General features: G+C 31.7%; 4 protein-coding genes across 4 annotated transcripts; 1 reads left to right on the top strand and 3 right to left on the bottom strand.

Annotated features, from left to right (window-relative positions):
* Positions 1-18,346: 18,346 nt before the first annotated feature.
* LOC131653140 (uncharacterized) lies at positions 18,347-20,565 on the bottom strand. The gene is made up of 2 exons (XM_058923217.1): positions 20,408-20,565; positions 18,347-19,283 (listed from the first exon to the last, which is right to left on the bottom strand). The coding sequence occupies exons 1-2, from the start codon at positions 20,489-20,491 to the stop codon at positions 18,540-18,542; spliced, it is 828 nt and encodes a 275-aa protein (XP_058779200.1). The 5' UTR covers positions 20,492-20,565; the 3' UTR covers positions 18,347-18,539.
* A 16,938-nt stretch (positions 20,566-37,503) lies between these two features.
* Positions 37,504-41,597, bottom strand: LOC131650772 (uncharacterized). Its single transcript, XM_058920478.1, has 2 exons — positions 41,022-41,597; positions 37,504-37,728 (listed from the first exon to the last, which is right to left on the bottom strand). The coding sequence occupies exons 1-2, from the start codon at positions 41,595-41,597 to the stop codon at positions 37,504-37,506; spliced, it is 801 nt and encodes a 266-aa protein (XP_058776461.1).
* Positions 41,598-44,460: 2,863 nt separating this feature from the next.
* On the top strand, positions 44,461-45,664 carry LOC131650771 (uncharacterized). Its single transcript, XM_058920476.1, has 2 exons — positions 44,461-45,001; positions 45,093-45,664. The coding sequence occupies exons 1-2, from the start codon at positions 44,461-44,463 to the stop codon at positions 45,662-45,664; spliced, it is 1,113 nt and encodes a 370-aa protein (XP_058776459.1).
* A 1,643-nt stretch (positions 45,665-47,307) lies between these two features.
* Positions 47,308-54,343, bottom strand: LOC131653139 (membrane steroid-binding protein 1-like). Its single transcript, XM_058923216.1, has 2 exons — positions 53,970-54,343; positions 47,308-48,003 (listed from the first exon to the last, which is right to left on the bottom strand). The coding sequence occupies exons 1-2, from the start codon at positions 54,278-54,280 to the stop codon at positions 47,604-47,606; spliced, it is 711 nt and encodes a 236-aa protein (XP_058779199.1). The 5' UTR covers positions 54,281-54,343; the 3' UTR covers positions 47,308-47,603.
* Between the last annotated feature and the right edge of the window lie 17,746 nt (positions 54,344-72,089).

Below are 72,089 nucleotides of genomic sequence, written 5' to 3'. Positions count from 1 at the left end.
ACAAACATGACACACTAAAATGAAGAAATCACAAAAAAAAACACTACATATATGTGAAATCACTAATTTAACTAACAGAGAAACACGAACGATTTGGAGGGGTGATTTTGTAACAAAATCAATCTTAAATCACCCCTTTCTAAGAGATAAAGAAGAAGAAGAAAGGTAACAACAACTAGGGCTGAGAGAAACATTACGTACAGCTGTAATAAAAATTATTTTCAATCACTAAATGAGAACTTCATTTAACATGTTACAATGCTTTACTTGACATATCAATTACAATTAGACAGTGCGTGTCGACAAAATAATTTTTCCCTATATAAGAAAAAAATTTATTAAGGTTTCAAAATAATTTTTTTGTTTTACTGGAAAAAGAATTTGGGATCAACTACCCGCAATGATAGAATCTAAAAATAATTATTTTAAATTTAATACACAATTTAAAGATTTATGATAAAAACAATAACAATTACACATCTCAATAATTTTTATTATGATTTAGTCACATATTTATTGCATCAGATTTATGGGTGTTTCCAATTGTTGCATTTTGTTTCTATCAGATTTATGGGTGTTTCTAATTGTTGCATTTTGTTTCTAAGATGGAAGTGGTTACATGTATAAATGATAAAAAGAGAAAGAAAACGGTTGAGATCAATGGACAAAATTGTGTGTGGAGCTATGTAAATGTTCCTATTTTTAATTTTAATAATTTTGAACCTTTGATTAAATCTAACGATATAAATTTTGGGTTTCATCGGTGAGGGACTTAATTAAACCCTCACCTTAGACGCCACCTAATAAAATGATGTATTATTATTGTGTTTTTTTAAGAATGAACTACAAGATTATTTGTGAGATTTACGGCGCTAGTATTGTCGTACATAATCGATAAAGTTTCAAGATTTATTCCATAATTACTTAACTATTGTTTCATCAAAATTACTCGTGCACAACAACTTCGCACAACAATACATGTATTCCGCTCGGCCAAAGATATTGCAACACTTGCTTATTTTTCCAATGCCAAGAAACCAGAGAGTTATAAAATAAGTGACATGTTTCACTGAAACTTTTCATGTTCCAGTATAATTAAGCATATATTTTCATATTAGTGAATAATATTTGTTTATATTTTTTAGTTATCTTTATTGATAACTGTTTGGTTAAGAACTAGAAATAGAAAAATAAGTGGTTGAGTTATGTCTCAGTGCGTTGGAACAATACTTCTGATGCGATAGAGCGTGGTGAACCTACAAAGTTAGCACTCAAAAACCAACAGTGAAAGAATCATATGTAATGTGAGATTGAAAATGGATTTGAATACCAAAAATAATGTGTAGACAACCATTTGACTGAATTGGACGATCAATGATGCATTAGATGACGAAATCTTTCTCTTCTGGCCAGAGTGATGGTCTGCTTGTTATGTTCGCCTTTCTTTTTTGAGATTTCTCTATGGATCTAAGTGCTTGCAGGTACGATGTCTGCAGTAGTCATATGTATACCATCGTTTTGATGATGACAACATTATGATGTGAAGTATTCATCAGTCAAGTGATGATCAATATGTTGTATCAAGATCAAGTTATTTTGATTATAAGATCAAAATGTCAGAGCCAATCTCTAGAAGGACAACACCTAATGTCAAGAAGCTTTTGGTGGAATCTTTGATGGTCTCTAGTTAAGAAACCTCTAACGACGGTGTCTATCAAGATCTATCAAGGCTTATCAGTTAGAAGAAGTCAAGTCTCTAATAAAGTGCTAAATCAATAATAAATTAAGCAAGGAATCTTGAAGCTTTAAAGATTGTGAAAAAGGAATCTCTGATAAATTAAGGCAATGCACACACTCTTCTAAAAAGTATTTTTTAATCTTTCTAAATTTTTCAAAATTCCTTAGAGCCTAAAGAGGAACCGTTAAGGTTCTTGTGTGATTGACCAAGAATGTTCCTGATCATTTAGGAAGCTTGGATAATTTGCCTAATTGATTAAGGAGCTTAGCAAATCGATTAAAAGCATAATGCATCTTAATTGATTAATAAAACTCATAGTCGATTAAGACACATAGATGTTGCATGGTTTCCTTTTTATGAATTAGGGTTGTTGTATTTTAAGCTCATAATCAATTAATCCGATGTTTTGATTGACTATCTCATTTAAAGTCCCATGGATCTTTTTACTTTTCGAGCCAAATATTTCTTCTATAAATAGACGACTTTTTATAAATCTCAAAATACCTCAGAAAACATATTTCTATATACTTTCTCACTCTCTACATAATTGCCTTAGTGCTTTGAGAATAAAAAATATCTTTAAGCCTTTGATAAGTGCCAAAAATACGCAAAATACATAGGAATTTATTGACTTATTTTATAAGCAATAAATGAAAAAAAAACCCTCCAATTTATCAAGAAAAATGTGATAAAACGCCGACATGAACTTTTAACTTTGTATTTACTAAGTAGAGGAAAAAAGGACCAAGGAAACACCAAAAATTAGACAAAGTACACCATTCAAGTACCAAAGCTTGCTAAGCCAAAAATAGGAAGCAAAAGTTGGCTAAGCCAAAAAAAGACACCAAAGTTGGCTAAGCAAGAAACATGCACCAAAGTTGGCTAAGCCATAAACAAGGTTATCTTGATACGCAGGCTTAAGCATGCTAAGCGAGCTGATGTGTCCAAATTCAACTTGGATGATCTGGCATGAATTAATGGTGAAGAAAGTAGGCTCCCTAATCAAGCTCTAAATCGTGCTTAGCGAGCTAAGGCGATAAAAAATAGTTGCAGGTGAGTTGGCATCACTTATCAAAAAAGAAAATAGGCATGCTACGCGAGCTTAGGTGGTGAACTTAGAGAGACTACCATTTCAAACCCTATAAATAGAGACGCCATGAAATTTATATGAAATATATTGGTGGATTCAAGGTAGTTCTTTTAGAAATTAGTTTTTCACCAAAAATCACAATAGGAGAGAATATGAGAGAAAGACTGAAGGCATAAGTGTTGTTTGAGGAATCCTCAACAAATGATGTTCAACTTCTTTCTTCTAGGTCTTGATTATAGTGTTATAATGAGTAAACATAGCTGATTTATTTATGTTGGGGTTATATGTAGTTGTCCTAGTTCTTATGTTTTGATCTCGACCATGGAGTTTTATGTAATTCTTCTTAAGTTTTAATTATGACGGATTCTTTGTTCTTAATGCTTGTTTTGGATTAGCTACCTAAAAAAAGTTTTCATGGTGTGACTTGATATTCATATTCAAAAGGTATTGGTCTTTACTATATTCAAGTCAGTCATCTATTAGATGCTAAAGTCTAGACATATATTCAGGCTTAATATCTGCATTTAGTTTTGAAACTTAATGTTGACTTATGGGTAAATAGTATGATAGTTTTTTTATTTGGTAATAAGGTTGATCTCACATTGTTGACTATGATATGAGTTGATCACTTAGCTTTATTTATATTAATTATGCAATTTTCATCTAATTTCTTCCTAAACACTCATCTAGTTTGAATGATGATTTTCTCGAATGGACGTGGAACAAGGTCCCAGACATCATTTCATTTAAATGTAAAGAGCTCTTCTTGCATAGAAAGGAGCCACCCCTTGTCAACTGAAACATCAGATATAGATTTAGGTTCAATTTGAGGGATGAAAGCAAGATCTTGCAAAAATTGTTAACCTGAGATCTTGTACTTACACCTTCCTTGATATTGCCTAGTATTTGATCTAACAAATAATCTTTTGCAACAGTCTAATGTGGTGGCAGCTAAGGTGAGGTCTCTTGTTTATCTTCCTTTTGTTTGGTTTCCTCTGTGTTTTCAATTATGTCCTCTTTAGTTAGTGAAGGAGGATCCTTTTTGGGAATATTATCGTTGATCAAGTTTTTCGTTATCACACTTGAAACATCTGAAAACTACCTTTCCCCTTCTTTTGGGTAAGGATTCATCAAAAGCCACATGAACAAACTCTTCAACAGATGACGTTCTATGATTGCTACTTCTTAGCAATTACTCATAAGTAACATGTTTTGTTAATTTACAAGGTGTTGCTTTTAGAACAACCAACGAGCCGTTCAAGATATGAACTTTTACAATTTTGGAATCTCATTAATTTAATTCTAATGATTTGTTTGTTTGATTATGGATATTTAATTAGTTTTTATTAATAATTAGACGAAATTAACCTGTCAATATTTTGGGCTTAAGATTACTATTCATCATTATGATAATTGACAATTTGCTTCTTATGATCATTTTTTGTGTTAGGTGGGAATTTAGCTATTCCAAGAAATTTTTTGTTCATTAACCTTCCAAAAATATGATATTGTCTGCTTGGTCGTGTTTCACAAGAAACTTCTACATATAGTTTTTTTTAATTTCCAGTACTGTCACTTGATCACCTTAAAAGGTTTAGCAACATGCTTTGCAATATTTTTAATCTTATTAAACATAGTTACAACATAATTCAGTACAGAAGTGGTACACACTAGTAACTATGTTATAAAATATATTTTTTAACTATGTTGTTGTATTTCTAAAAGCTATCTTAGACATGCTTCTATAGAATATATTGTTAAATGCCACAGTGGATTACTTCTATATCTACTATTATTATATGTGGTCTTATGGATATATGGGTTAAATATATTTTTAGTCCCTATAAATAATTTAACATTCAATTTTAGTCCTTCTAAAATTTTCTTTCAAACAATGATCCTTCCAAAGTTTTCCGTCAACACTTTTAGTCCTTCCCGTTAACTTTCTTTAACGGAAGTTGACGTGGCATGCCATGTAGAAGAATTTTGATGACTAAAAAATGGTTTTACCTACGGCCAACAATAACTGTCACTAAAGTTATAGAATTTTCTTAATATTATTTATTTCTTCTAATTGTCACATGTTTACCATTGACATTCAAGTCACGTGTTTTCCAAATTTGACAAATTATTTTACAAGAGTTTAAAAACTATATAATGCTCTTGGATTGTAATTGATAGGTATAATTAGCAATTATAACTAGCATTCAACGTAACCATGAATCTTAGTAACCGTGAATCTTTAAATGACAACTCTTAAAATGATTAATTTATAACCATAGTTTTAAATTCGTATTCTAATATGAAGGATAATTGGTTTGAAGATTCATGATAATAGTGAGAATCTTTAATTAAAGGAAGCCTATAACTAAAGGTAGTTTTAGTGACAGATTATGGGTCATGAATCTTCATCGTCTTAGATACTTTTAATACAATTTCTTGGCTATAGTGACAGATTCTGAAATTTTGACTTGAATCTTCATCTACTAAGATATATTTAGTGCCGGTTATTGGAATTTAGTGACGGATTATGGGCTTAGGATATGAATCTTCATCTTCTAAGATACTTATAGTGACGGTTACTGAGTTTTGGACATGAATCTTCATCTTCTAAGATACTTTTAATGATGGTTTCTAGGCTTTAATGACGAAATCTAGATTTCTTTGGACATGAATCTTCATCTTCTAAGATACTTATAGTGATGGTTTCTGGGCTTTAGTGTCAGCTCTGGATTTTTGATATGAATCTTCATCTTCTATGATACTTCTGGCGAGAGTTTTTGGACTTTAATGATGGATTTTAGGTTTTGGATTTGAATCTTCATCTTCTCAATTACTTTTGGTGACGGTTTCTCGATTTTAAGAATGATGGGGTTTTGTCATGAATCTTCATCTTCTAAGATAGTTTTAGTGACGGTTTCTGGGTTCTAGTGACAATTTCTGAGTTTTGTCATAAATCTTCATCTTCTAAGATAGTTTTAGCGACGACTTTTGGCTTTCAGTGACGGTGAGTCTACAACGTGGCATACCACATCAGCCTCCGCTAATGGAAATTAACAAGAGGGACCAAAATTATGGACGAAAAATATTAAAAGGACCATTACTAATTAAAAGAATTTATTTGAGGGACTAAAATTGAATTATGGTATATTTATAGAGACCTCTTAGATATTTAACCCTTGATATATGGGGTACTTATGTGGTCTTATTGATATATGGGGTATTTCTTTCTACAATTAGTCATTCTACACTTTAATTCTACTCATTCTCCATCCTTGGTTGAAAAAGCCAAATATTTTCATAAGCAACTTAAAAGAGTAAATTGATGAATGCGAGCCAAAAATAATATAACTACCTAAAAATACCACATAGTTTTCCTTATTAATAAATCATAATACATAATATTAAAAGTTATTAAAAATCATTCAATATCATTTATCAAGTAGTTAATAAATTTTTTTCGAATATTTTTTATAAATAATATCAAAACAAAAATAATTTTTATGAACAAGAACAACTTTACTACTAATCTAAACAATGGATAGAATAAATTTATCTATCATTTTTTACAAATATGTGCAATGATTAAGGAGAAAAAAAAAAATACTATTGTTATATTATAAACAACTTCACTACTTATCCAACTTTACTATGGGAACAATGAAATCATTAATCTAAATATGTAGTGAGTCAATAAAATTTTAATAAATGAGAACAACTTTACTACTAATCCAACTTTACTACTGATCCAACTTTATTACGAAAAAAATTAAATAATTGATCCAAATATTTATATTATTTCAACTTAAATTTACTATTATTTTTAAGTTTTTCTTTTTTTTCAACTTCCTAATTTTATTATAGTCTATAAACAAATGCGCGTGCAAAATCATATCCCACTAAAAAAATGTAACTTGTATTTATGCACGGGTTTATTACTAATTTATCATAAAATATAATAGTAAAAAAATCACACACTTATAAAATGAATCATATTAATTATTGATAAAATTTCTTCCATTATAAAAAAAAGGATTATAATATTATGAAAGTTATAGTTATAAAAAAGAAAATTAATTCTACTTAAAAATAATAAAAAAATATTTATTTTTAACTTTAACTTTCTTAATTTAAATGACACTTATTTCAACATTGAGTAGATATAAAATCAATGTAATATGGTAGAAAGAGCTAGACACATAAATTAGTATCAACATACCACGCTTAAATATGTTAGCGCAACAATCGGGGAGTGTCGAGTCGGAAACATTTTTAATTTTTGAGACATTTCACTTGAGCAATACATCTTTGTGGGAGACATACCACTTCTCCACTTAAAACTTTAAGGTGATAGATGAATGAGTTCTCCCATATATATATACACTTAAGTTACCACATATATTTCCAATGTGAGACAATTATCCACACTCACACTTCTATTTATTCTCAACAAAATAGCCTTCAGATTTTGATTGGGTTCCAACCCTAAACCTCTTACTCGCAGCAAGCATGGCTATCGACCAAGTCATTTCTATTCTTGTTTATAATTTGCAACGTTTATATATATAATGGATATTAGCAGGAAATATTTAGGAAATTTCTTTACTCACCTCCCTCTTTTTTTGGTCACCTCTGGTGAAAAACCCAAAATACCCTCACTTCGGAAATGCATTTCTGAAACGCTTATTTTTTTTTTCAAAATTTGTCTTATTTCGGAAATACACTTCTGAAAATACGAAAAAAAGGTGTTTTCGGAGATGCATTTCCAAAAACACCCCATTTTTTGGTTTTCGGAAATGCATTTCCGAAAACACTTTTTTTGGGAGGGGGGTGTCTTCGGATATACACTTCCGAATTTTTTTTTGGAGGGGGTGTCTTCGGATACACACTTCCGAAATATTCCAAGACCAAATTGGTCTTGGAATGTTTCGGATATACACTTCCGAAAGAATTCAATAATTATTAAAAAATTAAAATCAAGGTGAATCAATACAATTAATAAGTATAAAATCAAGGTGAATCAATACAATTAATAAGTATAAAATTTCCTAAACAATTTTGAAGTTAAAAATTATTTTACTAACTTATATAAATCAAAAACATCTTAATTTCATAAGTAAATTTTGAATTATTTAAAATTAAATATAATATATAAATATAAATATAATATATATATTATAAATTAAAACACTCATTGTTTTAATTTTTATAATTATTATATAAATGTATAAATATATTTATAATTAATATATGATAATTATTATATAAATATATAATATTTTTTATAAATATATAATAATTATTATAATTATTATATAAATATATAAATTAAAACACTCTTTTTTTTTAATTATTTTTGTAAATATATAAATATATAATAATTATTATAAATATATAAATATATAAATAAAAAATTATAACTCATTTTGTAAGTGAAATTATTTTAATTATTTTAATTAAAATTATTTTAAATTTTAAAATATGAATCAAAATAGAAATATATAATAATTATTATTCATAACTCATAAATTATATAAAAATATATAATTATTATTATTCATTACTCATAAATTATATCAAATTTATGATAATTGAATTAATTAATATCCTAAAATTAATTTTTGGGATTTTTTAAGATTTTTTTTTGTTGTTTCGGAGATGCATCTCCGAATTAGTCAAAATCCCAATTTTTGGGATTTTTTCGGAAATGCACTTCCGAAGTCTGGAAAAATTTAGAAAAAAAATATTTCGGGGTAAAATGGGGTTTTCGCTAGGGTGACCCCATAGAGAGGTGGGTAAAGAAAAAATCAATATTTAATGTAATACTAGCATATTGTCTTTCATATTGTAAAGTTAAATTTTGTTAGTAATGTTAAATATAATTAAATCATAATTAAAATATTTTGTGCTGAATAAAATTGTGTTGAAATGTTTTACATAAAAATTTTAAAAATATTTAAATATATATTTAAAATGTTTATAATAGCAGTAATATATTTATTACAACAACAAAAAATTATAATATTTATTGTTATTGAATTAGCAGCAACATATATATTATTAATTGTTATTGGATTAGCAGAAAAATATATTAAATATGAAAATAAAAATTTTATTAGCAGACAAATATCTAATGCAAGCTTTAATTCTTGTAAACTTTATTTATTTATTAATTCTTTATTTATTAATTCTTATTTATTAGTTAGAAGTAAATATATTAATAACTTTTTATATTATTTTAACTATTGAATTAGTATTTTTATTATTAAATATTTTAACTACTAATATTTTAACTCTTAATATTTTAATTATTAATATATTTACTATTTAATATTTCAACTATTAAAATGATAATTATCTAGTTCATTAAATGATTATTTTAATCAATATTTAAGTTATTTATTAAATAGTTTAAATTTTTTTATATCACTAAATAGTAGGGGTGATCAAAACCAAACCAACCCAATAGAAAACCGCAAACCAAACCAAACCAAACCGAAACCGCAAAAAACCACATTTGGTTCGGATTAATTTGGGTCATCTTTTAACAAAACCGCATGGTTCGGTTTGGTTTGCGATTTGTAATTTATAAACCGAACCAAACCGAATCAAACCGCATTATGTGACAACCTAACTTTTACTTAACTCACATCCAACCCAAACTTAAATCTATAATACCTTAACCTTATGATTACGAACAATTTTCTCATCTTTACACATGATTTTAGTCCCGGTCTTCTCAAATCTCTAATAGCATTATCGCGTCTTCTTTGCCACATACATCTTCCCTCTTTTTCTATAATCTCTACTCTCTTATATTCTTTCTTTTTCACCTTCTCATTTTTAGGCAAATGTTCCCTATTTCAGTTTCATTTTTATCGCACATCTTTTTCTCTAATCTCTCAACTCTTTTGTTTTTTCTTTTTCACCTTCACTAATCTCTAGTATCTTCTATTTTTTGTTTCATTCTAATAATTTTTATATTGTTTTATACTATTATTTTATGTTTATTATTCCATTTTTGTCTAATTTAATTTTTACATATTAAATAGAAAGTTATTGTCAAAATATGACAGATTTTGTTGTTATTTAATAGTGTATGAATGTCTAAATACAAAGTTATGTTATCATCTATATGTATATGAATGGTTCAATAAAATATTTCTAAAAAACCGAACCAACCGCACCGAACCAAACCGCATTAGGTTGGTTTGGTTTGGTTCGGATTTTTTTTAAAAGTCAACCGAACCAAACCAAATCGCACGATTTTTTCTCTTGCGGTTCGGATGACTTTTTTCGTCAAAACCGCCCAAACCGCACCGCGATCACCCCTACTAAATAGTAAAATTAATGTGTAATTGAAATATTTTACATAATATATTTAACTATGGTTGAAATATTAAATAGTTGATATATTTAATAAATTAAATAGTTTAGTTTATTTTGACTATTTAGTTTATTAAATAGTAAATTTTTTAAATATTTAATTTTTAAAATATTTTAACTATTTATTACATAGACTACTGAATTTACCAACTATTAATATTTCAAATATTAATAGTAAATATATCCATTCACATTTTAATAATATATTTAAATATTTTAAAAGTTTTTTGTAAAAAAAAAAACCAACAGAATAAATAATAAATTTATGTAATATGTATATTTTAAGTATTGTATCTATTTTAAGTATTGCAAATATTATAAACATTACAATATTATAATATGTTTATATATACATATGCATTATAACTGTTAAACTAAAAAACTGAAGTGGCTTAATTGAGAGGTAATAAAGCTATGAGCAAAATGTTTGGGGTTCAAAATCTTTAGGCACAAATTTTGGAAAATTTTCCATAATTAAATAATAATAAATCTATTAATTTTTATCAATTGAGTTAATATTTAAGGATGCGGTATCAATTCCTTAATAAACCTAAGTAATTTTGTTCTATTAATAACTTGCGGTTAAGAAAATATTCTCTAGAACATCTTTTACTTTGAAGACACACAAAGAAAAGAAATGTTAGGCAAATTTTTAGAAGTTTCGTTCTATGTTGCTTCCCAACTGTTCTCTACAAAATATTCCAACAGAGAATAATGAGATTAAAGGACGATGAGATCTTACTTGAAATGATGGCCTTTGGTCCATTCTTGAACAGAACCATACATGTTTATATGATTCCAACAACAACCTGTCACTCACTTCACCGCAACTTTCTCCCTCACTTTCTTCACAACCAACCAACAATGGCGTCTTTATATTCAATGGAATCTTTGACCCTTTAACTTCATTGGTATCCATTAAGGTGTGGACTTCTTCAACAACAAAAGAGTGGATACAAAATATGGTGTCTTTTATATATATATATATATATGAGTTTAATTGCTATGCACTGTCAGTGTAAAATTTTTTACACTGTCAATGCATCACAACCACTCAATCATATTATTTTTAAAAAAATTAAAATAAAAGTCAAACACTTACAATAGATTAACGGTTGTGATTCACTGACGGTGTAAAACTTCTTTACACCGTCGGTGTATTTCAATTAAATTCTATATATATATTTATATATATTTAAGAAAAAGGCACGGTGGATTGTAATCACTCTAAAGATTATACCATAGACTTTTCCTAGTTTAAGGGATAAAGTTATTCTTTTTCTCAATGTTGTTAGGAGCAAGTGTGGGTGAGTGTTGCAATATCACACTAATTATGAACGTGCTATACATACATAGAAGAGAGATAGAGAAAGTGGAAGTAAATTTCTTGTGTATTGGATTTTACATTCACATTCACTTGTGATTGCAACATTTACTACTAATTCAATGATGAATATGGATATGTTTGTTTTATCTTTAAAAAAATTGATTTTTATTTTTATTTTTAAAAATGGATTTCACAAAATCCTTTTTTAAAATATTATATATATATATATATATATATATATATATATATATATATATATATATATATATATATATATATATATATAATATTAAATTTGATAAAAATAAGCTATTTACTCAGTTGACACTTATTAGTTGAGTTAAAAAAATTGTTTGCACAAGGTTCAATTTCTGACAATTACATTTACTAACAAGTTGTTAATATTTATAAATCAACAGCTTTGAAAAAAATAATTTAAATTGATAAAGAATTAATTTACGGATGAAAAAGTCATAACTATAACTTCTGTGAGAGCCTTTTATATGTAATATATAAATATATTTTTAACATACAATACGTAAATATTTCTGCAACGCTCCATGGGTTTCTTGTATGAAGATTTCAATTATTTTGATAAGGTCATAATTTGCGGATAACTAAAGCTTGTATACACACATGGAACATCTTTTTACTTTGGAGACACAAATTTAGGAAAGTGTTACGACAATTTTTTTAGAAGTGTCATATATTGTTTTCTCAAATGTTGTGTACAAAATGTAAAACAAAGTATTCCAACAGAGAATAATGAGATTAAAGGACGGTCAGATCTTAATAGAAATGATGGCCATTGGTCTAGTCTTGAAGAGAATGATATAATATTATAATGATTCCAACAATAACCTGTGACTCTGCTTCACCGCAACTTTCTCCTTCACTTTCTGCACATCCAACAACAATGGCTTCTTCATATTCAATGGAATCTTTGACACTTTCACTTCATTGGTATCCAATAGTTAAAGTCTACACTAGATAACAAAAGAATGGACACAAATTATAGTGCATTTTCTTTTTCCTTTTTTGGAAAAATTGAAATTGGATTCTAATCATTCTAATGATTATACAAGTACAACCTTTTCCTAGTTTAAGGGACAAAGTTGATTTTTTTTTTTTTTTGAAAAAATTGTCATTTTGAAAGAATTACAACGTCAAGTCGTCGACTAAGTCATTCTCTTTAAAACGTTTTACGATATTGTTTAAATTGTAAAGGCAGACCATGAATCGTGGCATTTTCAAGAGAAAACAATCTAATTCTATATTATACGGTTACTACTTACACAATATATAATTGATTTAGAAACACACCACTTGATGACACAAATACGAGTCGAAAATGGTATACATATCAATCGTTGTATCTAGTGAATACCAGCTGTAATGTCTAGTGAATACTAGTTATATCTAGTACTACTGGTGGAAATAAGTTGGGTCGAGTTAGGCTTTGTCAAGCCTGAATCTGACTTGTTAAAAATTTTAAAGCCTAAGTCTGGCCTACAACCTATCATATGCTTATTTTTATGCTTGAGTCTGGCATTTTCAAGGGCCTGATTGGCCTATTAGCCTACATAAAAACCCAGTTTATTTGAACATTTGTAAATAAGAAATTCAATTAAAGTTTAAACAGACTAACAAATTCATAGATTAACAAGTCTAAATTCTTATTTGCATTGAATTATTCAAATTTACCTATTAACATAAGTTTTGTGATACTATTTATTTGAAAGAAATTATAACAATAATTTTTTATATTTATATAACGTTTTTTCACCTTATTTTCCTAAGAATTTCAAGGTAACCAAGCTTTATTTTTTTATTTTAATTCAAAATACAAATACAATATAATAATAATGAATCTATTTGTATTTATTTAAATAGGTCGGTCTCATAGGCTTAAAAGGCTTTTTTTATGGCCTGTGGTCTAATCTTTTTAATTAAATACGCTTAAAAAAAGTCTAAGCTTCTTCTATTTAAAAAAGTCGGGTTTGGTCTGGGCCTATGTAGGCTAGGTTACGGGTGGCAAAACGGGTGGTGGCCCGCCGGGCCGACCCACGCATCCGCCATAAAATGACGGGTTAGGTTGGGATTTTGGGCCTGTCGCCCACCAAAACCCGCTACCCGCCGAAACTCGCCCCGCCAAAGCCCGCCGCCCGCAAAATCCCGCCTCACCTACTAGTTAAGCTCGTCTCGCCTTAAGTTCGCAATTTTTAGTTAATTCTAGTAATTTAAATTCTTGATGGTTTTATTTTATACATTTATTTGTAAATATATGCAATATTTTTTTAGGTAAAATTTATTTAAAAGATGCTTTATAAAATTTGTTCTGAAAAATAAGTGAAAAATGTAATTGAAAGGTAAAAAAAGACTATTAATCTATTAAATAAATAAATAAAAAAGACGGGCAAGCCCGCCGCCCACCACCTTGGTGGGGCGGGCATGATTTTTATGCCCATTTTACTTGGCGGGCTTGCTCGTTCCGCTCACTTTTTAGCGGGCATTAGGCGGGACGGCCGGCCCATTTTTCCATCCCTAGGCTAGGTTGTAGGTCTCAGTTATTAGCCTGGCCTATTTTCACCCATATCTGGCACAAAGCAACCAGTTGAAAAAAAACACAGAGATGAAGCGAATACAAGAGAAATGAAAAATATTTCATAATGCAGAAGTCTAGAGTGAAGAAAATGAGGTGGAAAAGTCTCTATTTATATGGATAATTTTGATTTCGAATGGGAGGAAAATAGAGGGAGCGGAGTGGAGCTGACCTATAACGAGTCGTTTTAGATCTTCGTCAGCAAGACAATCGTGAAAACATGGAAAGGCAAGACAATTGGCCAACAATTAGGGTTATCCTTAAGAGACTTCACAACAATAATTAACTTAATTACTATAAATTAATTTTCATCATTTAATATACTAAAAAATAATGGATCGCTCAAGCCCAAGTGTGGCACAAATCGAATCGGTCGGATGAACAACAACGGACGTGTTTGTGATGATTTATAATGGTGCGACCTTATCCTTTCACAAAACTGCATACCCCTTCGGACACGGCCCAATAACCTACCATATATTAACACTATTAAAGTGTGGTATTTCTTCCATGTGAACCTTTAATGAACTTTTTCAAATTCACCTCTTCATATATTAGCTGATCATACTTGTACTTATTTCTTAACAACTTAAAGCCAACAATTCCTATTAAGTACCAACTAATCCTTTGATTTCCATCAACCCCCACTTGAAATTAAAAAATTATTTCAAAAGTAACGTCAAATATTTATAAGATATATTGTGCATAAATAAAGGTGTCTACAACTTCAATCTTTGGATAAGGAGGAAAGAGAAAAACCATAAGAAAATGGATTTAAAAATTGGGTTTCTCCTCACATCCTTATTGCCGAAGTGTCATCTTTAGGGGTGTTTAAAATTAAATTGGTCCGATAAATTAAAAACTGTAAATTGAACAAAATCAAATTGAAAATTATAAAAATCGCATTTGATCGGGTCATTTTCTAACAAAATTGCATGGTTTACTTCGATTTGTGGTTTATGTTTTTCAACCAAACCGAACCGCATTATGTTACAAAATTTTACAATCCATTATATATTCTTTTAATTCTTTTGAGAAATCAACAAGTATTGTTTATATATTTTATCATATTTCTTGTATGATATTTATATTAATTTACATATCAATAAAAAATATTATTTAATTATAAATATTATTAATTTTATTTTAAATGAAATTATCATTGTATTTATTTTTTTCATTTTTAATTTGTTAACAATGATAAGGATATGATTAAAAATAAGTTTTTGTATCCTTTAATAAATGAAATATAATAGTATTTTAAATTTTTTTAATAATGTAATTACATGTAATCATTAGACATAAGATAAAATTGTAAGATGTAATTCATATTTATGCATCAAATTATAAACTTATTTCGATAATAAATTTATTTTAAAATAATGTATGAATGATTAAACACATAATTATGTTGTCTTATATATGTATATGTATGACTCAATAAAATTCTAATAAAAACCAAACAAATCCAAACCGCGTTAGTTTATTTTGGTTCGATTTTATTTCTAGAAACCAATCGAACCGCATTCGAATGACTTTTAGCGTAAAAACTGCCCAAAGCGCACCACGAACAGCCTTAACCACCCTTATGAAATCGAAAATACCCTTGACATAACTTAGAAGTTAATTTTTTGACTCCCTCATTTTGCCATAGAGTTGATGGAACGGTGAGTCTGAAACTTAATTTTGAACTCATAATGTGTTTATTTCACAAGTCACTGGAGAATTTAAATGTTAAGTTTTTGACTAACCCTTAAGATAGTAAATTTCTCTCCTGAACAATAAATTTGTTATAAATTTTATATATTGCAATAAAGCTTATATTTTAAGTCATTTATTGAATGCATACATAATTGTTAAAGTAGTGAGGTGTCTTAGGAGCCTCTTGAAAAAACATTAGAAAAACAATAACTTGTTCAACAGATTAGAGTTCTAGAATTTTTGGGGCACTAGGGGACACATGCATCTGAAACGACAATGTTGGAGACACGTGAACTCTAGAAGACGAGGCTTCTGCATTAAATGAAGTGGGACCAACAACTAAACGTGAGGGTCTGGCTTTTTTCCTCCAAATCAAAGCATGCAAAATCACTATACCATATCTCAATATTCATTAGTTGTCTGACAATTTATCTTTTGATTAATCAAGAAAAATCATATCAAAATCAAAGTAGTCAAATTCAGAAAACATAGACAAAATCAAGCAAACTATACATATTAAAAGAAAATCAAAATTTTACTTCCATACTAAACAAGACCAGAAGAAAACAATATTGGTCGCATTTTGAGTGCATCCAGGGTTTAAGTTCTAAATTTAAAAAATCAATAAATCTTAAAATGTTATTGATTTTTCACCGTGGTTGATGGTCACTACTAAGAGTGCGAAAAGCAATCTCCTTTAAAAACTACTTAATTGTGAATATAGAGTACAACCAAAGGTAAACTCGGCCCAGTCTATAACAATTTGATTCTTACACCACAACTTATGTGATATATAAATCGAAAGACTTTTAGACATGTTTGCCTCATCTCAAATTCAAGCTTTGATTTTTTTTTTAACAAATGTTAATATATTTTTTCCTTAAAAATGTCTTATTTCTAAGTTCAATGTGCCTTTTCTCAAAAAAAAATATATATATTGTGCCAACCTTTTTGGTAGTGAGAAAATTACTAAGGACTTCAAGTCATATCTCAATAAATAAATAAATAAATAAATAAATAAATATATATATATATATATATATATATATATATATATATATATATATATATATATATATATATATATATATATATATATATATATATATATATATATATATGTCCTACCATTATATTAGAAGAGGAAATCAAAGTCTTTCTAGGCAGAGCATGAGACTGGTAGTGAGAAAATTACTAAGGACTTCAAGTCATATCTCAATAAATAAATAAATAAATAAATATATATATATATATATATATATATATATATATATATATATATATATATATATATATATATATATATATATATGTCCTACCATTATATTAGAAGAGGAAATCAAAGTCTTTCTAGGCAGAGCATGAGACTGGTAGTGAGAAAATTACTAAGGACTTCAAGTCATATCTCAATAAATAAATAAATAAATAAATATATATATATATATATATATATATATATATATATATATATATATATATATATATATATATATATATATATATATATATATATATATATATATATATATATATATATATGTTCTACCATTATATTAGAAGAGGAAATCAAAGTCTTTCTAGGCAGAGCATGAGACTGGTAGTGAGAAAATTACTAAGGACTTCAAGTCATATCTCAATAATTAAATAAATAAATAAATATATATATATATATATATATATATATATATATATATGTCCTACCATTATATTAGAAGAGGAAATCAAAGTCTTTCTAGGCAGAGCATGAGACTGGTAGTGAGAAAATTACTAAGGACTTCAAGTCATATCTCAATAAATAAATAAATAAATAAATAAATAAATATATATATATATATATATATATATATATATATATATATATATATATATATATATATATATATATATATATATATATATATATATATATATATATATATGTATGTCCTACCATTATATTAGAAGAGGAAATCAAAGTCTTTCTAGGCAGAGCATGAGACTGGTAGTGAGAAAATTACTAAGGACTTCAAGTCATATCTCAATAAATAAATAAATAAATAAATATATATATATATATATATATATATATATATATATATATATATATATATATATATATATATATATATATATATATATATATATATATATATGTCCTACCATTATATTAGAAGAGGAAATCAAAGTCTTTCTAGGCAGAGCATGAGACTGGTAGTGAGAAAATTACTAAGGACTTCAAGTCATATCTCAATAAATAAATATATATATATATATATATATATATATATATATATATATATATATATATATATATATATATATATATATATATATATATATATATATATATATATATATATATATATATATATATATATATATATATATATATATATGCGCCTCATAGTAACACAACAAAATATGATTGAATATTTGTATGTTTTGTACTATGTCCTACCATTATATTAGAAGAGGAAATCAAAGTCTTTCTAGGCAGAGCATGAGACTGGTAAGATTCCACACCAGGTATTTAGATAGATTAGATAGTAAGATCCCAGTTCTACATTGAAGCCTGAAGCCATATTCAAAAATATACACATGACTATATATTACATGATTTCACATCAAAATACCAACAAAAAGTGAGTTAGTTTAAGGCTTCATAAGGTAGCTAATTACAAAGTTTTATAACTGCAAACCTTGGCTGCAATTCTCTCTAGCAAACATTCCTGCTTTTTTTACCAAATATTTGGCTGCAATTGTAATCACTTTTGCATAAGTTCACACTCGACAATGCCATCTTCGAGGTATCATGTTTCTTTTTTGAACATGGTCCTGCCTTGTCAGTTTCAGCAACATCAAATTTTTTCGGATCATCCTTCATGACATTGATTTTCTTACCGCGCTCTTCAGGTGAAGCAGAAGTTTGGGCGTCTTGAAAGGTCTCAAATGTGTTACCAGTTAGAGTTTGTATCGCAAATGCGATACATGGATCAGTTAGTATTTCTTTGAGGGGAAAGTCAGACACACCAGGGTAATCTAACTTCCTGTCCAAGTTATCTTCGTTTTCGAGGACTCTTTCACACTCTTTCTTAGTAGCATGGTTCTCCATTGTGTTTTCTGTACTTTTGACATTGAACATAATTTCTGACCCTTCAACAGTATTCAGAGGTTTTGGTTCATCAATCGGCAAGCTATTGGAGGATCTATCTGCATTTATGACAGCTTTGTCATCACCTGATTGTTTAGCCACGTCTCGACGTGCTCGAGTTGGTTTAAGTTCTAGAAGTGGATCCGCCTTAATTCCAGCAAGACGCTTTGATGCACGGCGAGGAATCTGTTGATCACTTTCTATGTTTGAGACTCTTTGGATGATGGCTTTGTTCTTAGCATTGTTGAGATATCGAAATACGCCTACTAGGGAATTGAATTTCAGATCACTTGAAGGGGGAAAGTAAAACTGCAATAAATTCAGTAAGAAATTGAGCTCAATCAAAGAAAGATAAACTCTTTAACGATTTAACAAACAAACGTTAGAAAGATGCGCTAAGTAGAAGTAAACTAGCGCAGAAGCGCTAGCCAGCTAGAATGGCAAACTTCATTCCACTAACAGATAAACATTTTATCTTACAATGCTAATTGCAAAAGCACCACAGCATGCAATACTCAATATTTTCACCAAGTTTCACTATCATAAAAAAACATGTAATATGCTCCACAAACATGTACCGAGGCTTTTTCAAAAGAGAGTAACATGAACTAGTCATAGAAATGTGAAGTCCTTATAAAGTAAGGATTCATTTGCTCATTTGAGCCACTTATAATCTATATAGCAACAAAACATGAATTTAAAGACGTGGCTGATATTTGACATATGCGTAAGACATCAGACACCAACGCGACTCCAAGACTCTGACACATATAATTGCATTCAATCACCTATTATTATTTGTGTCCATGTGCCAATGTTGTTTCTAGTATTCGTGCCAGTGTTGTTTCTAGTGTTTGTATTTTATTTTTTATTTCTTAACAAAAAGTTTAGGCGAGTTGAGTTCCAAGTCTCACTGGGACAAAATTGTACCTCAAACTCGTTCTAACTCCCACTATCGTCATGACAAACCTCAAACTCAAAAAAAAGCTTATAGATTACTCATAAAAAATATCCTCACATTAACATCAGAAATATCCTCACAAGTTAACTGAACCAACATTCATTAACTTTCTAGCTCATCTTATAATTGCACAAAAAACACACTACATTGACTATCCCCCATTTAACAGAACATCAATGAAGAGCATGAATTTGTTGGAAACATAGTCCAAACATTCCAAAGTGAACATGCAAAGACACATCCACATAAAGCAATACTTATACCAACAAAAAAAAAAAGACAAAACATGCCAACACCCCAATAAGAGAAACAACATTTTTCAATCTTTGATATAAAATAGAACTAAATAGTGATGAAGACAAATCACAAGATCTCACATTTAAGAAAACCGCATGCTCAGAAGAAAAAGAAACATCGTTGGATGGTCAAAGTCAAAGTTAAAGTCAAACTTTCCATGACTAGAAAATATTACCTTGTCTATCTTACCATTCTTTCTCACATTTACTTTCACAGTCCAACCTGGTGGCAAACATGCATCGGAATCAGAATCCTCCATTCCTCCGGCTGGAATCCGGTGACCGGAGAACCGATAACCTCTATACTTGCCTAGTACTTACAACCACTTAGTCAGAAAAGTTTATATATATATGGAATGGAAAAATAAAATAATAAGATGAACAAAACATTGCACAGTTGCATGACCACGTGGTGGTGCCACACAAACACGCATGGCTTCCAACTTCCTACCTGATTTTCTTAAATATCTTTTTTGAATCAATAATATTAGTATAAATGAAATTGATCAAATATAAACCATTCAAAGTGAAAAGTAATACTCATACTCATAATTCAATTTTTTTTTTAAATAAAACCGCATTTTTTTTAAAAAATAGTAAAATAATCACATTTTCAAATTAATTTTTAAACTAACTACTTCTGAAAAAATTGTAATAGAGGATGCGCCACGATATATGATTCAGGCACTTTAAAGACATCTCCAATAATAAAAATTTATTCATTTCTTAATTCTCAAGTTTTCATGTTTATTTTTTTAATTATATATTGTAGTGTGTTGGTGTCGCAACATTAATTGTTTAAATTTAAGAGATGGAGTTTCCTTAAAGCAATCTCAAAAATGGAAAATTTAACATTAAATATTATTATTTTATAATCATTTTAAAGGAAAAGTGGTTATTAAATTGTAATACAAATTGAATAATATGAATTGGTGAGACCAAATATATATTGCTTATTTATAATTATTATTGGAGTAAAAGTAGTTGGAATTGCTTGAAATTGCTTAAATGTAATGTGGCAACTTGGACTCATAAAGTATGACACAAACAACCAAAAAAAAATTCTCTCATTGGAGATGCTCTAAATATCATTGAGCCCCACGCATGATGGCGCATATACCTATGTCATACTATAGAAGATGGCATATACACTATAGCATTAGGAGCATGTGCCACATATGCGGGCTACTGTGTTGTTTTACCTTTTTATAAATAGGTCATTAAAAAAATTAATTAAAACAAAACAAGCCAACATATGTGACACATGCTTCTTAATTTATAGTAAATGTGTCATCCTCTATGACATTACATAGGTGCATACGCCACATGCAATGACGCCTCCTTATAAAATATAGTGCATGTGCCACATACAGTTGTGCATCCTCTACATGTCCATTTTTTATTTGAAAAGTGATATTTTAAAACTATTTTTGAAATTATAGTTATTTTAGAACTTTTTAAAAAATAGGTTATTTAAAAAGAATTCCATAATTCACATATAAATCATTAGAATTTGATTGTTGTAACATGTATCCATAACAAATAAAACAATCAATATATATATATATATATATATATATATATATATATATATATAATTCGTTCGTGTGAGCACTTTTTAATGGTATTTGAAGCACTCTTTATTTTGTCCAGAGTCTACACGCAGGAATGTTCAGAATATTTCAGTCTACTTTGAATTTGCATAAGATAGATGAAAATTTGAATGTATGGAAGAAAGAAATTTGAAATTCAAACAAGGAAGAGGTGAGATCAAATTTGTATGTTTTTTTCACATTAGATTGGGTTGCTACCATTGTTGCAACTCTTACTCAACAAATTTCAATCTTATACTTCTCGATGTAGTCTTTACTAAGACTCTTGTCATTGGTTTAGTAAATGGATAAGCTAAATTATAGGTTGAGCGTATATTTGTGAGTGAAATGATTACACCCTTAATCAATTTTCTCACAAAGAAATGTCCAAGACCTATGTGCCTAGAATTTTCATTATACATTTTGATGTATGCTCTATCTAAAATGATTTGACTATTGTAGTGTATCAACACCTTTGAAATATTTTCTTTAGTCAAGGGTACTTATAATATAAGGTCCCTTAACCATTCAGTTTCTTGACCAGCAGAAGCAAGAGCCACAAACTCTTATTCCATGGTTGAGAGAGTGAAACACGTTTATTTCTTGCTCTTCCAAGAAATTGCACCCCCAGCTAGTGTAAATATCCATCCATTTGTAGATTTATGATCTCCAACACTCGATATCCAACTCACATCGGTATATCCTTACATATGGAAGGAAATCTACCATACTAGAGACCAAGATTTTTTGTTTTAATAAATAATCGAAAAGTCTTGTGATATCCTTTCAATGTTAACCATTTTAGTTTCTAGTAAATATACTCATTTTTATAAATATAAAAGATGTGTCGGGTCTAGTAAATTGCATCCAATGTATTGACAACCAATTGCACTTGCATATTCCAATTGAGTCACAGTTCTTCCATCATTATTTTGAAGCTTGACATTAGGATTAATTGGAGTAATCCCTTCCTTGAAACGTAAGTGTTTGAACTTGTCAAACACTTTCTCCATATAGTGTGTTTGACTAAGTTCATAACTCCCACTGTTTCGATTTACTTTGGTCTCCAAAATAGCGTCAGCTAGTCCAAGATCTTTCATCTTGAATGTGGAAGTTAATAAACCTCTTTGTTTTTAAAATTTCATTCATCTCGTTGCTAATGATTAATATATCGTCAACATAGAGACAAAGGAATATCACAATGTTCTCATGCATCTTTCTGTACAAACATGTTTCTCAAGTATTAGGAAAAATCCATTTGAAAGTATGACAGAGTCAAACTTTTGATGTCATTGTTTTGGTGCTTGTTTTAATCCTTACAAGGATTTTAAAAGCTTTCACACCTTTTATTCATGACAAGGAAGCACATAACGTTCTAGTTGTTCCCTTTAAATCTCCTAATCGAGATCTCCATTTAGAAATTTTGTTTTTGACATCATTTGATGAACTATCAGATCATGCAAAGAAGCTAATGAAAATAATACTTTAATTACCTTCGTTCTTGCTACCACTGTATATGTATCAAAATAATCAACATCTTCCTTTTGTCGAAATTCCTTAACTACTAATCTTTCCTTGTATGTGTTTAGTGTACTATCACTATTATACTTTTTTAAAACAACCTCTTGCATCCAATGAGTCTTGATCCTTTAGATAGATTGACAAGCTCCCAAGTGTGATTTGACATTAGTAAAATTCATTTCATCTTAGATAACATCCTTCCAAATGAAGGAGTCCCTTGAAGCTATTTCTTCCTAATAAGTCTTAGGATCATCTTCCACTTGAAGAGGAATATGAATCTTACAAACAATATTCTCACAATTTTCTTTTACTAGATAAAAAGAAATAAGTCAAGAATCGATTTCATTTAGTCTTAGATCATTAGCATTTCGCACTCCTTGCTTATCCTCAACTCAAGCTATGTTTTAAAAACTCGAGGAGAACCTTCCTCACTAGGGTCTTCATTTTTTTTTAATCTCAAATTTCTTTTTGCATATGCCAGTTCAATTGAAAATAGAAGAAGGGTGGTGTTGGATGATCAGAAGAATTGTAGACAGTGTAACAGGCCCTTGGTTGTTAGTTGGTGATTTTAATGATATTGCGAGTGTAATAGAGATAAAAGGAATAGCTTATATGGCGACGGATGTAAGCTTTTAGATGTAGGGATGAGAGGACCAAAATTCATATGGCGAGGGCCAATATTTGGTGAAGATCAATTAAGCGCGTGGTACCTTACCACATTCTGAATTCACTTAAGTGCACCGTACCTTACGGTGTTCCTTATTTAATCTGTCTCTCATCAACCTGTCCTTATGTGTGTGACCCTGTAGGTTTTCGCGACATTGGCAATTACATTAAATCACACATTTAACATAATAAACAGTGAGCGATATCTAGCAACACATCACTGCTACCCAAGTCACGAAAATGTCATCTGATCTGACAAAAATCTTTCTGTGATAATGCTTGTGCGTACAATTACCCTTTTGCCATTATATATATATATATATATATATATATATATATATATATATATATATATATATATATATATATATATATATATGTATATATATATATTGAACACAAGGCATAGACTGTATCACCCTTATAGCAGGTCAATCAAGTATAAATATTACTCCTAATATTTATACCTATGTCAAGACTTGATAACTCCTTATCCATGATCCATGAGATGTGATCATCAGTATATCTTTATAACAGTCTTGATGCTTTAATGTTATCCCGCTTCACAATAAATCTCGACTATAGATACTTTAAGAATAGTGTTCTTATGTTTAATGGGATCTCAAGATTAATTCGCACTTAACATTTCATTAAATAGACAAACTATTCTAGGGACTTTATTATTTTGAAAAAATCAAACATAATAAAGAAACTCCTTTTTATTATTAATAAATAATTCGATACAAGTACCAAAAGTATTGGCCTCTAGGGCTTACACCAACAATCCGAAGTTAAAGGCAGAAGATTTACAAAGGTTGACTGATCATGTGGGAGATGAGGAAGTTCGGAAAATTATTTTCGATATGAAGTTGTGGAAAGATCTAGGTCTTAATGGATTTCCAACTGATTTTCATCAGTAAACATAGAGCACGGTTGGGAAGTCAATTACCAATCATGTGAGGATAATATGGGATAATCCTGGTGGATTAGAAAATACTAATAAAATGGACATTTGTTTGATTTTGAAGGTTGAGCAACCGTGGACAGTTACACAATTTTGTCTGATATCACTATGCGACTCCATATATAAGGTGGTGAGCAAGGTGGCAGTTAATAGGTTAAAAGATTGCATTCCTAAATTGGTTTTTCCGTTTCAAATCGGTTTTGTCCCGAGTTTAAAAGTTTTAGTGATATGTCATGTCAGGAAGTCAGTAAGGAGTAGAATTGTGTGATGCTCTTGAAAAATGTTGCAAGGAGTGAAATGGTGAGGATCATGCAAATCACCAAGTTTCATGAAACGCATGATATGGGATATTGTCTTAGTGTGCCTCTGAGTGAAAAATCTTTGACAAGAAAGGATTATCAGTATATTATGGACCAACTAATGTCAAAGTTAGCTTTTTGGAAAACTAATCATTTGTCTTTTGTAGGCCGCATTACGTTGACGAAGAGTATTCTGCATGAAGCTCTTGTTTATCCCATGATGACCAATACTCTTCCTAGAGCTTGTATAGAGGATATCCATCGGCTTCATAGAAACTTCATTTGGGAAACACATATAACAAGAGGAGTTATCACGCAGTTAAATGGAAGATGGTTACAACACATAAAGAAGAATTAGGGCTAAGCTTTGTAAGCTTGATCAAATGAATAAAGCCTGTGTGGAAATTAATGAGTGGAGTGGATGATATATGGTGCAAAGTCTTGAAAAGTAAGTATAAGGTATTGAATTGGAGAGATTGTACCCTTCGTTCCAGATATTCCAATCTTTGGAAAGATATTGCTAAGTTAGATCCGCAAGTGCTTGATTATGTTTGTTGGAGTATAGGTGATGGTAAAGAAACAAAACCTTGGGAAGATTGTTGGATTGAGTCGGGATTGGTTATTACAGACATGAATATGCAAACCCCCCAAGAGTTGATACATGCAAAGCTAAAAGATTTGGTTGGGGACGATGGAGATTAGAGCTGGAAGCTTAAGGAGCAGAAGATGTCGGAATTGCTTTTGCAGAAAAGTCAAACGCAACCTGTATTAAATATTGAGTATGGGACTGATGAGCTAGTCAGTATAAGTAATGATAGGTAATAACATAATAGTCATGGATGGGGAGAGGTCTATCATCATGATGGGATGAAAAGCTCTAAAGGAAAATTGAATTAAGCTTAATACGGATGGTGTTAGTAATCTTTATATGAGAGCAGGGTGTGGAGGTATTATTCGTGACAACAAAGGAGAGTGTCGAGGCGGATTTTATAAAGGTGTAGGAGTGTGTAGAGCCTTCAGGGCAGAGCTTTGGGAGTTTTTGAAGGTTTGATTCTTACTAGGAGACTTGATTTGAGGAAAGTAAAGCTTAGCGTGGACTTGATCTCGATTGTTAAATTCGTAGAATTGAAAATATCAAAAGGCATGGAAGGATACACTTTGACTAAGAAAATTCATAATCTCGTGAATATTCATGAGGACGTGAAAGTGGTGCATGCATATCAGAAAGATAATTTGTGTGCGGACCCTCTAGCTAAAGCGAAGATTAATAGTATGCAGGGATTGATTTTTCAAAAAGATTCTTCAGATTTTATCAAACCTATCATAAACAAGAATTTTATAGGCATAATTTTTCCTTCGTGTTGTTGGGTTTAGGCTCTCATTCTCAAAAAAACAATTAATAATAATACATAGGTAAAAAATAGTGTATTATTGTAAAATTAGAGTTACATGCATATTTCGATTAACCTCTAAAATTGAAATTTTTTTAGGGTGAATATAGACATCAGAGCCGTCTTTAAGGGCATGCAAGGAGGGCTACCGCACAGGACCTCAAAATTTTCAGAGTTAAACTTTAGGTAAATAAGGCCTCAAAAATTATTTGTCAAGTTAAATCGTGATTAAATATGGCCTCTACTAATTTTCTCATAATTAAAGTATAGCTAACTTACACAGGGACTCCAAAACTTGAAACGGCTCTTATAGATCTAATGGACAATTACTGGAAGAAAATGAACTCCCTAGAGAAAAAAACTTCTATTTATAAAAAACAATGAGAGTTGCATGTGTGACGCATGTTTTGTCTTGTACGTTACAAACTTAAAATGACGTTAACTAACTATAATTTTTTCTTATAAGCTTTAAAGGTAGAGTTACTCATTTAACCTCCAAACTAGAATGTTAAATAACTGCATTATATGAATGTGAGATTTGTTGTTCATTCAATTCTCCAAACACATATTTACCTGTGGGCCTTTTTGGACTATAATTATGAGGGCGTGAATAAGCTGTACGTGCTTGCAACATTAAATACTTATAATCCTTTTGGCATTGATGTATGACAAGTGATCATCAATTGTTCAACCAGACATGTACATGCATGATTGAGATCTAATTTGGTTCATGTATCATCAGTGTCGACAGCCTGCACCATAAAATTGATTGTTAACATTTGTATTTGTCGATCCCATTACTAAATATCTTTGAGTGTCATGTAAATAGGGAACTGATTGTTTTCTATCACTGTACATTTCACTTTATATTTTTTCATGTAAATATGAATGGAACAAAGTTCAGACGTGGTGGATTAAGCTTCCCATAAGGCGAAGCTGGACCAAATCTACAAAATTAGTACTCTCTAACGTTTAAATTTGTAGATGAGTGAGATAGAAGTTTAAGCGTGTGAATAGGAAAATTTTGGTTTTAAATTTGTAGATGTTTGCAACAAAAATTTTGATTTACAAAAGTTTGAAATATATCGTTAAAAAACACTTAATATTAAAACATAAGTGGGTGTATTTTAGCAAACATTTGCGGGGTTTGTTAAAATACACCCACTTATTTTTATAAAGGTGTGTTTTAACAGCATGCACCTTAAGGTGCATTTAATATTTTTTAGTTAATGTTTTCTAAAATACAACTTTATAAATATTGTATGCTTCCAATGAGTGTCAAACTTCTAGTTCTCTCAATATATTATTAACCTAACTTACCTCCTCCATTTCCATTGTAATTTGGAATCATGAGAATTCATAAAGCTATAATATTAATTATTATTTTCCTTCTCTTAATTCTAATAGTGCTCCATCTTTCAAGTTCCAGGCATATTTCTTTTGGTGGTAAAGAAGAGATCATGGAAGAAAGAAGAAGAACAAATCTCCCATTTTCATATCCACAAACCTTTGAAGAATTCAAAAACAAAAAGGTGAGTAGATTTCAAATTGTTTCACATACATCTACTCCAGGTGGACCCAATCGACTTCATAACTAAACCAAAATTGGCATAATTGATTCTGAAGTCTCTAGTGAAAGCATAGATCTGGTATTTACTAGAAAGAGGATTGATATTTCAACTTCCTTTGTATTAGTTTCTACAAACCAATGGTGTTAGCATTTTTTGGAAGGATATATATATATATATATATATATATATATATATATATATATATATATATATATATATATATATATATATATATATATATATATATATATATATATATATATATATATATATATATATATATATATATATATATATATATATATATATATATATATATATATATATATATATATATATATATATATATATATATGATGTGTGTGTAATAAAGCATATATTTCACAATTTGTCACTTCAACGTTGATTTTACTTATGGGGTTCATCTGGCATAATAGTGAAATTAAGAACTTATGTATATTTCTTCATATTATAAGATTTAAGATTAAAATTCTTAGTATATTCTTCATGTTTCATATTGGTTGTGGAAAACAGATTAAAATTTGTCTTGTTTGATGCCAATGTTTAGAGCTTGATGAGTTAGTTAGTCTTCTTCATATTTCATTGCTCGGCATTTTCAAGTTCAGCCAGCTTTATATTGTTGCAGTTTGCACTTTCCTGCCATTGTAGCTAATTTGAATTGGATTGAGATTATGGCTCTGAGGACGACGAGCGTGGCAAACAACTATGTAGGATGTTGAAGGAAGTGATATGTACCTTCAAACATTTCAACGTTCAAACTAATAAAATGAGGAGGGGGAGTTGAAGTTGTGTTGAATAAAATATTGTATATCTTTTTTTTGAGTTTCAAATCTCTTTTATACAGCTCACTTTAAGGTTGGAATCATTATCATTGACCGACCATGCGATTGCAGCCTTGTATTGGGAAGTTTGGAGAGTGTGGAAAGTGTCAAAGGGCTAAACGTCTAGGATTCAAGAGGTCTTGACGCCACATATTCACGCAAAATCTTAAGGCATTGGGACTCAACGTTTCCTTCATTCATAGTCAATGTAAGACTTTACCTCTTTCACACTTAAAACCCAACAATGTCCCCCACAAGTGTAAGTCACCCACATCATTAGCTTTGATCCACACTAGGATCCACTTCCGCTCTCCCACCGAGCCAAAGGAAATCATTGGAAGAATTTGAAATCGACGAATCAGTTCTACAAAACTACACCAAAGCGTTGCACAAACTTTGTTAGAGAAATTATTTGTATAGTTTTGTAATTTTAGCAAGGAGTTTTTGTTTGTATCTTGCTTTCAAAACTTTTGCAGAAGATATGAGAAGTCCAAAGCTCTTCAAGGTGAAGAGATCGAGGATTCGGAAGATGATTCTGATAAAAATGAAGATGAGTTGTCTCTGTTGTCCAGAAGGGTTAACCGTCTATGTGAGAGAAATCAAGGCAACAAATTCAGAAGTACAAAAAGGACTGGTGGTCGCTTCAAGTCCAATTCTGGTCAGAGGAAGTCAAATTACATAAAAGTCATTTGCTATGAATGCAACAAGACAAGACACCTCAAGTATGATTGTCCTGAACTCCAGAATGATAAGCCCAAGAAGAAAGCACTCACAAGCAAGAAGAAAGGGTTGATGGCAACATGGGAAGATTTTGACTCTTCAGAAGACGACTCAGAAGAAAAATAGGGTAACATGGCCCTGATGGCCTACGCTGGAACTTCGGATGCAGAGATCCCTTCAAAATGTGAAGCAGACTAAGAATCAGATGCAAAAGAGGTAATCTCCAAAGAGGTATTTAGTAACCTTTCTCATTTAGAATTAACTACTTCTTTACTGGAAATTTTGGAAAGACATTTGTTACTCAAGATTGAATTCAAGGAACTTAAAAAGTCCCATGAATTCATATCTTCTGAAATTAGTAAGCCTAAGGAAGATCTCTTCATTTTGAATGAATATTTTATTCTTCTTAAAGACGAGAACTCTACCCTCAGAGGCACGATATCTCTTTCAGAAGCTTATGAGAGTTTGGATGGTGTCATTATGAAATATGACAAAGCCTTTCATAAATTCCTAGCCATAAGCATAAGAAGAAGCATGATGGCTTCTATGAACTATGGCGTGAGCAAAAATGGGACAAATGGTGTTGGTTATAATTCCTATATCGAATATAATTCTGATAAGGAATACAAACCTAATACTCTTCATTCTCATTCTGTGTTTGTGCCTAAAGACAAAGAAAAAGAAAAAGAGAAATTTGTTTCTAAACCTAAGGCAAAACCTTTGGCCAAATCTTCGCGTTTTAATTCTTTTAAATATGATTATCCTGTTAAACCCAAAGTAGTTAAGAACTCTGGGAAAACTAACAAGAAAGGACCCAAGAAACCATGGGTACCCAAGAAACAGATAATCTATGTTGCAGATATTCACAGCAGTGCAGTCAAAACACTTGTCATGTTACCTGGACTCTAGGCGCTTGCAACTCATAAAGGAATGTAGGAATATGTTCCAAAACCTAGAACTTAAGCCTGAAGGCGTTGTGGCGTTTTGGAGGAAAAACAAAAAGAAAATATCATAAGCTCCAAAATAGTTATTGTATGTCAAAAGGATGACTATGCTGATTTCAACTGAAAAATGAAGAACAAAACATAGAATTCTTTATGAATGTTAATAAAGATAAGTGGATTTGGAATAGACAATTGGGCTTCATTAGTATGAGAAAAATTATCTCAGCTAAACTAGCTCAATGTTGTCAGAAGTCTTTCCTTATCTGAAGTCCTCTCTAGAAGCTCTTTGTGAAGCATATCAAAAGAGTTTGCTTTCAAAATTATTGTTAAAAAGCAAAGTACGTTAGTACTACCTCCAAACCATTGGTACTTCTGCACATTGATTTATCTGGACCAGTGAAAACTGTGTAAATCAATGGGAAAAAGTTTGGTTAAGTCATTATTGATGATTATAACTTATAAAATTGGAAGAACGGTTCTTAACACAAGGATGAGTCACATTATGTATTCACCACCTTCTGTAACCAAACATATATTGAAATTACTCTTAGAAGTATTATGGATAGAAGTAATCATGATGGAGAATTTGAGAACAAACACCTTGAAAAATTTGTTTGATGAAAATGGCTTTTCAAATGATTTTTCATGTCCTAGAACTCCACAGCAGATGGAATCTTGGAAGAAAAGATCGTAAATGGTCAGGACCGAGATCATTGAAACCAACATGGCTAAACATTTCTGGGCAGTGGATGTAAACACGGCGTGTTACATTCAGAATAGTGCTTCTACAAGACCTATTTTGGATAAGATCCCCTATGGACAGCAATAGAACATAAAACCCAAATGTTACTTACTTTCATTGGTTTGAAGTATTTATTCTACTCTTAACACTGAAGTGAATCTTAACAAGTTTGGCTATAAGTTGTAACATGTTGGTATATTCTGAACGCTCACGAAGTTGTAGAATATTCAACAGTGAAACACCTTTTGACTGAGAATCAATTCAAGATTAGATTTGTTGATAAGATTGACCTTCAAAAGTCAAAGCTAGCTAACATATTCGCATATATGAAGATTACCTATCCAGACGCTGAAGGTAATGGTGCTACTACAAAAAGATTAAGAGATCAAGTCTCAGATAAAGCTCAATCAGAAGCTGCTGACGCGCATACAAGGATCATATCATTCAGTGAAACTAATTTTGAACCTGATATCTCTAAGAAAGGATACATCTATGTGAAAGAGCTACTAAACAAAGATTGGATTTTGGATGCACAAGATGGACTCAATATCATATCAGAAGATGATGACATGTATGGATGTATTTTCAGTATGTTATTTGTCGGGAGGAGGAAATAACTTCTAAGGTACGCAATATGTTTACTTATTGCATGTGATGCTTCAGACCAATGAAGTTCTCATGTATCAAATGTGTCCATGATCAGAGTACTCTCTCTAAAATTCTTTTTGTCTTGTGGAAGTTGAATAGTTTACTTCATTCAGTAAGTATTAAAACTATTAAATGTGTTTATTCATTTATCCGACCCTTGTCATTTGTTGGATAATTCTTATTAGATAAAACACATTGGTAAAATGTTTTCATTGGAAATGATAATATTTAGCATGTCTTTTCAACTTCTTATCTCCCTGTCTACAAGTTATCATCATACCTATCTCAAAAATAGTAGTAGTAATTAATGTTCAATCTTCAGTCATTAATGGGTTTGTGCATCTCGAGTTTGATTGTATCTTGAACTGAATCATTACTCCTATCAATTATGTTTCCTTATTCTATTTATATCATACTCATCTCAGTTCTTTTCCTCATCAAAACCTCTCTCTCTCTCTCTCTCATCTGTCTAAAATTTCACCAAAAATTTCCTCATGGCCACCAAAATATTTCTGGGTGATGAAGACCTTCTAGAAGCCATTTGTGAACAAAGACTTCACTTATTTAAGCAGAGTGAGGCTGAGTTTGACGTGTCCTTTGGAATACAAATACAGGGATGGTCAAAATACTTTGACGTCCTACAAAGATAAATTTATCTAAAACCAGTAAAAGAGTTTTAGAAGTATGCCTTTGTTGCATGTGATGGTTTCTCCATTCATTCTAGTGTCTATGGCATTCCCTTCACCGTAACTCCTACTCTATTTCCAAAGATATTGGTTTCCCTCTAACGGCGTATATTGTTGAACAATATCGCAACAAGTATATCTTTGTTGAATCTCTCAAAGCAATTCATGACACTGCCTTTGGATATGCACCATCAGATCCTGAGAACCTCATTCCTACTACTAAATATTGGTTCCAACTTTCGAACAAGAGCATGATCCAAGAATGTTCTGACCTATGATGATCTTCTATTCATTTACTACATGCTTCATCATGTCAGGGTCAACTTGCCCTTAACAATTTTGAATTACCTGAAGAACTCCATTGATGTCTCTAGAACTCGGATTGAGTGCCTCATACCATTTGGAAGAGTTTTAACTAGACTTTTCCATAAGGAATAGATGGTTGAACAAATTTATAGGGTTGGTCTGGTTGGGGTTCTCTTGAGTGAACAATGTAAGTTCCTCAAAACGGAGGATGTCTAGAGGGTTGGGTATCCAATGTTTTATGGGTGGTTGGTGTGTTTGTTGTTGTTGTTGGTACTTTTGTGTGTCTCTCTTGTAGTTCCTCCAATTAAATCTATGAAATGTTTGCTTGTCGCACTGATTGTTACTTCGATTTTTTTGAAACATACTAAATATTAGAAATATTTATCTCCACAAACAAACTCAAACATTTAATGTATGAATCTAAGATTTATCGGTTTAAATTTTTGAAGTATTATTTGTTGATTACTATGTTGTTAATGGTTAATTATCTTCTAAATTGAATGAACATAGTAGTTAATAACATAAGTTGTTAATCTCTTAATGTTCCTTTTCATGAAGTTATACCAAACATTTACATAAGGTTCTTTGAAAGAGAATATTTTCTTTTGTCTTTAAAAGTCTTTTTGATAATGACAAAGGGGGAGAAAAAGTAATGATTTGATAATACCTATTCTCACAATCTCAGTCCCAAACATGCCAAACATGATATAATATGCTTTTGCAACTAACCATTGTTTGATGTTTGATTTATGAACTTTGTAAAATTTCACTGGTTTTCATAGACACGTTATCTAGCTAGCCATCAGAAGATACTCATCTGGTATAAGATCATCTGGCTTCTGAAGATCCAAAGAGTTGGCATCAGAAGAAAAGATCAAGAAGTTGGCGTCAGAAGATGTAATCAAGATCATGATGCATGAAGAAAGCTCTGATGATCTAAGCATCTCGATGAAAAGTATTCGTTCGTTAGAAGTTATGAACTGTCTAAAATGAATCTTGCTATGAAAACTTTGAACTCTAATATTGTTATTTCTTTAAGAAGTTATTTCTTCTCTGACATTGTGGTGTGTTCAGAAGTTATAATCTTTCTAAGAAAAGAGGTTGTGAACCTACGCTTTTATATTCTGCATGCTCACTCTGATTCATCACATATATGCTCTGATGAAATGTATGATTCAGAAGTTGTGAACTCTCTAAACATATGGTTAAATCAAGCTCTAATTTCTCTCGTTGTTCAGAAGTTGTGGACTGTCTGAAAATAAAGTAATCGAGTGTTGATAAACACCTATTGTTTAGAAGTTGTGAACTTTCTGAAAATATGGTGATGTGACTCTAACGCTTCAGAAGTTGAGAACTTTCTGGAATCATGTAAAGGGTAATCTATGAATAGACATTTTGTTCACAAGTTTAGAACTATCTAAAAGAATGTTAGCATGTGTTCTGGAAACGTTTGCTTTGTTATACGAAATTGTTCAGAAGTTGAAAACTCTCTGAAAGTTGTTGTAACCAAGGTTCTGAAGAAATAGACTCTAATACTTCAGAAGTTGAGAACTTTCTATAAGTATAGTAAGTCTATTTGCTTTCTAGTATCTATTTAGAGGTTGTGAACCTTCTGAAGACACGGTCAGAAAACATATTCTAAGACAAATTCTAAGATATGGTCAAAAGACATGATCTACGACATAGTCTAAGACATGGTCGGAAGACATGGTCTAAGACATGATCAAAAGATGTGGTCTGTCAGAAAATAGTTCAGGCGCTGAACCATCTGATAACATGATGCTTGGCACCTTTTGGTGTGTGATCAAGCTTATGGAGAAGCAACGTTATAGTTATTATGTTTGATGCTTGGCATTAAGACGGTAACTAAACATGGTTCTAATACTCATAGTGTTGTGATAAGTTTCCAGGTTCTAAGATGAAGACTGGGTAGTTCTAGTCAGTCTCTGATGAAACGTCAATGGTGAAGTATTCCTTCTCTTTGTTACTTCTGTACTTTAAAATTTATTTTGTGAGTCTTGGGCTCATGGGGAGATTCTAAACAAGCATAAATGAATTTTAGGTATTAACATATTTAGGGGGAGCTGGTTAGCTTTTATGAATTTTATTTTTATGGTGATTACCGCGTATAAAGTGTTCTATCAAAATACATGGTTTTGTCATCATTAAAAAGTGGGAGATTGTAAGAACAAGATTGGTTCTTCATCTGGCCTTAAGTTTTGATGATAACTTTACATGGTATATAAGAGAACAATTATATACTCTGACGAATTTTGTCTAGTGTGTAGCTTTTGCTAAACAGGTTCTAACTCTGGTAAGAAAGTCTGTGACATAATCAGATTATGAACTCAACACTCTGGAAGAATACCTACGTATGTTACAAAGGAAGTCAAGATTCTAAGATGTTACTTCTGCAAAGATTCTAAGGAATATTAGTACAAGTGCTTCGGATCGTGACTTTTATAAGGAAGCTTTAGAAGCATATTAAAGCTTTATTTTTGTGCTGCATGTTCTAAAGATGTTAAAGACAAGGTTCTGCTGAAGAAGTTTTGATGAATATGAAGATGTTGCTTTTGTTGTCCCATGTTTTGAAGATGCTAAAGACAAAGGTTCTGCTGAATAGGTTCTGAAGATCTGAAGACATCTCTTCTGAAGACCAAGTGTTGAAGACTCTGAAGATAATGTTGTGTTAAATAGGTTCTAAAGACTCAAAGACTTAGGCTCTAAAGATTCAAGTTCGGATACTTCTTTATTATCCTTCAATCAACATTTAATCAGAAGCCTATGAAGACTTAGAAGATAAGAACGACTTCCGTGTGATGGTGAGCATAAAAGTACTAACGTAAATTGTGACCTCTACTCTTATAGGGTGGCATAAGGATAACTATACTTGTACTTGTTATTTACCATTCCCACCATTACCGTTGGGGACTTTACAGTGGTACTTTGTATTTCATATTCTACCCTCCAACTGATTTATCCTTCTCGATAAAGGAATCCATCAGAAGAATTTGAAATCAATGAATCAGTTCTACAAAACTAAACCAAAGCGCTGCACAAACTCTATTAGAGAAATTATTTGTATATTTTTGTATTTTTAGAAAGGAGCTTTTGTTCGTATCTTGCTTTCAACACTTTTGTGTTGTTGTACTTAAACATTGTGTAATCTGCTTATCAGAAGCATCTTTGTAATACAGACTTGTGATTAACGTTGGTTGATCGGTACCTTGAAAGACTAAGTGTTAGTAAAAATTCTCAAGAAGACTTTTGTTGCGGTCATAGTGGTTTTACGATAAGGATCAGCTGAACTTGTTGGGTTGTGAGCAAGGACGGTCGTACTTATTATGATTGATTCCTTGGGAGAATAGTGTTAGTCAGAAGTCTCAAGAAGACATTGGTTATGGTCATGTGGTTGTCTATAATCAGTTTGGTTATAGCAGATTAAGTCCTTATTGAGAAAAGTTTATATTTGATGCAACCTAATTCAAACCCCCCCTTTCTTGTGTTTCTCGAACCTTTAAATTGAAGGATTTATATTTTGCCGAAAGTTTTGTATGACTGTGATTGCACAGACCGTTATGTATGGTCCAGTGTGAATCCAAAGTTGTATAAATATGGGTCATGTGTTGTTAAGAAAAACATCTAACAATGCGTCAATTTTTGTTCAATTCAAAGGTGTAATTCAAAAGGGTGAAATCTCCTATAGAGTTTCGAATCTCAGAGGACACCACATGTCTTTCTCTTCTGAGATCCAAGTTGAATATATCATCGTAGGCTAACAAAGGGACTAATCAAGTTTAATGCAACAATTTATATATATGTTGACGACATAATTAAGATGTTAAAATGTCCAAAATCATCTGGTAGTTGTTAGGAATTCTTATTTAGTATTGTTTTGTAAAGTAATGTAATTGTTTTTCTAAGTTATGTAATCGTTTGTCAAATGTTAAGTTATGTTCATCATGCAATAATGGAAATGCCAAAATGTTATGTGATAAAAAAATGTTGTGCAAATGTTTGAGTAATACTACAGATAATATACAAATAATACAAAAAATGATAATAAGGTCTAAATATGCCCCCACAGACTATGTGTGTTTCCTGTGATGCCAAAGTATAAATCTCACCATCCGGGTTCACCAAATCCATAAGGTTATCCATAATGACTTCTATCATCTGCAGACGCTGAGCGTCATTTGTGCCACGGGGAGGTGTTGAATGCGGTAGCACGTCATCAGAAGGTCCCCTCAACATTACAAGGTCCAGCATGAGAAGGTCGGGTATCATCTATATGCGACCTATGTAGGATAATTCGAAGGTGTGAAACAGCAAGGTACCACTCCAAGTACCCATTCACACACTCCGCTGAGAACTGAACATTCACTGCATGGTCTCTAATTCATATGAAGACCCCAAAATGTGACCAACAAACCATCTATCAATGCCATCATATGGAATAGCATGGACTGGTCGTGGGATGTCATGGACATATCCAAACTTGCACAGACACCTCTCAAGTAAGTGACTAGCCATTAACGTCTCCCATCGCAGATACCCAAAAAAAAGTGAAGTGTCATCAAACTCTTGATAAACTCTATGGTCTGCCTAGGGTGTCCAAATGATATCATTTACAGTAAGCGCATAAATACTCCTCCTGTACTCTGCAACACCTCCCAGATGTGCATGCCTGCCCCTCCATCTCTTGGTATGTGCGACCCAGCAGTGGTAGGAATAACCCGCTTCTCACAGATGGATCAGAAATGCTCGTATATTCAGCTTTAACAATAACATTGACTCATATAACCAGCAGGAAATGTCATAAAAAGAACTAAATTAAAAAGAAATAATAATTTTGTATACCTAAAATAGACTCAAAAAACGAGCAAGTTGCCTCGTCTCAAAAATAGTTGCCTCTCCAAGTGCAACATATAGAACAGTCAGTGTAACACACCCATATGCCCAAATGCAATGCTCAAGGCGACTAAACAATCACATGTACTTCACATTGATATATACATAAGACTTATCCGCCAAGATAGTACATCCTACAAGATGTAGCATGTATACCCTGGCGGTTGCCTCATACATACCGTGATGCACTAAATATTTATACCAATCCTAAAGCTAAGATGGGCAAAAGTGAGCATCCCTCACAGCCCTAAACTTATTTATCATCTACTCCTCAGTAACCCCTAAGTCCTGCACAGCAGTCATACGTGCGTTCTCTTGGCTAATGATATGAGTGATGAAGAAACTACCTATTAGGGGTATATGGAACAGAGAGAAGACATCATACAAGGTAATTATCATCTCACCAAATAGAAGATGGAAGAAAGATGTCTCCTTATGCCATCACTCAACAAACACTATCAATAACTAAATGTCGAGCATGGTCAGCAAATAGTCCATCAGTGAAAGGAGACTGCAATCCTCAATAATCTCCATGACCTCCTATAGCATCTCAATATCTAAGAACTTATAAGCTTCCCCCATGGGTAGGCACTGCAGAGGCAGTCGGTCATGTAAGAAGGTCATGTAAGAAGCAAAGTCAAAAGCATTAGTTATTTTCAATGTATGAATAATAAGCTCTTCGATAAAGCACCCTCGCCTCTATCACGGTGCCGAGAAGCTATCATGTCATCATATCTTCTGGTCTTCACTTGAAAAAAACACAATTATTTGACCTACTAGATTTTTCGAAAAATTCAATAACACTATGGCTATTTCCGGATATTTCAATATATATATATATATATATATATATATATATATATATATATATATATATATATATATGTGTGTGTGTGTGTGTGTGTGCGCATACATTTTTTCGAATTTTTTGAAAAATATGGTACAAACCATACTTGTTTCTGAATTTAAAAAAAATCGATTAAAATGTATGTATTTTTACTAGTTATTTCAAAAATTTCGGTATAATGAATGCATTTTTACCGGATTTTTCAAAAATATCTGAAAAAATGTATGATTTAAAAAAAAAATTGATAAAAAATGCATACAAAATATGTGTTTTTTCTGGATATTTCGAAAATTCTGGTAAAAACGCATGAAAAGGTCAATATATATATATATATATATATATATATATATATATATATATATATATATATATATATATATATATATATATATATATATATATATAATGTGGTAAAACAATACTTACATCTCATAAATTTAAAATGTCTGATAGTTTGTTTGAAAAATTTTAAAATTTTTCATAGGTTTTAAAAATATTTAAAATGGTATAATGCTTTTGTGAAATAAATTTTAAAGGAAAAAATGGTAAATGCACCAGGACAATGGGGTGTTAGGTCAAATAAGAGATGTCAGGATAAAATCTCTTCATTTTGGCTACATGTAACGTGGATTAGATGTGCTTTGGGCTAAGTCCAATATTCTCTTGGTTGTGGATTAGATTTCCTAAGTTTCTTTCTCTAACTAGTGGTAATGAAAAAAAAATCGTAAAAATATCAAAATGTTCTTTGGAGATGATTTTTAGACGCACTTTAAATTAAGGTATTTTCAAAAATGTATTTTTGAAATATTCTAATGTTTGATCTTGGTATTTTTCAGAGATGTATTTTCAAAATAATCCAATAGTTATTAAAAGCATTACATAAAGTTTTGGTTTCAATTACAAATTAATGACATGATAAATTGTTATACTTGATATTTCGGAAATTCATTTTGATTTTAATATGTTAATTGCAAATTAATGACATGATACATTATTATGATTTTTTTTAACTTAATTTTTGTTTCAATTTTGGTTAATGATTATTCGTTAATTGGATTAAAATTGGTAAGTTACTGTTTGAATTATGTTTAATTTCGATCAATTACTTTAATTTAAATTGATATCAATTTGTTTTAATAAAAATTTATTTATTTGATTTAGATGAACAGTAAAAAGTTATAATGATTCTTTATTAATAATTTATCTATTTGAAGTGGATAATTAGATTATTGTTTTATTCATAATTATATGACGATTGATAATAGTAATTATAATTCACAATTAACTATTATAATTGTTTTTAATATGAAATTTAAAATTTAAATGATTTTTTTTAATAAAAGATAAATAAATTGATTTAGAATTTAAATTAATTTTAGTATTTAATGATCGTACTAAATTAATTTTGGTATTCAAATTTTTTATCATAGCTAATATTTGCGATTAATGCATTATGATTCAACCAATTTTTTTAGTTGCGGTTTGTATGTATTATGTTAATTAATAATTTATTTATTTATGTAACATTTTTAATGTAATAATTTTTTTAATAAATATTAGGTCATCTCTGAAAAATGTCAAGATCAATATTGGAATATTTCGAAAATACACCTCCAAAAACACTCTTTTTTGCAAAAAATAATGGGAATTCGGTGATGCATCTCCAAAAACACTTCTAAAAAAATGAAATGTAGTGCGTTCGAAGATGCATCTCTGAATTCTGGGGACAAAAAGAAATTACACCAGAGACCCCTAAGAACAGTGGCGAAGCCAGAAAAATTATAAAGTCTGGGCAAAATTTTAAATACCGCAAATTCATTGTATATAATATATAAATAGTCATCAAACAGAATAAAAGAGATGAAAGATAACCTTACAATAGAGTGTTAAAATCACGAGGCAAATGTTCTTTCCGAGACTTCTTTGCAGTGAATGTTCGGATAATATCAATATCATCAAGTGACTTGAATATCTCTCGCTCAGTGTAACATACCATCAAGTCATTGAACCACACATCGTTGATCTTATTGTGCAATTTAGACTTGATAATCTTCATTGCTGAAAAGGCTCTTTCAACGGATGCTGTCGACACCGGTAATATCAAAGCTAACTCAATAAGTTTGTAAACCAATGGAAATACCAAATGTTTCTCAGTTTGAATCATCTTCATAGCTAAACTTTGAACATCTTCACAAGTAGAAAATGAAGCATTTCTTTTCACTTGAAGAACAAAAGTTTCAAGTTGATCCCTTATTGTTCCACGATCATCATCAGAAAAGTCTTCATGATAAATATCAGCAAGACGAGCAAGCTTAGCAACATCAAACTTGGAGAAAGAATTTTTGGGGTCAAGACATGAGAAGCAATCAAGAATAACGTTACTTTCTTCACTAAAGCGGTGATCCATCTCAACACATATTTTGTCAATAGCTACATAAAAAATCTCTGCACGGTAATGATGAAGATTTGTGATTGTCATCCCTGATGCCCTTGACCGACCCCGAACCGGTATTTCATCATTCATATTTGGCATTGGAATACATTTGGCAACACAAAATTCCTGGACATCGGCAAAAAAATTATCCCAACCACTATCTCTCATTGTGACCAACCGAGCTTTGACAACATCAACTAATTCCATGGCATTCACAATATTAAGATCTTTTCTTTGCAAGACATTTGAAAGCTCGTTTGTGATACCAAACAACTTTAACATTAACTTTAAAATAAAAGAAAATTTAAAACTCTCCATTTTTTCTATCAAATGTGTTGCTTGAAATGGTCCACGTCCATCTCCATCAACCATACTAAGTACCTTTAACACATATGACCACATTTGATCCAAACGAAGCAATATAGTATGATGTGAATCCTATCTAGTATCTCCAGGTCTAGTGAGACATGATGATTGGTGCAATCCCCTTCCTCTAGATATCTCACCCCTCTCAACAGACACAACAACCAATTGCAAGCGATGAGCATAGCAATGGGCATAAAAAGCATAAGGGTTTTCATCTAGAATCTTTCTTTGCAAACCATTAAATTCACCTCTCATATGTGAAGCTCCATCATATCCTTGCCCTCGTATCCTTGAAATAGATAACGTGTACTTATCAAGAATACCATAAAGAGCATCCTTTAATACCTCAGATGTAGTATCTTTGACATGATGTAGAGCAATAAATCGTTCCACAATATGCCCTTTGTCGTTAACAAACCTAAATTAAATTCAACAAGTTTACGTGGCGGCATAATAAGTAATGAAAATCAGAAATTGGAAAGTGAAAACAAATACAACTACTAACCTCAACATCACTACCATTTGCTCTTTGATAGATATATCACGTGACTCATCAATAAGCACATAGAATTGTTTATCACTAAGCTCTTCCATAATCACCTTGGTAACTTCACGTGCACAACACGTTGCAAGCTCCTTTTGAATGTCACTAGAAATCATTGTACAATTTTTTCCACCACGGTCAAAAGCATCGCTCACTTGTTCATCCTTAGCTTTTACCCAATCTACCATCTCTCTAAATTTTCCCTTATTTAGAGAAATAGAGGATTCATCATGGCCACGGAAAGCCAAGCCTTGTGCAATGAGATATATTGAACAATCTACAGAACAAGTCAAACGAATCTTATATAATTCTTTTGATTCCTTGGTTGCTCTAGCAAACTTACTAGCCACACTTTGTCTTTGATTATTATAATCATCGTAGTGCTTGACACATGAGTTGTGAAAACTATTATGACTACAAACATGATCTTTAAGGCCTTGAGATGCATGCTCCCAGTCTTTATATCCGCTTTTAGTAAAGACTTCAAAACTAAAGTGTTCGGCCCTCCCGGGTTTCTTAAATAGAAAGCAATAAAAACAATAAGTTGCATCCTTGATCTCACTGTATTTTAACCATGTATAATTCTTATACCATGATTTATTAAATGCTCTGTTAACACTTCCAAATAAAGTACGAGGAAAGCTTCAATATCCGGAAGGGTTATGAAATTTTGTTTTATTTTTTCTTTCTATTGAACGATTTTTCCTTTATGTTTTTTTTAATTTTTTTGTTTTTTGTTTAGACACATATGGGCTTCAAAAAACAATGGGGCCCGAGCCTGGGCAAGTGCCCACCCTGGCCGGGCCCAAGCGCCGCCACTGCCTAAGAAGGTATAGAGGTGGAGAAAGAAATTCCCTTAGATTTCGTTACGCTCTTTGTTCTTGAACCCAACATATACTACACCATATTAGGTTATTCTATAGGATATACAAAATAGAAAATCCTTGCAAAATATGTGCTTTTCTCCTCTATGATTATTCTCAACTAACACCCCTCAATGATTTAAATAAATCTAATGAAAATGATTAATACTCACAATTTGTCTATCATGAGGTTTTGGGATTATTCTTCACCCCTCGTTGGGGTTTCTATGTGATATGTAAGTTATAAAGTTATATGTGGTTTGATGATGACAAAATAGAAAAGTTAATCATATGTGTTATCAATATAAGAGATAGAAGTTATCAAAAAGAGAAGTTGGTTAAGTTCTAGTATTGAGAGCAAAAATAAGTCAAATTCAAAAATTAACATTGAAAGAATCTAAAATTGTAAAAGATCGTCTGGTCCCAAGCTTTATTGTTTTATTTATATACGATTAGTAGTGTGTAAATAAACAGGAATAGTTTTTGAGGTACTAGGCAATGTCCACTCACTAAAAAGAATTTAGAAATCTTCTTATATTTCTAAACCTCTTGAAAAATTGCTTCTATATACAAATACCTATTAAAATACCTATATATTCTTGAGAACCTCTTAAAGGAGAGGTACACAAACACCTATATATTTTCCACACAAATTCCTTATCCATTCTAAACCTCTTGAAGGAGAAGAGAAAGCATAATCATATTGGTTGGATCGATTCTCAGGAAGGCTTGTTGGATTCGGTTTCGGAGGTTAAGAGGGAGGTATTGAACCACTTCTCATGTAATTTTTCAGAAACGAATTGGAATAGACCCAACTTGGAAGATATAGTCTTCAATAGTATTAATCAGGATGATTGTAGTTTCCTTGAAGCTACTTTTCCTGAAAGTGAGATTAAGAAGGCTATTTGGGATTGTGAGGGTACCAAAAGTCCAGGACCTGAGGGTTACACTTTCCTTTTTTATCAAAAAGTGTTGGTTTTTTCTGAAAGATGATTTTGTGAGGTTATTTAACAACTTTCATTCAGGGTTTGTTTTGATGAATGTGATTGTTTCTTCCTTCTTGGCTTTGGTTCCTAAGTCTTCTAATCCCTTAGGATTAGATGATTATAGACCGATTTGCTTAGTGGGGTGTTTATATAAAGAGCTTTCAAAATTATTGGCGGGGCGGTTGAAAAATGTTCTTCATTCTATAATGTCTCCTTGTCAAAGTGCTTTTGTTCCGGGAAGATAACTTTTATACGGTGTTTTGGTGGCAAATGAGTTAGTGGATTTTGAGCAGAAGAAGAGAAAGAGTTGTATTCTTTTCAAGGTAGATTTTGAAAAGGAGTATGATAAAGTTAGTTGGAATTTCCTTAGGTCCATGATGAAGAAAATGGGGTTTGGTGTTTTATGGATGGAGGTGTTGGTTTTTACTAGTAAGATTTTGGTGTTAGTAAATGGCAATCCAACTAAGGAGTTTGTGGTAGATAGGGGTTTGCGTCAGGGGGATTCCCTTTCCTCGTTTCTCTTTGTTTTGGTCACGGAGGGGCTAACGGGTTTGGTGAGAAAGGCAGTTGAGAATGGAGAATATATAGGTGTGGATATTAAAGGTAAATGTCAGATTGGCATTCTCCAAGTTGTGGATGATACGTTAATGGTTGGGGAGGGAAGTTGGAAACATGTTTCGTCTTTAAAAGCAATTTTGAGGGCTTTCGAGATAGTTTCAGGGCTTGGGATCAATTATCACAAAAGTAAGATTATTGGTATTAATGTCAGCTGTAACTTCTTGGGGGCAGCTGCTTCTTTCCTTTCTTGTAAAATGGAAGGAAAAGAGTTTGTTTTTCTCGGTATTCTTATAGGATCCAACCCGATGGGGATTTCAACATGGAATACGCTTTTGCTCAAGATGAAAAAGCATTTTTCTAGTTGGAAAGGTCGGTTCCTTAGTTTTGGAGGGATGATTACTCTATTGAAATTTGTTTTATGTTCTCTATCTATTTTTACTCTCTTTTTAGAAAATACCAGTAAAGATTGCCAAAGAGTTTGTTAAGCTTCAAGGAAAGTTCTTGTGGGGGGTGGAGGAGAAAAGAAGGATTCATTGGATTAAATGGAAAGATATTTGTCTCCCTATTGATAAGGGCAGTCTTGGCATAAAAAATATCGACACATTCAACTTGGCTCTACTTAACAAATGGAGATGGAGGATTTTAGAGGGGTCGGATTCTCTTTGGTACAAGATATTGCAAGCTCGTTACAGAGATATTTGTTTGCAAGCGATGAATAGCGGCAACATTATTAAGGCTCCGATTTTTTCTTCTTCATGGTGGACGAATCTGACTTCGATTAAAAAGAAAAGAATTGATGATGTTTTTGTTAAATGCTGCAGGTTTGAGATAGGGAGAGGTTATACAACTTCTTTTTGGCATTCTATTTGGATTGATGACATCCCTTTGAAGTTTTGTTTTCTCGGTCTCTTCTCTTCGTGGTACATCAGTTGCGGGGATGGGGGTTGGTTGGAAGGGGTGTGGCAGTGGGGTTTCTTCGGGATTCCTCAGACTGTTTCAGAGTTGTCGTATGCGGCAGCGGACTTGCAGTAATTGTTGCTTTTGTTGAAGGCAGAGGACCGTTTTTTTATGGCATGAACCTTGTTAGTTGGATCTTAGAATCTGGCCATAGATTTTATATCCGTTCTTGTTATGTGGAACTTGCAACTGTGCACATTCCTTATGGTCCTCTTAATAGGTACGATAAAGCGTTGAATTTGGTTTGGAAGGCGGAGGTTTCGTTCAAAATTAAAGCCTTCAATTAGAGATGTCTTATTAGCAGGCTTCCTTCTAGGGATCTTTTGAAGATAAGAGGTATCGTTTTTCCAAATGATTCTCTTATTTGTGTTTTGTGTGGGTTGGTTGTTGTATCCTTAAATCATTTCTCCTAATATTTTTGTATTGCTAAGTTGATTTGGCAGGAGGTGACGGTTTGGATTGGAGTTGTTCAGTTCATGGGTGATGACTTAAAAGGGTGTTTTATTTGGTGGTACAATCAGTGTAAGATTAAGAAGTTGAGAGGAGAAAAAGAAGGGTGTATTTGGTTGGCAGTCAATTGAAATTTATAGTTGTTAAGGAATAGTATCATTTTTCGGAATGATGCGTGGAATATATTTGATGTGGTTTGGAACATTAAGATTTTGATTTGAAAATAGTCGTTTATCACTGATATTACTCATCTCAATTGTAATTTTTACGAGTTCAACAAAAAATCTTTTGTTTTATCTTTCGTAAACGCATTTGGTCTCTTTTGTCGAGATTTTTATCTCAAGTCTTTTTTGTAATCAGGTATTGAGAACCCTTAATTCTCTCTTCAATATATCACTTGCTTACAAAAAAAAAAACTAATAGATTAGAAAGTGTGAGTCTATGAGTTATTATCACGTTCGCAAGGTTGGAACATGTAGGTAAAGAGAAAAGCTATTTCTACACCATTTTCTAACATCTACACCGTAATGGTATATATATATATATATATATATATATATATATATATATATATATATATATATATATATATATATATATATATATATATATATATATATATATATATATATATATATATATATATATATATGATCTACTAACTTTAATTTTTTAATAATTCATTGTACTTTGACTTCTGGGCACAACAATATTTTACTTTAAAATCATATACGGTGTAAATACAGTGTACCAAATAATATTTTGCTTTAAAGTCATATACAGTGTACCAAAATGCAGTGTACAAATAGCACTGCTAGTAGGTAAAATACATGTAACTCCACCGATATACCATTTTCACTTTTGGTGGCTCTGAGGTAGTTTTTAGCCGAAATAACATTTCAGAACACCACCTCTTAAAACTACATTTTACACATCATATGTTAATTTTTTGATAACTAATATATGATGTTACAAGAAAAGAGGTTGAGAGAGCCATCAAGATTTTGTTTTATCATGAAAACTCTCTTGCATGCAAGCAATGGCTTGATGATAAGGTCGATAAGATCCATGTGTTGTTTTTCACGAGAGTATTGCACTCATTAGTCATAGCTTCCACCCTCTTCTTGTGACCATTGCATGTATGTCTTTAGAGATGTAAATTCATTCATTGGTTGTAAGACACTTGTAACATTTCCCAGACAGAAGGACCTACAAAAGTCAAGACTGATCTCTATGGTAAGAGAACATTTCATAAAACACAATTAGTATAAAACCACAAATATAGACTAAATGCATTCAATACTTGGCTTAGTAACTGATCACAAAAGTTCATTTGTATGTAACCTCTTAAGTAACATAATTCTTGTAGAATACTAGAATACAGGATGAAGTTCAAGCTCAAAATAACTTAAATTAAACACTACAAGTTCATTTTTTTATGCTGAAGGGTTGGCCTAAATGCTGAATACACACACACACACAAAAGGATCAACCTCTATCAGAAGCTCCTATGTATTTGTTTCCATTATTTTATTTGAGGAGAATTACAATCCAACCTTCCTATTTATTCCTCTTTATGATCTGCATCAACATGTGAAGGAACATTTTCATCACTTTTAACAACAGCTGGAGTTTCTGAGGGTGCATCTTCATGATGCTTAGAAGCTTCGGCAGCATCATTGTTTTCGCGAGGAATGGAAGTGTCGGCATCGTTAGAAGTGGATTCTGAAGGTTCACCGGTGGTTTCTGGTTCGGTTACGGGAACTGTTTTTTTGATAGTTCCAACCTTTACGTACTTTCCCATAAACTTGTATTCCCAATCTTGCAAGGCCTCGAGCTCGAATGGGCCAAGACCAGATATGTCTCCGGTGAGATCTTTCTCTTCGAAAGACATCTTCGCTAAAGCTCTGCTAGCGTCTTTACCGGCAAATAGGGCGTAAGGTCCACCGGGGCCATAAAACATCCTAATGCAGAACATTGAAAAACATAAATAGAAAACCATTCATCAGATTCCTTTTGCAATACATGGAGCAAACACATAAACTAGAGAATCTTCTAATCCGACAAAGTAGAACAGATTAAGGACATAAACACTTCATTGACATACAATACAATTGAAAATATGGAAACTTTACTCAATTGAAAGCTCCGAAGTTGCGCTTACATTGTTGTATTGTCCATGCTACAATTGTTGACTTGTTCAAAGGTAGAAGCACAAAATTTGAATTCAAAATCACTTAACAATTGGCATGTTTTGACTAACAACTTTTTTATCAAAAAGGTGGAAGAAAATAAAATGAAGTCATTTTCAGTCAAGGTTGAAAATATTTTTCAGTCTGCATTGTTTTCAACTTTAACAACACCTTTCTACCTACTCAAAACTAAGCAGACCCTAATGAGGTTAGGTACAGCAAAAGTGTGGACCAAACATTGGAAAAATGGAAGATTAAAAATAAATGATTAATTGGTCCCCAACAAACCTATTTGATTTCTCAGAAATTAAAAAGTAGGTTTAAAGTTCATGCCTGATTTTACACACAAATTAATTGTTCAACTTACCTTTACCTAAAAATATCAAAATCTAAACCACTTCACATCCAACTCATTTAAAACTAAAATTAACTTTTCTCATGGAAAAACCAAAAACACTTGTTATGAAAAAATGAACTCAATCAAGACATTCCTATCCCTCAATCAACTCTAAAGCTTTGTTTGGATTGACAGAATCAGATAGAGCGGAGCAGTATGGAATGGAATGGTATTCCATTGTTTGGATAACTAAATTCAGATGGAGCATAACGGAATAGAGTGGTATGTATTCCATTCCATCCCATCACTTACCACCATATTTATTCTCCTCTGATTTGGGTGGAATGAAGATCCGTCCTAAAATGTTCAAACCAATGCGCTTCATTCCGCGCCACTTCCACCCCTTTCCATTCATTTTATGATATCCAAACATAGCCTAAGAATCAAGAACTAAGACCACTAAACATAAACTGAAAATCAGATAAATTCTTAACATGCAATCAACTCTAATAAGCAAGAATTACATAGAATCATAGTTGAAAACATAAACAAAGCCAAGACCTCTAAACATAATAAAAACTCAATCAGATCAATTGTTGGTATGCAATCAACACTAATCCATAAAAGGGCACAAAAACAAGAAATAATTTTTAACAAGAGAAACCAAAGAAAAAAAATACCCAGATAATCAAAAAGCTTCTATAGACAAAACAAACCATAACCCATATGTTGAGATTAATTCAAAACTGTATAGTTTTCTTTGTTTTAGTTAAGCTACTATTGGTTAGTTATCCTAGCTGGCAGGTGTGTGTGTGTCACTTATAAATAGCCAATATTATGTAAATAAACTTGTTACACTTGTTAATAGAAGCTTTGAGACTTTTCTCTATTACCTTACTCTCTCCCAACTCTTATTGCTGCGCATAATCTTTTCAACACAAATCTGTGTTCTAACAATTGGCATCTAGAGCCTGGTTTCGATATCAAGGATACTGTGAAGTGATAGCTTATGGTCAGAAAAGATGAATAGCAACGGTCTTGGATCAAATATTTTGGTTCTTGATAGCAAGAACTGGGATCGATGGAGTGCACTGATGAGATCTCTGTTTGGAGCACAAGAAGTGAGTGATATTGTGCAGAGTGGCTACGAGGATTTGGTGGTAAATCCAACCGATGCACAGAGAAATGCATTCAAAGAAGCCAAGAAAAAAGACTGTAAAGCCTTGTTTTACATCCAGCAGAATGTCGATAATCAACACTTCGAGAAGATATCAAAAGCAACAAGATCCAAAGAAGCGTGGGACATCTTAGAAAGCTATTACAATGGTGGAGAAAAGGTGAAACAAGTGAAGCTGCAATCCTACAGAAGAAAGTATGAGATGATGCAGATGGAGGAAGATCAAAAAGTAAGTGACTACTTCTCGAAGCTAATTGCCATTGTAAATCAAATGAAAACCTGTGGGGACAATATTACAGATCAAATGGTAGTAGAAAAGGTACTGAGATCTTTGAGTCAAAAGTTCGATTTCATAGTTGTAGCTATCCAAGAAGCAAAGGATGTGAAAACAATGAAGATCGAAGAATTGCAAAATTCACTAGAAGCACATGAACTCCTGGTGTTTGATAGAAGTTCTGAGAGATCAATTCAACAAGCCCTTCAAGTTCAGACCTGCAAGAAAGAAGGAAATCAGAAGGATTTCAGAAGAAAAGGAAAAGGCAAGCCAAGCTGGTCCAAGAGTGGAAAGAACAAGGGTGAGGACAAAGCTGAATCTTCAAAAGGAGGAGGCTTTGGCAGAAATCAGAACAAGAAGAAGGACTTTGACAAAAGCAAGGTGAAGTGCTTCAACTGTGAGAAGCATGGACATTTTGCTGATGAATGTTGGTTCAAAAAGGAATCAGTTGAAGAAGCAAATTTGGCCCATGGAGATGAATCTGGTACAGTGCTGCTGATGGCCACAACCAGTGATGAAAGAATTAAGAATGAGGAGTGGTTTCTTGATTCAGGTTGTTCAAACCATATGACCTCACATAGAGAATGGCTGACAAAGTTTGATACAAGCAAGAAGACAAGTATCAAACTTGCTAACAACAATTGCCTTGAGGCAGAAGGCAGTGGAAATATAGTGATTAAAGGAAATAATGGCAAGAGAGTCATTATTGAGGATGTGATGTATGTTCCTGAGATGAAGTGTAATCTCATGAGCATTGGTCAACTAGTGGAGAAGGGATTCTCAGTAACCATGGATGGTAATTCTCTGAAGCTGTTTGATTCAAGGAAGAACTTGGTGCTCAAATCAAACATGTCAAAGAATAGAACATATAGGTGCAACATATCAAGTGAAAACATGATGTGTCTGTCAGCTGCAGTAAGTGAAAATGCTGAAGAATTATGGCACAAAAGGTATGGCCACTTAAACTTTAGAAGTCTTAGTGAATTGAATTCTAAAGAACTGGTGTATGGCCTGCCAAGACTGAATGTCAGAAAAACCATCTGTGAAGTGTGTGTTAAGAGTAAGCAAAGTAGAGGTCCATTTGTACCTGAAGCACCAAAGAGAGCTAATGTGGCACTGCAAGTAGTCCACTCAGACATCTGTGGACCATTTGAAGTGTTTTCATTAGGGGGAAGCAGATACTTTATCACATTTGTTGATGAATTCACAAGGATGATATGGCTGTATACAATTAAGCTAAAGAGTGAGGCTTTAGAGGTATTCAGAAAGTTCAAAGTCTTAATAGAAAAAGAAAGTGACAAGTCTATTAAGATCTTAAGAACTGATGGAGGAGGGGAATACACCTCAAAAGAATTTGAAGCTTTCTGCACCAATCAGGGAATTATGCATGAAGTAACAGCACCATATACACCTCAGCATAATGGATTAGCTGAAAGGAGGAACAGAACTTTACTGAACATGGCAAGGAGTATGATCAAGCAAAAGAATCTACCACATAAATTTTGGGGGGAAGCAGTAACTACAGCTGCTTACATCCTAAACAAATGTCCTACAAAGAAGCTGAAATTGAAAGTACCAGAGGAAGCTTGGTGTGGAAGAAAACCCAGTGTGAAGCATTTCAAAGTTTTTGGATCCCTGTGCTATAAGCATGTACCAGATGCTAGAAGAAGCAAACTTGAAGATAAAAGTGAAATCATGATACTTATAGGCTATCACCCCACAGGTGCCTATAAGCTCTATAACCCTGCAACTGGAAAGGTACATGTCAGTAGAGATGTGATTGTGAATGAAGCTGAAAAGTGGAGATGGGAAGAGGAACCAGTGTACAGTGGAGAAAACCAACAAAATTGCATTTATCCTGACTCAAGTGATGAATCAGAAAATGAAGAAGTGGACAACGATGATACAGGTGATTCAGAAAATGAAGAAGTGGAACTGAATAATGAAAATGAACATGTAGAGGTAGAAGGTACTATGAGACCTGAAAGAATCAGACATGCTCCAAGGAGGTTGAATGACTGTGAAGTAATTTCAGATAATGCAGTAAATGATGAAGGTGATATTATTCACTTTGCATTATTAGCTGACTCTGAACCTATCAATTATGAAGAAGCATTGAAGATAGATGCTTGGAAGAAGGCCATGGTGGATGAGCTCAATTCAATTGAGAAGAATCACACATGGGAGCTAGTTAACTTGCCAGACAAGAAAAAGAAAATAGATGTAAAGTGGGTGTTTAAGTTGAAATTAAATCCTGATGGAACAATTTCAAAACACAAGGCCAGGTTGGTAGCTAGAGGCTTCTTGCAAAAACATGGTATAGATTATAATGAGGTGTTTGCCCCTGTTGCGAGGCTTGAAACTGTGAGATTAGTAGTGGCCCTAGCTTGTAAAAGAAGATGGTCACTTCATCATCTAGATGTCAAATCAGCCTTCTTAAATGGTCCACTTGAAGAGGTTGTGTTTGTGTCACAGCCCCCTGGGTTTGAAATACAAGGCAAGGAGAAAATGGTGTATAGACTTCATAAGGCCCTGTATGGCTTAAAACAGGCCCCTCGAGCCTGGAACAGAAGGATTGACCAGTTCCTAACTCAAATAGGTTTTACAAAGTGCACAGTAGAATTTGGTGTATATGTGAAAAATGCAAAAGAAGAAGAAGTCATGATAATCTGCCTATATGTGGATGACCTTCTAATCACTGGAAGCAAAATAGCAAACATTGAGAAAGTGAAAAACAAACTGAAGTCTGAATTTGAGATGACTGACTTGGGTGAACTCTCATTCTTCCTTGGTATGGAATTTATGAAGACAAAGACAGGATTACTGATGCACCAGCAGAAGTACATTGGTGAGTTACTTGAGAAGTTTGAAATGAGTAAGTGCAACTCAACCTCAAATCCATCAGAGACAAACTCAAAGATTGATGAGTGCAGTGATGAAGAGAGAGTGGATCCAACACTGTTTAGACAAATAGTTGGTTCACTAAGATACCTGTGCAATAGCAGACCCGATATATGCTACTCAGTCAGTGTGATTAGCAAATTCATGCAGGATCCAAGAAAAACTCACTTGATGGCTGCTAAAAGGATACTTAGGTACATAAAAGGCACAAAGGAGTTTGGCTTGTTGTTCCCAAGTGGAAACAAAAGTGAAAGGGATGAACTAATTGGGTACTCGGATAGTGATTGGTGTGGAGACATCATAGATAGAAGGAGCACTTCTGGCTATGTCTTCAAGTTCAATGAGGTTAGCATATCATGGTGTACCAAGAAGCAACAGGTGACTGCACTCTCATCCTGTGAAGCAGAGTATATTGCAGGGACATTTGCAACATGTCAAGCAATGTGGCTGAATTCAGTAATGAAGGAGTTAAGGTGTGAAGTGATGAAGCCTCTCATACTCAGAATTGACAACAAGTCGGCTATTAGTCTTACGAAGAATCCAATCTCACATGGCAGGAGTAAACACATTGATACAAGATTCCATTTCATTAGAGAACAAGTAAATAATGGGATGGTTGAAGTGCAGTATTGTCCAACTGAAGTGCAGCTAGCAGATGGTTTCACAAAGGCTCTAAAGCTTGACAGATTTGAGTTCTTGAGAAACAAGCTTGGTGTTATAAGTGCTAAACAGTTATGAATTAAGGGGAAGTGTTGAGATTAATTCAAAACTGTATAGTTTTCTTTGTTTTAGTTAAGCTACTATTGGTTAGTTATCCTAGCTGGCAGGTGTGTGTGTGTCACTTATAAATAGCCAATATTATGTAAATAAACTTGTTACACTTGTTAATAGAAGCTTTGAGACTTTTCTCTATTACCTTACTCTCTCCCAACTCTTATTGCTGCGCATAATCTTTTCAACACAAATCTGTGTTCTAACACCATAATCCAAAATCACAAAAAACAAAAAGGGCAAAGATAAAAAACCAATTTTTCGTTTCAGAAAAAAACCTGCTTTGCGAAACATCATAGATCTGACCCTTAATAGCCATAAGAAGAGGCTTATCCGGGTTATTCCCATCATAATCCTTAAGCTCCTCCTCCGTAACTTCCCCGATCTGAACAGGCGGTTTAAGAGGCTCTATCTGCGCATCAAAGTCCCTCGTTTCATGGCGTTGGGGGGTGTCGGAGGAACCGAAGAGGCTTGTGACGATGTAGTAGAGGGTGATGAGAATTGCTAGGACGGTGAAGAAAGTTGCTGGGGAGAGGCCAGTGTAGACAACGATGGCTTCTTTGAGGGTTGACCAGAGTTGAAGAGCCATGGTTGGTGGTGGATGAGATAGAAAGTGTAGAGAGAGAAAGAGTGGGAGATGGAAAGTGTAGTGATGAAAAGGTTAGATTTTTATAGTAGTCTTTCTAGATTACTCCATGCCCATGGTTTGGTCTTAGATCACGTGCATTTGATCGTACGGTGGAATACCATAAGATGGGTTTAAATTCTTTTATTATTTTTTTAAAAAATATAAATATGATAGTATAACATCAAATAAACTTAAATGTTTTAAATATCTTTAAAGAGTAATGTTTTTCAAACACCAAATTCCTACACTAATATTTATAGGGAAATATTAACTAGTGTCATCACGGTAATAGTTAAGTATTTTAAAATAATAAGTTTATTTTGATAATCTGCGTAATTAATGTTTTGAAAATTGAAATATTAAACTTTTTTATAAAATATTTTCTTTTTTTGAAATGCTAATGACACTGGTTAGCAAGACTCATATCTATAATATAATTTATAATATAATCTATGATATAAGAAAAATTGTTGTTATAGAAATTACAAAAATACTTTTGTATTATCTTAATCTAAATTATTAATTTGGGAGTAAAAATTATTTTTTTTTGTTTATTCGACTCACTTTTTATTTTCCAATTCACTTTTCACTTTTTATTTTTTTCACTTTTTATTACTTTATTATTATTATTTTTAATAAATTATTAATCAAAATATTTCAATAAAATATTCTTTAATAAAAAGATTATTATGATCATTTTAAATGATTGTTAATTTATATTTAAAATAATATTTAATTTTTAAAAATTAACTTTAATAATTGAATATTAATAGCAAAGAAATATAATTTGAAATAATTTTTGTTTTAGTATACAATATTTTTAATAAAATAATAATAATTTTAGTTTAAAAAATTGTTTCAATTAAAATTAATTTAAAAATATACTTGAAAATGTGTGTTATTAGATAAAATACAAAAATGTGTATCACTTATCATTAACTTTAATTTATATGATTCAAAATATTAATATATTAATATATGTCATTAATGAAGTTTATGCAATTAAAATATTATATGCAAATATTAGAAAAATTATTTGTTATATATATATATATATATATATATATATATATATATATATATATATATATATATATATATATATATATATATATATATATATATATATATATATATATATATATATATATATATATATATATATATATATATATATATATATATATATATATATATATATATATATATACTTATTCAAGTAACATATTACTATTGTTTATACTCAAATTCTATTGATTAAGATATTTTTGTAAATGATACCTAAGCAAAAATAATATTTGTATACGGGGAAAAATCTATTATTGATCTAAATATTTTTATATACCAAAAATTATATTTATGATCCAGAAAGAATTCATTCAAAAAAAGTTATACGGGAGAAAAACTAGTATTAATCCAAATATTTTTATGTAAATGATACCTAAATATAAATAATACTTGTATATGGGAAAAATCAATTGATGATCTAAATATTTTTATATTTGTAAAATAGTATTTATGATTAAAAAAATTTATTCAAAAAAGATATACCGGAAAAAAACTATTATTGATCTAAATATTTTTATATACGAAAATTTACAATTGATTTAGATATTTTTGTAAATGATACGTAAACATAAATAATATATGTACATGAAAAAAATCTATTAATGATCTAAATATTTTTATATATGAAAAATAATATTTATAATTTAAAAAATTTTGATTCAAATATAGTATACGTGAAAAAATTTATTATTAATTTAAATATTTTTATATAATTCATTTGAAAGTTTTGTTATTTACTTGTAGGTTGCTTTCTAATTGCATTTCTACAAAAGACAACTTGTGTCGCCATGAGATTTTGTCTCAAAATATTCACTTATGCGTCAAAATATATGGTGTAGAAGAATTTTCAAATTATTTCTTTTTTTATGGTACCATGTTTCATAATGTGTGGGTTGAGGTTTTAAAATAAATAGGTTTTTCTTCCTCTCTTTCACATGATGTGATTGCATACAATTTTGTGGGTTACAAGTAGAGTTGTCAAATGGATCGGTTCGATCCAACCCGCTTCAGTCCGGTAGGCTAATGTGTTTAAATGGATTTGTTCGGTCGGGCCCAATTGCTTAATGGACCACATAACATGAGCCCGGCCCATTTTTTAAATCCCCGTGCGGTTCGATGGGTCAGCTCTGCCCGTATTTCAATATTATAGTTTTAATTTTATAAAAAGAATGTAATGGATAAATGCAACACAACATAAGTAGAGAGTCATCATAAATGTATATAAGTGATGTTTAAAATATTTATCCGTATATATATATATATATATATATATATATATATATATATATATATATATATATATATATATATATATATATATATATATCACAAAATCATCCATGTAAAAGTTCAAAGTAACTTAATATTATCACCAATACTTATCAAATTTTCTCTCCATCTCACACCCATTCTCTTAATCACATCATCTTGAAAATATTTCATCATCTTTAACTTTTCTTTATCACTTGAAAACACATTTATGAAATCATATCTTATCTCAATCTTTTTTCCCCAAAATTTACCAAAATCTTTTTTAATGGGCCAGCTCGAAACCCGCTTGGTGCGGCCCGACCCAGGCCATAAAAAATATAGGCCCAGTGGGCTGGCCCAAAAAAACAGGGTCGTGTTATTTAAGGTATTTTGCGCTCCGGTCCGCACTAAATTGTTGGAGTTATGAGCCGGCCTGATCCATTTTTTTAGGTAATAATGAGTTTTCCACATATCAGATAATGGATCAAATTAAGATTTAAACTTAGTAGTGGCTTAAAGTTGAGGTTTAAGACTTTCTCTATAGTTTTACTCTTCGGTGGCACAACCCTTTATCGTGTATTGGGATGTAGTTTTCTTTTTTCTTGTCAATGTGACTTTCAACCAACTATATTTTACATTTTGCTCTCTTTTTTGCGCACACCTTATGACAAAAATAACTTTTTAATTTTTTAATATTTTATTTCTTCAAACTAAGATATCGTTTGGCTGAGTTTTTTTTTTATTGTAAAAGTTACTTTTAAGCTGAAGTTAAAAATAAGAGCTTTATAAATAAAGTTAAAGTTGTTTAGTAATATTAATATTTTTTCAACTTTAAAAATAATTTTTAACTAAATCGTTTGATATATTTCTATAAAATTATTTTATTTAATATATAGATGAAATAATATAAAAAGTGAAAAAATAATAAAATATTATTTTTTGTTCTAATTTAATACAATGTTTGATGTAAAATATTTGTGACTGAAAATACTGATTCTTATTCATACTTTTAATTTTTTTTATTAGAATTCTCTAAACCCTTATTCTCCCTTGTTGTTGTAAGCTCTAAGATTGTCACACTATAATAACAAAACAGATACATATTTTTAATAGCCAAAATCCAACAAATCTCAAAACACATCTCCTTAATCGTTAGAATAAAAGATATTATTATAATCTTATAATATCTCTTAGGCTATTATAAATATATATCTTATAATATCTTTTAGAGTATTATAAATATCTTATAATATCTTTTTATATTATTTTGTTTATCTTTAAATTAATATAAAATATTCTAACATTAATGAATGGATCAATGAACCGAACCCGATACCCGTAAATCACTCGAACCATATTACTTTTCGGCATTCTGATTTTTGGCGATCTCGAAACATGTTTTCTTTCTCTTCATCAAACAAAGGTTTTAAGACATACTTCAACAATCTCCACCTTGACTTTAAATCGTGTGGATATCAATTTAACCATCAACCACATTGTTGCTCTCTACCAGGTTGAAACTCTATTCAATGACCTTTATCAAAATCAAACAACCCTTGAATCTTGATCTCGTCACTTGCATCCACTTGTTTCCAATTACCTTTTTCTGGCTAGGTAATTTAACAAGCCTACAAGTATGATTTTTCAACCACTCTTGACTCCACATGTTTTTAAATGCATCTCTGAAGATTTTTCTTTTTTTATTTTGAAGTCCTTCAGCCACATTAAAAATATAATATTCAAAGCTAGCATAACCGTCCCTTTGAGATGCTACAATAATCTTCCTTACCTTATCATGAGTTAAATGATAATCAGAGATCTTTGTAACTGTTCCCTCACTACAACTAGTATCTATAATAGGAAACTCCACCTCAAACTGAGTTTTCTCCGTTATAGTTTCTATCAGGTTTCTCCCTTGGTTTTCACTATTCTCCCTCTAAAGAAATTCTCTACCAACCAAGTAAGTTGTTTTGACCTCATCTCTTCCCCCAAAAACTCAATAACAACTCATCGATAACATGCATTTTTATCCCTTGATTTCTGCAAAATTCATTATACTCCTCTGAAACTTTCTCAAGGCATAAAATGCCTTGAATTCAAATCTCATAGTTCTTCCTTGTCATGAAATCCTCCACTAGTTAATGATGAATGAATAAAAACATTTAAACCTTTTAAAATATATAGACCACATATTTTTGACCCTTTAGCAATAATCAATTCATCACACGAAATCTTCAACACTCCGTGTTCAACTCTAGTACAATAGCCTAGATCATTAAACATACTTATAGATAACAAATTTCGCTTGAGTTCTAGAACATACCTTACATTGTGAATAAGAAGTTCACAATAATCAAACATTTTAAATTTGACCGTACAAATACCATGAACCTTGCATGTTTTATTATCGCCAAGGTGAACTACTCCATCTTGCACCATCTTTAAAGTTTCAAAGTATTCTATTATTGGACACATGTGATAAGAGCAACCTGAGTCAATGACCTAACTATCTTGAGTTTCCAAACTCGATACTACTAGTGCTTCGGCATCCTCATAACTTTCCTCACCCAAGGCAACTGCAGCTTGAACAAAATCTCCATTGAACTTTCTCTCAGGACAATTGCTTGTTGTTGTTGTTCTCTATTACTGTTGTTCTTCTAGTTGTTGTTCTTTTTGTTCTTGTTGTTGCAGTTGTTCTCCATTATTGTTGTTCTTGTTATTGTTGTTGTGCTTCATTACTGTTGTTATTGTTCTTCATTACTGTTGTTCTTGTTGTTGAGAAGCTTTATTTTATGAATCGTAGTTAGGCCTCTTCGTTGTGTTCATTTCTTATTCAAATTTTGTGACAATAACTTTGGATTGTCATTTCACAAATATATGTTATCAATGTAAATAATAGAAATAAATACATACATGCATACATATATATATATATATATATATATATATATATATATATATATATATATATATGGGTTAAATATACAAAGCCCCCCTGTAATATTAGCGAGATTTGATTTTAGCCCCTGTAAAAAAAAAATTTATTCCCCCCTCGTAATACTCAGATTCCGTCAATTTGACCCCGTGCGCACTATTTCAGCTCAGATTCTATTTTTTTAGTGACATGGACTTCCAGGTGGACTTTTATTTCATTTTTTAATTATTAATTAAATTCCACGTGGAAATTTTTTTAGTTTTTTTATATATACAATATTTATTATATTTTATTACTTTTTGTAAAATTATTTTCATTAATAATTTTTTTAGTATATTTTTTCCTTTTTTTATATATATTAAATTTTTATTACTTTTTCTTAAATTATTTTAATTAATATTTTTTATAAGTATTTATTTATCTATAAATCAATTACTAAAATATATTTTGGAACTTTAAGTCCATTAACATTCCACAAAGCCCAATATGTATTGTTTGAACAATAATGTATAAAAGAGGTTTATAAACTCTTTCTTTTGGTAAAATATTTTCGATGTGGGACTCTACAAGTACAACCATATAATAAACTTGCAGAATATTTTCAAAAGATCCTCAATCTGTGTTCAATATTGATTTGATTGATTGCATCAACAAGAGCTGAGCCAAAGAGCACCATAACCTTGTCTGATACTCCAAAGGCAATATTTTTTCTAGACACAACAACAATCTGCAGAAGATTCAAGAAGGCCAACGCAACATGAGCGTACATGAGAATTCTTCGCAGCGTCATATGCTTTAGGTGACTGTTATAAATGAATGTTCCAAGCATGAGTCCTAACCACCCAACAACTCGTGATGTCCCTAAGAAAGATTCTTCAAGCTTTAGAACCTCGGTTTCATAGTAGAATGAGACTGTTGAAAGATTGAGAATAGTAATGTGGGCAAGGAAAAACCAACACAACAAAGACCATACTGCAAGTAGTTTCCTCTGGTAATTCCCATATTGCAATATAAAGACCAGCACAACAAAGATCAACATAGGTTGTTGTGTGCAAGCAATGTTGTTTCTCATGAAAAATACAAAACCAGGATGGAGAGTTTGACGTCAAAATCTGGATGGAGTTGAACAAGTAGCTTGTGATTGAATCTTCTAACAAAATCACAATTACTTATCTCTTAAATGTGCTCCTCTCTCTACATAGATTTGAAACACCACATTGTGAGACAAGAGTAATGCATACGTTGGTGTTATCTTCGGTTTAGCATGTCACAGGCATAAAAAAACTTGTACGCTCCACCTTTAAAGTTTTAAAGCTATTGAGAAGGCTTCCAATAAGAGTCAAAATAATGATGGAGTTAAGGTGGAAGTTAAAGTGGAAGGTATGTTTTATGAGTATTGAATGAAAGTTATTGCCCCTTCATTTTTTGCTGAATGTAAAAATCTGTGAGTTTGAGATAATATTTTGATCACAGTTTGGAAAATATACCAGATATGAGGTTTACTAATATTGCTTATGGAGTTTAATCCTAAACAAACTATGGGATAGCAAAAGCTTATAGAGCTCACAGTTCTGCATGGCACATGTTTGTAGTGATAGCTGATAATCTTTAGAAAAATTTTCTATGCATGATGAAAAAAGAGTCACATATGTAGTTTATTGTTCTAAGAAAGTGTTGTATATTATTCAATAAAAATGATGAAAACTTATGAATTGAAAAGAGTTTGCAGAAGTGATAGAAACTTAGTCCCACATCGGTTGTAATAGATACATAATAAGTGTATATAAACCAATAAAGCATATGATAATCAAAATTAAAAACAGTGAGTGAGCAAGTGTGCTGCTTATTGGGCCGAATCTTGAATGGCTAAGGCCCAACCTTAATATTTTGACCCAACCTTAATATTTTGATAATTTAAAAAATAAATTCTAAAAATTTATTATAAATGAAAACTTATTATTAATAAAAATACAAAAACGTAAAAATAATTGACATAAAAAAAAGAATTAAAAGATATAAATTACTAAAGAAAATTAAAAAAGTATAAAATTTCATGTGGAATTAAAAAAATAATTAAAAAATAATAAATGCCACGTGGATTGCCACATTGACAAATTGAAGGAATCTTTGGTGAAATCTAGCACTCGGGGGGCTTGACTGATGGAATCTGAGCATTACGAGGGTGTTTTTACAAAAAAACTTTACCAGGGGCTTAAATCAAATATCGCCAACATTACAGCGGGGATTTGTATATTTAACCCTATATATATATATATATATATATATATATATATATATATATATATATATATATATATATATATATATATATATATATATATATATATATATATATATATATATATATATATATATATATATATATATATATATATATATATATATATATATATATATATATATACTTATTCAAGTAACATATTACTATTGTTTATACTCAAATTCTATTGATTAAGATATTTTTGTAAATGATACCTAAGCAAAAATAATATTTGTATACGGGGAAAAATCTATTATTGATCTAAATATTTTTATATACCAAAAATTATATTTATGATCCAAAAAGAATTTATTCAAAAAAAAATATACGGGAAAAAAACTATTATTAATCTAAATATTTTTACGTAAACGATACCTGAATATAAATAATATTTGTATATGGGTAAATTCTATTGAAGATCTAAATATTTTTTATATTTGAAAAATAGTATTTATGATCTAAAAAAAATTTATTCAAAAAAGGTATACGGGAAAAAAACTATTATTGATTTAAATATTTTTATATACGAAAATTTACAATAGATTCAGATATTTTTGTAAATGATACCTAAACATAAATAATACTTGTACATGAAAAAAACTCTATTAATAATCTAAATATTTTTATATATGAAAAATAATATTAGTGATTCAAAAAATTTTAATTCAAAAATAGTATACGTGAAAAAATTTATTATTAATTTAAATAATTGGCTTAATTGCAATGTTGGTCCCCCATTATCCATTTTTTTGGATTTTGGTCCTTCTATTTTAAAATCCGGAATTTTAGTCCCTATATTTTAGTTTTTTGAGGATTTGGTCCCCCTGCAGATTCAAATAATTTTAAATGAAATGACGCACTTATTGATGATGTGTCAGTGCTAGTTCAGCATTGATTCTTTCAAAAAAAACTATTTTTATTTAAGATTTATGTTGAACATGTCATCAATGTGAGTTCCATTTTATTAAAAATTGTCTTCGAATTTGCGGAGGGACCAAAATCCTCAAAAAAACTAAAACAAATGGACTAAAATTCCAGATTTTAAAATATGAGGACCAAAATTTAAAAAAATTGAATAATAGGAGGATCAAAATTACAATTAAGCCTAAATATTTTTATATAATTCATTTGAAAGTTTTGTTATTTACTTGTAAGTTGCTTTCTAATTGCATTTCTACAAAAGACAACTTGTGTCGCTATGAGATTTTGCCTCAAAATATTCACTTATGCGTCAAAAACAGAATTTCTTTACCCACCTCCCTATTTTCTTGGTCACCTCTGGTGAAAAATCCAAAATACCCTTACTTCGGAAATGCAGTTCCGAAACGCTTTTTTTTTCAAAATTTGTCTTTTTTCGAGAATGCACTTCCGAAACACACGAAGAAAAGTGTTTTCGGATATGCATTTTCGAAAACACCTTTTTTTTTGGAGAGGGGTGTCTTCGGAGATGCATATCCGAAATATTTCAAGACCAAATTGGCCTTGGAATGTTTCGGATATACACTTCCGAAAGAATTCAATAATTATTAAAAAATTAAAATCAAGGTGAATCAATACAATTAATAGGTATAAAATCAAGGTGAATCAATAAAATGAAGGTGAATCAATAAAATCAAGGTGAATCAAAATTTCCTAAATAATTTTAAAGTTAAAAATCATTTTACAAACTTATATAAATCAAAAACATTTTAATTTCATAAATAAATTTTGAATTATATAGAATTAAATATAAAATTTATTCATTAAATAAAATTAAGACAAAATCTTTTTTTAATTTTTTTAAACTAAATAAAAAATTATAATTTATTTTTAATTATGAATCAGAATAGAAATATATAAATATATAATAATAATTGTTAATTTTATAAGTGAAATATATAAATATATAATATATAAATATATAATAATTATTATATAAATATATAAATATATAATAATTATTATAAATTAAAACACTCATTTTTTAATTTTTATAATTATTATATAAATATATAAATATATTTATAATTAATATATAATAATTATTATATAAATATATAATAATTTTTATAAATATATAATAATTATTATAATTATTATATAAATATATAAATATATAAATTAAAACACTCATTTTTTTATTTTTTTTTGTAAATACATAATAATTATTATAAATATATAAATAAAAAATTATAACTCCTTTTGTAAGTGAAATCATTTTAATTTTTTTAATTAAAATTATTTTAAATTTTAAAATATGAATCAGAATAGAAATATATAATAATTATTATTCATAACTCATAAATTATATCAAAATATATAATTATTATTCATTACTCATAAATTATATCAAATTTATGATATATGAATTAATTAATATCCTAAAATTAATTTTTGAGATTTTTAGATTTTTTTTTTCGGAGATGCATCTCCGAATTATTCAAAATCTCAATTTTTAGGATTTTTTCGGAAATGCACTTTCGAAGTCTGGAAAAATTTAGAAAAAAAAATATTTCAGAAATGCATTTCCGAAGCAGAGGGGTAAAGTGGGGTTTTCGCTGGGGGTGACCCCATAGGGAGGTGGGTAAAGAAAAAACCGTCAAAAAATATGGTGTAGAAGATTTTTCAATTTTTTTTTTATGGAACCATGTTTCCTAATGTGTGGGTTGAGGTTTTAAAATAAATATGTTTTTCTTCCTCTCTTTCACATGATGTGATTCCTTACAATTTTGTGGGTTACAAGTAGAGTTGTTAAATGGGTCGGTCCGGCCCAACCCGCTTCGATCCGGTAGGCCAATGTGTTTAAATAGGTTGGCTCGGCTGGGTCCAATTGCTTAATGGACCACATAAAATGAGCCCGACCCATTTTTCAAATTCCCGTGCGGTCCGATGGGCCAGCCCGGCCCATTCAATATTATAGTTTTAATTTTATAAAAAGAATGTAATGGATAAATGCAACACAACATAAATAGAGAGTCATCATAAACGTATATAAGTGATGTTCAAAATATTTATCCATATAAATATATATATATATATATATATATATATATATATATATATATATATATATATATATATATATATAACTTAATATTATCACTAATACTTATCAAATTTTCTCTCCATCTCACACTCATTCCCTTGATCATATCATCTTGAAAATATTTCATCATCTTTAACTTTTCTCTATCACTTGAAAACACATTTATGAAATCATATCTTATCTCAATTTTTTTCCCCAAAATTTACCAGAATCTTTTTTTAATGGGCCAGCCCGAAACCCGCTTGGCCCGGTGTCATACCCCAAAATTTGCCCACACTTTTCTCCTATTCAAATTCAAATCAATACACAAGGCTCCTAGACACCCTCTCCTATACAAGGCTCTAAAACTAGGGTTTGGCTCATTCAAAGGAAAATCAGTGAATCAATGGCTCCAAGATATCTCATATGGCTCAATACATCTCACAAGTATCAAGGCTCATTTCAAAGAATTGGTCACTCAATTGTTCAGAAGGTCAACAGTCGACTAGGTTAACCTAAAAGTCAACTGTGGTCAAAGTAAAGTCAAAACTCCTGATTTTTTGTCAAGATCCTCATATTAAAGCATCATTCACCATTTGATCAAGAATTGATCATGGTTCATCAAGGAAAGGTCCAAAAATCCAATTACTTCCAAATGGGCCCATATTCTTTTTATCTAATCTTCATATTGAGCCCATGCACGACCCAAAGGACATATTTCCCTATTTTATATTATTTTTGTTAATTATTCTATGATTTTTACTCATCTAAATCATAAATAAATTTCATAAAATAGTAAGATAAATAGGAAATATTATTTGCTTTGATTTTAAATCAATCAAATATATTCTTTAAATTGGCCAAGTGATGATTGGAATGAGAGAATCAATTATTGAACAAAATTAGAGAAATTTGGAATCAATTTTCAAACAAATTTCCAATCAATTTTTCTCATGGCAAATTAGAGATTCACTCAAGATTTTCTCTATTTTTATCAACCCTAAAGCACTCTCCTATAAGAGGACAAACACTGCAGATACAAGGGGGGAATTTTTCGCAAGGTTTTGCAGCCAAAAGCATCAAGAATAAAGCTTGTTGTTCTTCATAAAAACTCACTTCGGTTTCAAAGATTAGGGTGGATTCAACGAGTTTCAAGCATTGATATGTGTTCCTGAGGCGATTCAGAAGCTTCCCCAATCCTTCTCAGAAGCCACACGCATCCAGAACCATCACTATCGCACTCACGGTTTGCAATTTCTTGATTAACTCGATTCCATCCATTCAAGCGTTTTAAACATGATTTGATTATGCAATTTCTCTTGTATTGGTGTTTAGAACATTCATGTATGATTTAATTTGAGTTTCGCTGCGAATTGAGGATGTTTCCATGGCTAGGGTTCCGAATACGTGATTTGGGGCTATGCAATTAGGGACGAAATTGACCGAAATTAGTGGTGCTATTGTGTTCAGGGAATAGCGTTTAGTGGTTCTGGGTAAGTTATCGGAAATTATTTGGGTCGTACAAAGAATTTGACTATTGCAGGGATGTAGTGACGCTCAAGAAACCGTGGCCATAAGTTATACCCACAGTGCAATCCGTAGGTAAAACTCTGGTAAAAAATAAGTCAAAGGTTGAAGACAAGGTCTGGGCGCGTTCTAGTTTTTTAAAAAATTCATTAACGTCATTTGTTGGTTTATTCTAATCAAGGTTAAGTTTAGTATCAGCAAATGCCATGTGCTTCAATGGTAAAAGGCGTGCATGGTGCCCAATCGTAGGGTCCCGAGATCGATCCTCGATGGGGCAAGTTTTTTGCTTTATTTTCTATGTTAAGTCTCACTTACAGATCATGTGCACCTATTCCCACGCGTCTCTATGGTGCACCTTCAAGTCATCACCATCAGATCTTCACGCAGTAAGATCAAACGCCCAAGGAATGATGGCACACCATAGGCACTCATCAGTGTGCCACACATGATCATTCAGCTAAGTTCTAATTTTTCTCTCCTTTTAATAATTAATTACTTTGTATATGTTTGTTTTTTTAAAACTATTTTCTAAACATTTTTAATTTCTATTTGATTTCCTTTTATTTCTTTCTTTTCAAAAGTATATATATAATCAAAAATACTTTTATTATTAATATTGTTATTTGATTTCAATTAATTTAAAATATTTAATTAATTACAAATACTTTTATTAATTGGTTAATTACATATTAGGCTAGGTTATTTAATCAGAACTTTATTGTTCACTGATTTAATTAATTAGGTAGAATACCCATAATTAATCAAATTAGTTGTTTATCCCGTTAATTTTATTGTGTTCGTACCCTAAGTCAGGGTTCACGAAGAATTAGCCGTACACTGAAAAAATATTTCTTTGTGTATTCTTTTCAGGGCTGACTCTTCAAGTACCTTCCGACTACGCGCCACGCCCATTACGAAGCTAAGTCCTGGTTTTACACTTATTTAAATATTTGTTATTTTACCCATTTTTTAGGGTTTACCTTTAAATATAATGGACTCCGCATACACTCAATTCTTTTCCTGTTTGCCTTTGCCCTGCAAATTTTTTCAGGTTTACTCCCGAATTCCCGACCGCCAACCACGTCAGATCAAATGCAAAGCTAAGTGCCCTTTTATCTATCCGTTTTTTTAATTTCTTTATCTTCCTATTTCAGGGTTAATTTCGTTTGCCTCCGAACCGATAATGCACTCACCTTTCTTTGTTTATTCTTTCTTTTCCAGTCTTCAGGGTTTGTCAATTGCCAAAGCTACGAGTATCGGTAACCCTAAACCCTAACTCTAATATTTTCTGTTTTAATTTTTAATTATATCCCGCTGGTTTCAATTCCCCTCTCCTCAGCTGGTTGCAATTTCCCTTCCCCATATTGCTTTAATTATACTGTTTATATTACTGCGTGGTTAGTAATCCTAGGGAGTGCGAATCTTGAACTGAATTAGAATGACTTAAATACAAGATAAAATTTCTGAATTAATCACGTGATTATTGCACCCACGCACACTTTTTGGGTAACCTCTCTGTTGCCTTGTTGCCTGTTGCCTTGTTGCCTTGTTGCCTTGTTGCCTTGTGTTTTTTGCAGAATAGCCATGTCCCTCGAATACGAGGATACCTCAGCCATGTTGCCTCTATAAATAAAGGTCATATGACCCTAATGATGCTGCCTTCGATACGCTAATATGACCTCGACCCTCGGAAGTTGCCTACGAAAGGCTGAGGTATCTTCTGGTTGCCTACGAAAAAGGCTATTCTGATCCTTCCCTTTAGACTACCTGCCTCTCTATGGCATGGGACAGTTTTAAGGCAAACGATAACTCGACGACCCTTCAACCTCCAAATGAAAGGCTTCCTGCCCTCTTATGGCAATGACAGACCCTTTCACCCTGAAAGGCTAAAAGAACATTTTTCATCTAACCAGGTAATTTGCCCTTAATTGCATGCTCTGGTTTAAAATCTTTTTCTACCCTTTTCTCAAAAACTTTCAAAAGGCTACGCTTATTTACAAGCTAAAGTCCTATTTCATTTCTACGCTTTTCTTCTTCTTCTACATTTCTTTAAAAACGAGCAAAGCAATTAAGAGCCCATGGATAACCATGGATGCAAAGGGTGCCTTACACCTTCCCTTTGTATAACTTACCCCCCGAACTCAAAATCTTTTCCAAAGGTATTTTTCTGTTCTTTTAGCCTTTCCTAAAAATTGGATAAAATAAAAGTCGGTGGCGACTCATGCTATCCGCAACATTTCGAATAAAAAAGTCAGTTCACCGTATTACAGTACTGGCGACTCTGCTGGGGATAAAATTTGATAAAAGAGGGGTTACCTTAAAAGTTTAGGAATCACTTAATTGTTTTCCATTGTTTGCTTGGCTTGTTTTATTTTTCAGGGCTGTTTTGGGAAAATTGAAGGACGAATCCTATTCCCGGATTCAAGAACACTTAAGATTAGGAGCGGCATAGTCATGGAGACCCCCTTGTGCATGCTTGGGGTTGGTCAAAATGAAGTTCGCGCTTGAGTTAGGCCTCCACTGGTTATTGTGTACCTCTTTTGCATGAGAGAGGTTTACGCATGTATCTTTGGGTGCGTCGGAGCTCAAGGACCTTTAGTTACCTTTAACCCATCCTGACTTTTAGGAACGTAGTGGGAGGGCTATTCTTGGTGCATGCCAAGTTATGGTCGCTACCCGATACTACAGCTCAGATAGGTTTCTTCCTAAAGTATCATTGCGTGGTATGCATGTACCATGTTCGAGGGTGCTTTAGAGGGGGCTGACAATTTTGAGTCACTTGGTAGAACCCGTTGCTGAAATCTCCTTATCCATAGAAATACCCTTGGCAAGGACACCTGATCAGACTCCATGCAAGCCTTAAGCCAAAAATTGTGTGACTTGTGTGACTTGTTTGTGTTTGCTACTAACCTTCGTTTCCTTGCAGGTTTTGTTAAAAGGACTTGTTCGTCCTTACTATCTCACGCTGTGCCTAATGAACTGCATTCGCATAACATTCATGACATCATGACATCATAAGCATGACATGATCTAACTAACCCTTTCAAGGATCTTAGGGATTTAGGGCGCACAATTTCAGGTACTCTTATCAAGGACTGAATCCCTAACCAAGGGGCAAGAGGATTTATTTTCCTCTGGCCATGTACCTTCCAATTCAGAGACTCAGTACCTGATCAAGAGGCAAGAGGATTTATTTTCCTCTGGCCACGTACCTTCCAGTTCAGAAATATCCCGAATCAGAGGCGATGACCCACTCGATATGGTGAGCTTGGTTCTCAAAGAAAGACGTTCAAAGACAAAATTCAGAATTCTTCAAACGAAGATGCGACCAAATCATTTCTAATGTTGCTAACTAAATTCCCAAAGATCCTTGAAAACATTGCATTTGCATTCATAACATCGCATAACTGGTTTCTTACAATGAGTCTCTCATCAGTCCTCGCTGTTTATTTCAGCATCATGAATCTCGAACAATCAGTTAAGGATCTCCAAGCTCAAAATGCTGAATTCCAAGCCTTGATTCTGAATTTGTCCAAGGGGCAAGATGAGCTGAAATCCCTCCTGACTAAGAAGGAAAAGAAGACCAAGAAACCTAAAGGTGTTCTTAATCTGGGAAGAAGGTTCAAAGGCCCTCTCAAAAAGGTTGAAGAAGCTGAAACTCCCAAAGAGGGTAAGAAGACTGTGGTGAAAAAGCTTAGACCGATCTTGCAACTCAGGGATGCCGAAGCCTCTGAAGACAGTGATGAGGATGAGCAAGATGATGATGCTAGTATCAAAACTGATGCGAAAAGTAACCATGATTCTGCCGAACAGTCTGAAGAAGAAGAGGACTATTACCATGAGAACGAATATCCCGATGACAAATACAAGATGTTAGAAGAGCGACTGGGGAGCGTGGAAATTCAGAAGGTACCTGGGCTGGATTTTGAAGAGCTTGGACTCGTTCCTGGGGTCGTTATTCCTCCAAAATTCAAAACTCCCGCCTTTGCTAAGTATGATGGAGTCTCTTGTCCTAAACTGCACTTGAGGTCTTATGTAAGGAAGATTCAACCTCATACTGCTAATAAGAAGCTCTGGATCCATTTCTTTCAAGAAAGCCTATCTGGAACTCAACTCGAATGGTACTATCAACTGGAGGGTACTAGCATCCGTACTTGGGAAGATTTGGTTGTTGCTTTCTACAAGCAATACCAATATAATTCCGATCTCGCACCAACTCGCATGCAACTACAAAGCATGTCTATGGGCTCTAATGAAAGTTTCAAGGAGTATGCTCAGAAATGGAGAGATCTAGCTGGAAGAGTCAAACCCTCCCTAGCTGACAGAGAATTGGTCGATATATTTATGAGTACACTGACTGGTCCTTTCTATAGTCATTTGCTGGGAAGTTCATCATCTGGATTTACTGAACTCATACTGATTGGGGAACGTGTTGAGAGTGGCATTCGAAGTGGTAAGATTCAAGTGGCTACATCCTCAGGTACTACAAAGAAGCATTTCAATGGGAGGTCAGATTCCAATGTTGTGTATGGGCAGAAAAGGATAAGCCATGATCCATCTATTGGGGCAGTTCTGAGCTCCACACCGGCGCCTCAACAAGGTCGTCAAAACAAACAAGATACACCCAGACGTCAATTCACAAAGATCAATATGTCGCTAGCTCAAGCTTTACAACACCTGCTAAAGGCAAATTTGATCACTCTGAGGGATCCTCCTAAGAACCCTAACACCTCTGCTCCCAGTTACAAGCCTAATGCGAGGTGCGCATATCATTCTAACAGTCCTGGACATGACACAGAAAATTGTTGGCCATTGAAGAATAAGATCCAAGATATGATCGATGCTGGTGAAATTGAGTTCGACCTTCCTGCAACTCCTAATGTGATCACTGCTCCCATGCCTAATCATAACAAGATTGCTAATGCTGTGGATGGCTAGAAAGATAGACTTTTAGATCTTAGATTTACTTTCATTTGCAATTTCTTTCCTGTTTGTTTAAACATTTGACTTATGATAGACATTATTTGCTTTAATAATCATCATCAATGCATTGCATATGTTCGTCTTGAATAAATTATTTCGCTATCACTTATTTTAAATTACGTCTTTACTTTGCATATGTTTTGTGAGATTCAACTCCTGCTAAGCTGTAAGCCTTTTAAGGGAGGATGACGAAAACGATACCGCAACCTCATACAGTATGCTTTTGAACGGACTATGTTGATGATGTACAAGCATTGTTTCAATTCCTAAATAGTGGATATATAAGGATGTTAATCCCTCGTCAACCCCGTTTGAGCCGAAGAAGTAGAAGTTTCTTTCTCACACAAATTAAACCCTTAATCATAACCTGGGGCAGGGTAGTTACTCAGTTAACTCGATTGTACTAGCTGTTGTTTACACAAATAATGATGGGTTCCCGCAACCATTAAGTCAGACAGTCAATGTCCAAAAAAAAAGGAAAGAAAAGAAAAGAGGTTAAGTGAAAACCTATGAAGGAGACTTATCAAAAATAAAAAACATCCCGCTGACTGTAATCTCAAAATAAACAGTTCAGGCAAAAGTTAGGGATAACAAAGTCAAAAAGGAGGTTGCTAAAAACCCTCGACAAAAGAAAACATTTCAAAAGAGGTCACTACAAATCCTCGACAAAAAAGAAAGTATTACAACAAAGGATGACTGCCTGTCCAAATAAACTTCCAGT

This window comes from Vicia villosa, linkage group LG2, assembly GCF_029867415.1.
Source record: "Vicia villosa cultivar HV-30 ecotype Madison, WI linkage group LG2, Vvil1.0, whole genome shotgun sequence".
Classification (NCBI taxonomy): domain Eukaryota; kingdom Viridiplantae; phylum Streptophyta; class Magnoliopsida; order Fabales; family Fabaceae; genus Vicia; species Vicia villosa.
Note: the sequence above shows the minus strand (reverse complement) of the source record. Positions and strands in the feature narration are given on the sequence as shown.

Coding starts and splice junctions, on each gene's coding strand:
- LOC131653140 (XM_058923217.1), bottom strand. CDS start 20,491: ATGGAGGATTCTGATTCCGATGCATGTTTGCCACCAGGTTGGACTGTG. Junction 19,284..20,407: donor AGAATGGTAAGATAGACAAG/GTAATATTTTCT, acceptor AATTTATTGCAG/TTTTACTTTCCCCCTTCAAG.
- LOC131650772 (XM_058920478.1), bottom strand. CDS start 41,597: ATGTTAAAGTTGTTTGGTATCACAAACGAGCTTTCAAATGTCTTGCAA. Junction 37,729..41,021: donor TTCAAACTGAGAAACATTTG/GTATTTCCATTG, acceptor TGGACACCCTAG/GCAGACCATAGAGTTTATCA.
- LOC131650771 (XM_058920476.1), top strand. CDS start 44,461: ATGGGGTTTGGTGTTTTATGGATGGAGGTGTTGGTTTTTACTAGTAAG. Junction 45,002..45,092: donor GCATTTTTCTAGTTGGAAAG/GTCGGTTCCTTA, acceptor AGAAAATACCAG/TAAAGATTGCCAAAGAGTTT.
- LOC131653139 (XM_058923216.1), bottom strand. CDS start 54,280: ATGGCTCTTCAACTCTGGTCAACCCTCAAAGAAGCCATCGTTGTCTAC. Junction 48,004..53,969: donor TATGATGTTTCGCAAAGCAG/GTTTTTTTCTGA, acceptor GTTCTGCATTAG/GATGTTTTATGGCCCCGGTG.